The 71,465-nt window shown below is 44.6% G+C and overlaps 5 protein-coding genes across 6 annotated transcripts; 4 read left to right on the forward strand and 1 right to left on the reverse strand.

Annotated features, from left to right (window-relative positions):
* Positions 1-11,415: 11,415 nt before the first annotated feature.
* LOC129594559 (neprilysin-11-like) lies at positions 11,416-18,443 on the reverse strand. The gene is made up of 5 exons (XM_055491292.1): positions 18,164-18,443; positions 17,833-17,970; positions 16,960-17,040; positions 16,173-16,564; positions 11,416-11,427 (listed from the first exon to the last, which is right to left on the reverse strand). Exons 2-5 carry the CDS (start codon positions 17,948-17,950, stop codon positions 11,416-11,418), a joined length of 603 nt encoding a protein of 200 aa, XP_055347267.1. The 5' UTR covers positions 17,951-17,970; positions 18,164-18,443.
* Positions 18,444-30,040: 11,597 nt separating this feature from the next.
* LOC129594529 (endothelin-converting enzyme 1-like) lies at positions 30,041-40,723 on the forward strand. 2 transcript variants are annotated; one of them, XM_055491238.1, is made up of 11 exons: positions 30,041-30,334; positions 30,505-30,642; positions 33,437-33,520; positions 37,263-37,672; positions 38,109-38,504; positions 38,582-38,764; positions 39,159-39,324; positions 39,625-39,744; positions 39,816-40,009; positions 40,071-40,169; positions 40,233-40,723. In XM_055491238.1, exons 1-11 carry the CDS (start codon positions 30,211-30,213, stop codon positions 40,386-40,388), a joined length of 2,070 nt encoding a protein of 689 aa, XP_055347213.1. In that variant the 5' UTR covers positions 30,041-30,210; the 3' UTR covers positions 40,389-40,723. The 2 variants fall into 2 exon arrangements, with proteins under 2 accessions (XP_055347213.1, XP_055347214.1); XM_055491239.1 differs by having other exon boundaries at positions 37,263-37,663.
* Positions 40,724-44,170: 3,447 nt separating this feature from the next.
* LOC129594560 (uncharacterized) lies at positions 44,171-45,758 on the forward strand. The gene is made up of 4 exons (XM_055491293.1): positions 44,171-44,401; positions 44,681-44,848; positions 45,149-45,359; positions 45,426-45,758. Exons 1-4 carry the CDS (start codon positions 44,171-44,173, stop codon positions 45,698-45,700), a joined length of 885 nt encoding a protein of 294 aa, XP_055347268.1. The 3' UTR covers positions 45,701-45,758.
* A 1,349-nt stretch (positions 45,759-47,107) lies between these two features.
* LOC129594598 (neprilysin-1-like) lies at positions 47,108-49,228 on the forward strand. The gene is made up of 5 exons (XM_055491338.1): positions 47,108-47,387; positions 47,511-47,648; positions 47,981-48,063; positions 48,438-48,853; positions 49,092-49,228. Exons 1-4 carry the CDS (start codon positions 47,273-47,275, stop codon positions 48,486-48,488), a joined length of 387 nt encoding a protein of 128 aa, XP_055347313.1. The 5' UTR covers positions 47,108-47,272; the 3' UTR covers positions 48,489-48,853; positions 49,092-49,228.
* Positions 49,229-58,030: 8,802 nt separating this feature from the next.
* Positions 58,031-59,276, forward strand: LOC129594561 (circumsporozoite protein-like). Its single transcript, XM_055491294.1, has 5 exons — positions 58,031-58,151; positions 58,208-58,294; positions 58,372-58,683; positions 58,745-58,889; positions 59,234-59,276. The coding sequence occupies exons 1-5, from the start codon at positions 58,031-58,033 to the stop codon at positions 59,274-59,276; spliced, it is 708 nt and encodes a 235-aa protein (XP_055347269.1).
* The last annotated feature ends 12,189 nt before the right edge of the window (positions 59,277-71,465 follow it).

A 71,465-nucleotide genomic window follows, 5' to 3' on the forward strand; every position in this document is an offset into this window, starting at 1 on the left:
CCGACACGACCCACCTTCCAGCGGATCAAATAGCGGACGTAGTGGCAGCGGATCGAACCGATCACAGCCCTACCCGACTTCTTACACGAGTCATCGCTCGACATCGCGATCGGATAATTCGCGGTCGGCCACACAGACGCCCTTACCGCAGGTAGATAACCCTAGTGCTAACTTAACAGCTAATGTGTTAGCAGGTCTTACGGTCGGGTCCCAACGTGGAGCGATACCGCCGCAGGTTTTGCCGCCGAACACAGCAGTCGATACCACAGGCTGTCTGTGGAACCTCGGTACTGGAACGAGTCAAACGACTCCGGTAACGGCAGCGGACCTACATGGTCAAATGCCACCGTATCGGTGGTCGGCACCGACAACAATAGTCGGACCGACCAGCTCGGCATCAACAATGATGACCGGAGCAGCTTACCCGTCACCGACAATGGTGTCAGGGATGGCGAATACGCCTGCAACGGTCTACATGGTGCCCACAATGGCGCCAGGGATGGCCAACATAGCCGGTCCGATCTACACGACGCCCACATTGGCGCCGAGTAGTTTCCCATACACTCCACCGGCGATGCGATTTGCATCAATTCCGCCAACGTCGGGAATGCCACCCCCACAAATCGCAACGATCAGTATGGTCAACCCGGATGGCACACTTTCGCCACCAAGGCCAATATTGCTCACGCCACCGACTTCGCCGACCCATTTCCGACCACCCGGACAACAAAGTTCCTGGATGGATCCGAATGCGACGACCCACTTAATGAACCGGCTGAATCAGCACAGAAGTCAGGTCGGAGGACAGAGCCAACAAGTGCCTGTTTCGACGACGGCCACACAGGTCGTAACGTCGATGCCTCCACCTTTGGTGGTCGTCCAAGAAATTAACACCAACGGAAGGACGGACGAAGAACTCCGCCAACAAGCGAAATTGGCTCGTGCTCACATAGACACGATTAGCCACGCGTTGACGCAGACTTCGCAGATGGATCCAAGCCACGCCGACTATCGAGCGGCACTATTAAATCAGCTCTCTTATAATGAGACACGGCTGAACGAGGCTACCAAGACGCTCTATCAAAGGGAACAGCAATCCCTCCGAATCTGCCAGCAGGCAGTAGCTCGAAATGTGGCCCAGAGACTGGGAGACCCAGAACCAGACCCTTCCTCGATAACCACACAGGTTGTCGTACCGACGTCCCAGCCAACTCCGTCGACTTCGGAAGGCCAACAAGTGCCTGGCCGAACACCGTCGTTGGAGATCGGAAAACTCCGCGTCCAGAAGGAGGAGGCCATGAAGGAGGCAATTAAACTCAGAATGAGTTACTCAAAAATCCCCCATACATCGGAGAACTACTCGGCCGAGATGGGAAGGATAGGCCGAGAGGAACAACAATGTACCGATCAGGCCGCTCACCTGGAAAGGAAGATACGAGCCGAGGAACGGAACTTGCGCTCGTCCGGAGTCTCAGCACCGACCACACAGGCGGTGATTGATGAGGAAATCCGGTTAGCTCGGCTGGACGCTTTAGCGCAAAAACGCGACGAATACCTCCACAGGATCGACGAGGCGAAGCAACGCCTGCCCACACTCGATCCGACCAAGGAACATCATCATCGAATTTTCCAGAGCAATCTCGAACTGATTGACCACTGGACAAAGAAATACATGGAGCAGGAGAATGAAATCCGAGCACTCCAACCGGTGACGACCCAACCAGCGGCCGTACCGACGAGCCAACCCCAACCGATGATGACGGTGAACGTAGGCCAAGGATTGTTACCAATCCAGATCCCGGCTTTCCAACAGCCGACACAGCAGGTCCCACAAGAACTACCGGTATCCCCGCTCCCAACACTGCAGGAGCTACGGGCATTCTTAAGAATGGCTGGAATAGTTGTGGAACGAATGGGCGCGGTCATGGAAGATACACAGGCCGGAACTCCTGAATGGCAAGCCCTTGAACACAACGGGAAAGTCATTCGCGATTATATGGCAGGACTTCAGTCATACTTGACTACCGGACTGCCAACAACGATGGCAGAATTGACCGTCATCCGAACAAGGATGCAGAATGCGCAAAACCGCATCGATCGTCATCACCACCTGACCCAGAACTTGGAAGCAGCGGAACGGAGGTCGTCAGCCGTACCAACCCCTCAGATAACGGATGTACGGGCCGCCATCGAGGTCGGAAATCGAATCCTCGACGGCATAAGGATGACGCAAGGTGGAGATTTACCAGCTATCGCCAACAGAGCTCAGATAGTCAACGACCTCCACCGAAGCTTGCGCATCGCCCGCCAATTACTTGAACTACGTGACGGGATAACGACAGATGACCAAGCCGTCCGACTGAACATGCATTACCGTAGGATTCAACAGATAATCCAGAGCCAGACGGGTGGAACCGAACAACAGGTCCCCCAGCTCAGGTATCATGCAATGGCACTTCAGATTGGACAGGATGACCAGACGACAGAAGTCTGGAAAACCATCCTCGACGGCAAAGAAGCCCTCCAAGCCATCTATGGACGGATAGCCAATGGAATCCAGAATCCCACCGACTTAGATCCAGTTCGGAAAATTAACGATCTCATAGCTCACATAGGGCTAACTGAAGATCTTACTCGGTACGGCTTGCCCACCACAGAGGTGGACAAGCACCGACTCCGAACAGCCATGGATCAGGTAAAAACGGCTATCCTGGCGGAGAAGGAGAAACCTCCGACCTCACTGACGGATGGCGCCCAACCGACGACGCTACCCTCGATAGCCATGGTGACTTCACCAATATCGTCGCCTCCACCACTACCGACCACACAGGTCGATAGTGGAGCTCACCCGCCGAATACACAAGTGTTCGACCCGGCACGTCTGCGGACGCTCGAAACACTGAAACGGAGACGGGACGAAGCGGTTAAACAGTCCAACACAATTAGGGAACGGATGCAGAACCTCCCAACAAGCGGAGCCGACCATCCCCAGAAGTTCCAAGTTCTGCTGAATCAGTACAAACAAGTGTCTGACAGCCTTACGGAACTCGATAAACTAATTCAGGTTGAACAACACATGATTCAACTAACCGCTACACCGCGATCGGCGAAGACCACACAGGCCTTAGCCACACCAGCTGTAGACGGCGAAAAGACATTCGCTGACGCAAAAGCCGCCGTGGAGGAGGCCAAGCAAATTCTGACAAAGGTATACGAACGTTCCCGACAAGGCTTGGAACGCTTCGCCTTGCAGAAGATAAACGACTTCACAACTCACATAGAGTTAGTCGAAAATTTGATCCGAAGCGGGATGCCACAGACGTTGGCGCATCAACAGCTAGTACAGCCAGGAGTCGAACTATTGTCGAAACTTAATGCCGACAACCGGAGCATTCTAACCTTACCGTCGACGACGACCACACAGGCCGCAACGTCGACATTACCAGCCAAACGAAGCCAATGCCGACCAGCCGACTCCGATACGGAGACTTCGGATGCATTACCGTCGACCTCATCAGCCATGGAAATGCACTCGGCAATGCGGAAAAGCCGCAGGGAAAAGATGGCTGGAATAATAACCGACGGGTGGAATCTACTGGAACACCTCCAGCGATCCTTTGTCAACGAGACACCGTCCGATCCCGAAACTCTTAAAGTGGCGAGACAGAAAATGAACGACCTGATGGCCTACCTGAAAAAGGCGGACATCCTCATGGGTAAAAGTGAACCAACCGAGGCCGACGAACGGCAACTCAGGTCGGTAGTCGAACGGATCACAGAGATCCTCGACGCGGAACCGGCATACTCTAAGCGGATTCCGACTCCATCGCCACCTCGCCGAGCAGCACCGACTACGACAGCGGTGATGACTCTAGTCGGCACGACACCGATGGAAAACCCAATCGCCAACATGGACATAATCACCCAAGCGGGACAGGATTTAGCCGATATCTTCTTTCACCGACTCAGTGGAACCTTAACGGAACAAGAGGAAACCGACCTCACCCGAATCGACCGAGCATTACGACTCGAGTTGGATTGGGCCGACACTCTAGGCTCATGGGAGATTCCACCGCCGGGTCCGAACCGAGACCGGCTTATCGAAGCACTTCAGTCGGTGATCGACTACGTCAAACAGTACTTGGCAAACCCGAACAAAGCGGGAGCACCAGTACCAGCTCGGGAGAGAACACCTTCCCCAGTCCCATCAGTTGGACTCGACGTCGAACTTCCATTCACCGAAGTAGTTGAACAAAAAGAAGTCAACATCGGTGAAGTCGAAGATCAGTATCGAGAAGCGGTCGAAGTTATGGAGAAGCTCGGAAAACAACTCCGGGAGCTCGACCCTAACAACGCTACGGAGAAACAGATGCGTGACGCCTTGGACCAGCAGTATACTATCTGCTCAAGGCGGGTCGAAGATTTGTGGAAGGTCCTAGAAGCTAACCCACAAAGGGTTCAGCCGACCTCCATTCAGCCACAGCCGACTACTTCACAGCAACCGCCCGAGCCCACAATGGCCGAACAGCGGGCAGAGCTTGATCAGAGGTTGGCTCGTGCTAAGAAGATTGCTGCCGACTTACAACGACAAGTCGACAGTATGGACGGAACAGATCCGACCATCTGCAACATACGGACAGCAATCGGAGATCAACTTAAGATTTCCCAAATGCACGTCCAAGACATAGAGGCGGAGTATGACATGCTCCGACGCAAATGGATGACGGATAAGACACGTCACGAACGACTTGAGAGATACCGGAAGGAAACGCAACAAGACGCATCCGGTTCACAACAGCCGAACACTTCGAGTCAGCCGACCTCAACAATGAGTTTGGCTCAATCGAAGCCGATGGAAATGGCCGACCGGCCCATGTCTCCGGCTACAGAAGCTCGGATCATGGAAGCCATACCGGACACGGATGAGTTGCCGAGTACGGTCGCGCCACATATAGCCAAATTGTTGACCCGAGTAGCGGAACTCATCACAGAGATGAGAGCCCGCAGAAATTTTTGCGTCGACAACAGTCAGGAAGCAAACGACTTGGATCGAGACATCCTGGCCTGGGGAAATAACGCTCGGTTCATACGACGACTTTGTCATCCGGACGCCCCCCAAACGACCAGGACTCGACAACACCTGATTCGTACTACATCATGGTTGGAAACCAGGGTAAACGAGTACGAGGAAGAGAAGGAACGGGACAAGGAACAGGAGTCAACCAGCGTGGCAACAAACGCCATGGCTGAAGGTCGGTCGTCTCGGATCACAAAGATCCAGACGGCTCGGAAACCGACTTTCGACTCCGTCCGACTTCCACCTCCAGCCCCACCAGCCAAACCCGACCTTGAATGGATAAAAGCAGTTAACACACAGTTACTGCGAGCGGACGCTGTTATCCTCGAACTCCGAAAAATGATGGACGAAACCGACCAGCGGAGTCCACAGTATTGTCAGATCGACATTAATCTCGGACACTTGGAGAATAACACCAAGGAAGCCCGATTCATCCTCCGACCAACAACAGTGTGGTCGGCTAAGAATCAGGAACGGCTACAAACATTAGTAGCCATGATTCAGTCTTTCGTAGACGACTTCTACAAGCGGAAGGAAGCGGAAGAGCAACGTAAGCTGAAGAGGCCGCCCTCTGCCAAAAAGCCAAAGGTACAATCGGTCAAACCGACACAGGTAGTCCCACCGGTGAGTCACCAAGACGAGCCGATGGACGAAGTACCAGTACCACCACTTGAAGGCGACGATGAACCGATGGATACTTCGGAGGAAGTCGGAACAACAGAAGTAATCCGACCTAAGCCCCTGGAACGACCTACAACGTTACCTGGGCTCTCACAAAGAGAACCACAGAGTGAACGAACACCTGATGGTCGACTTATCCTCCAACCAGGCGGATCGAACTCACCAAAGTTTGCACGGAAGCCAAAAACGACGGATAACGTCGAAGAGCATGGACCACGCAGGCGGCTCTTCCCGTCGAAGTCGCCATCACCAGTCCCAGTCAGGACCAAGGAACAACTCTTGGAAATCCTGAAGGCGACTCCGTCTACCCTACCACCGGCCGAAGAGAAGCCGAGCCCGTCGCGGAAAGTGATGGGAGCAAAAGCCTTGTTTACTCCGGCCGTCCATAAGAAGCTAGTCGGCCAAGCCAAAACGCTGGACCTTCAACGGATACTCTACGAAGCACAACTTCAAGGAGGTATCCGAGATCGGACCATGACAGAAGAGCAACAGACTCAAATGGCCCAAAAGATCCATGCTACCATCCAGGATAGAGACAAAGTCCTGAGAAGGCTGGTTACTCTGAGATGCGGGAAGCAGGAGTTACGACAACTCCCGCTGGACACGAACATGATCCAGACAATTCAACGTCTCCGCAATCCGAGCATCAACCCGGGTGCCTATACACTGGAAATCCAACCTCGGCCTGGAGAAGAAGTTACCGAGAAGATTCCGATAACAATGTCGGATAGCAGCGAAGATGAGGAGAACGCGGACAACATCGACTCCGACGACTCCATGCACCAAAAGGCAGCGGCACCTACGAAGGGATCTATACCGAAACGAGGTAGATCGCCGGTAAAGCAGATTTCGCCGACTCGATCAGCATCCCAGCCGACTAAGCTGCCAAGTCAACCGACGACTGAGAAACCACCTAGGTTCTCACCTCGGAACACCCCAACGAAACCAAAGAAAACCGAAGAAGCGATGGATACAACATCCCCTTCGGAAGCGCGAGTCGGAATTACGGTCGAAACGTCACCACAAAGGGACGAACCGACCTCCGTTCACTCTGGTCCACGTCTAACAATAGACGAGTCTCGAACGAACGAGTCGACGACCGAGTCGGGTAACATACCGACCAAACGGAGTACGGCCAAGGAGAAACCACCTCAAGACTCGTCGCGGGAATTTCATGACGACCTAGCCTTACAACACGTAAAGGACTTGACGAGGTTGGAACAGGACGTCTGCATCGACATGGCGTACCCAGAGGATAGGGAACTCTGGCATTCGCTGAGAATCCGACGTGCCAGTATAGTCGGAAACACCACGGAAGCTCGGCGTGACCACGACCGACTTACCGAGAAGATGGCCGACGTGATGAAACGAATGGGAGAACACTACCGAGCGGAAAGGAGTCGACCTAAAGCCCTACAAGAGGCTACGTCGACTCAGCGTAAACTCACCGCCCCGGAACCCAAGTCAACCAAGAAGACGGTACAACCACCCGTCGTCAAAATGAAAGTTCCCCCTCCGATTAGACAACCTTCTGTCCAAATTGACGATGATCTCGACGCAAGGGTCATCAACTCGGCTAATTCCGCGAAATCCCACAAGGATAAACGGAAGGCTAAGAAGGAAGCAGCAAAACAGTCTGCCAAGCCGCAGCCGACGGAAACCCAAAAGAAACCAGTCAAGTCGGAAACCAAGGAGCCGGCCAAACCGAAGTCGGACTCCACGGTTAAGACGCCGAAGCCCAATCCGGCCAAACGGCATAAGTCATCCGACGACTTGGATATTTCGGATGCCGGCCCACAAAGGACCGAGCAGAAGGAGAAGGCTCAAGAACCGCACGACAAGGAGGCGGTCGAACGGAAATTTAAGGAAGTCATGGAACGAACCGGCACAAAGCCGGCTAAGACTTCAGGAGGTCGGCTACGAAACCCACCAAAACCACCGACTCCGCCTGAACAATCTCAGCCTTCAACATCCAAGCAACAGTCCGATGTAGAATCCGACCAGGCCTCGGACATTGAAGATAAGGATTCAATCTCCGACCACGGAGATGGGGATCCCTATGAAGGATTTAAAGGCGACATGAAAGAAATGTTTAACCATGGAGCGGACACCGACGAATCCCAGTGGCCAGCTCCAGACGATGTACGCGAGCGTCTTCCGGACGAACAGCCGGAGGACCCGGTCGACACATTAATCCGCACAGTCCGCGTACATGTCGAAGTCGTCCGTAGTATTCGGAGTGCCAAGGAAAACGGCAGGGACATCTACCAATCCATGGTACAAGACTTGTCGAATAACATACAAGTCGAAGGCGAAACCGGAACGTGGTTAACGCATCAACTCATGATGCAAATCGTCGCCTGGACCCTCGATTACGGATTAGCAGTCGCCGTCCACCGACAATGGGGACGGATGGCCGAAATTATCCAACCGGACCTCATCAAATCACTTAAAAGTGCAGCAGCAAGAAATGCAGACGACACACCGACTAGAATTGCGCGGTGTATCGGATACATCCGGAACCCCCGCGGATCGACTCTGGTCCAAATTGCCCGTGTATACAACGTGATGTACATGGACAAGAAGGGGAACATCGATGAAATTATCACGTATAGGATAGGCGAACGAATCGCGCTCCTGGTTGAGCAACATACTCTTCAGACGACTAACGCAGAACGCGACGTGCCAGTTCGGTATACCGTGCCAAACTTCATACCGGAACAACATCGGCGTGAATTTAACCTCCGGATGTCTTACGTCAACACAGACAAGCCTCCGGCGGGCACGGAACCGACCGAAGAATACAGTGAATCCAACGAACAACCGTCGGCTGATGCAGCCACTTTGCTGCATATAGCTCGTACGGCTGCACAGTCGTCACAAAAACGAGTACAAGCCTTAACCCGACCTCGAGCACCGCACGAACCGACAACATATGTCGGCACGGCATCGGCTCCGGCGGGACGAGCAAGCACAGCCAAACCAACTAGGAGTGCGAAGGGACGGTTCATACCGAAGGACGTACAGTCACTTCCACCGTCCTCGCCTATGGAAATTTCGCCGGAACCAGAAGATACCCAACAGAAGGGAAAGTCGAAGTCGACTAAAACGAAGCCGACTAAGCCGGCTAAGAAAAAGGAACCGAAGTCATCCGAGCTGATCTCGTCATCCGAGGAAGAAACCGAAGACGAAGACGATGACGACGACGAAGATTTCCGAACACCTGGAAATGGATCGCCAAAGGATGACGATGACGATGATGACGACGGAGATGGTAAGCCTCCACCACCGTCGAACTCGGGACCTCAACAGCAGGCCGAGCCGGAAATACCGGATAAACAACCTGAAGAGAAGGATAGCGGCGACAAGGCCGACGACTCCAAGAGTAACGAAGACGATGGCGGAGTATACGTTCCTCGTCAGTACGGTAAACGAGTACCACTGACGCCCGACTCCGACCACCAGCCACTTCGTTCGGACTTTCATGAGGATATGATAGAAGTCCTACCAGACGATATTCCCCCACTGGTCAACGTTAGGTTGAAGTATACCGGCATTAAATCGGCTTCGAAACCCAAGCCGAGTGTCTCGGAATATGACGCCGGATGGATGTACACATTCGCCGCTCTGAAGGCCTTGGCCACACGTGGACCAAAGTTCGCCACACCAAGAATCGCCTTCAAACTCCTCCAACACTGGAAGGTAGATGAAACGGGCGATTGGCGACAACTTAGTCAGAACAACGTACGACATTACTGCGACCTCGGATACCATGCCGGGAAGCTGATACGTACATACACCAGCGGAAAGCGGATGTATTACGAGTTCCCACCGGCTAAGAAAGACCCGGCTCCTTCAACATATGAAGGATGGATACACGCTATTGAAGCGTGCATGGAAATGTCCTGGCACCCTGACGGACTTACCCGCGGAGAAATACTCCACCAACTTATAGCGCGGTTTGAGTTCCAGTGGACATCAACGGAACCACAGCTGGTCGATCCCAAATACAAGGCCAAACCGGACACGATTGCCGGACGGAAAAAGTACTCCCTGGACGACGAACTAGAATTCGTCATATCGAAGGCACTCTACCAACAACGATTCGCCACTAAACACCGATAAAACCCAAGGCGGTCAACGGTTTATCGCCTTAAATCCATCAAATCACCGACATGGACATTTACCGAAGGAACGACCGACCTCGGCACAATCGACCGAGTTGGCCGACTCGCACCAAGCAAGTCGGCTTGGGTCGCCAGAAGCACCTACACGGGAATGAGGAAACGCAGAACGCGTTGGGAGAGAGGCATAACCGACCTCCTCCCAGTGACACCACACAGGCGTCACCGACCAACAGAAGTCGATTTACCTCATTGGACGACCACAAAGGCGTCCTGGACCAGTTCGAGAACCGACCTGGCCCGACCGTAGTAATTATAGGGTGTAAATTATAGGATGCAACCGAGAAACGGTTTGCTGACTTTTGTTTTGACAGACTCGTACGGAAGAGCCCCGAACGGAAGCCTTTACGGTGGACTGCCAACAGTGCATGGATAATGCGACGAGGGACAACAACAGAATGCCCTGCGCGCTGTGCATCGTATCCTTCACGAACGAACGAATTTCCGGCACCGGAGCGCAACACCGTGCTCAGGCGGCGGCACTTTACCTAAATGTTGTCGCTGGCAATTTGAGCGCATACCGGTACTTGGCCGGCAGAGAATACCTGATTAATCAACTGGAGTCATATGAACAGGACAATCTGGCTACAATTCAGCGACAACGAGCTCGCGACCCGAGATGGGAAGAAACTCGACCACCAGTCCTAACAAATAGGCTGTTCGAGTACCGTCAGATGTTGGACCTGCAACGTCAACTTGACGACCAGAAGAAGATAAAGGAGGTCGATAGGAAGATCGCCACAATGCGAGTCCATCCACCACCGACCGATTTCGAACCGGAAATAAAGATTCGGGTACAGACACCCACACAGGGTCTCCCGACAGTCGGAGAATTAACTCCTACAATACGTGATGTCTTCGTCGGAGATTCGAACCGACCGATGACCGGCGCATCTATAACGATGATGATGAATATGCCGGACGGAACTCAACAGCCAGTCACCTTCACACCGGCAACTCAGGAACAGTTGATGGCAATCCCACACAGGGCAATGCCAGTGGTCACACAGGCCCGTCCAACTGTTTCTCAGCAGATTCCTCAATCCGGAATCCCTGGAAATCGCGCTCAACAGCAGCGCCGACCGAGCAAAAACCTTGCGGGACATGATCTTAGACACCGGATCGGCCCAGTTGACCTTCGAGACAGAATCGAAGCGCAACGAGCCGTTATCCATGAAGCAGGAAAGGAGCCAACCAGAGCTCCACCAGGGAAACGTACTGGATCTGGAGAAACAGGGATCGGACTTACGGTCGACTTAACAAATAAGTCGAAACGTAACGTCATCCCACCTGAACAACGGCCGGAAGCTCAACAAGCAGAACCACCGGCCGAAGTCCAAGCTGAACTGGCAGCTCAACAGGAGCAGATGGACGTCGACGTAGCCGACCAGATGGCACAACTGCCACAAGTGGAAGTGCCGATCCGAGAAGACCCTCGCTATGACCGAGCTCGACAACAAGGAATCGAGGTCGTCATGCCACACCCTACCGAAAGGACGAACCACATTATGAACGTCATGAATTACGAGGAACGGTACCGACCACAAATCTGGCGGATGGTAGAAAACCTTCGTCAATTCCTCGTCCGATCCGGATATCAGGCGCTGTTCGAACAACATCAGTGGCGGTCTGACTTCAACATGAACGCGCACACAGCGCCGAATGTTGAACACCCGTACACCAGATCGAATGCGTTGCCGTCGATGACCGACCCGGTCTTGCTGAATGTACCATTGTACAGCCCGGACGGAACACGTGCGAGCCAACTAGGAGCTCGGGAATACTCCCATGACGAGTTGGAGAGTGTTGCCCAGTTCGTCATTACGGACGCACACCCAGCCTTTGTAATCACCGCGGCTCGGGCAGCACTGGATTTAACCCAGTACCTTCCGGAAGGAGAAGTCGACATGGCCCAGGACGGAGCCACGGCATTCCTGCGATTCATCTTCGCAGCTCGACTCGGCAATTACTTTTGCCATTACACCCTGTACGGACTGTACCACAATGAAGCGATACCAGCAGCTGTGGAAACCCTCGTAGCCCAACTCGGCACACCGATGAGAAGTGTTATCCTAGCTGTCTGGATGCGTGACTTGCTGTACACCCACGAACGGTATGCGACAAAGTATGCCTTTCGTGAGGATCACGTAGATCCCAGCGACGATGCAACCCGATTCATCAGCTGGTACCGCGAAAAGAAAACTTTGCCTAGCGGATTCAACTCGTCGCCCTACGAACCTTGGATGTCGGATGACATAGCACCCGGCGCACGACCGTTCGCGCTGCGGCTCCGCAAACAAGCGGCCAAGGAATCGAGGAAGAGCAGAGCGGAGCGCCCAGGCCAAGAAACAGATGAGACCGACGAGATGTCTCAACGGAGTGGCCCGGCGACTTGCAAACCAAGGGACCCCAATATACGGCCACATAACCGACCTGGCCCGGACGACGATGAAGAAGAAGATTACTTCGGCGGCGACAAACCCGTCGAAGTTCCACTCAGTTAAGATCGAGTTCCCACACTGGAACTCGATCCCCCATTGGAATAATTTCAAGGAGGCATTGCCGAGAAACGGCACGGTCGAGAACCGACCTTCCGACTGAGAAACAGTCTAGCTGAGAAACAGCGCCGTCGAGAACCGACTTCGGAATGGACACTTCTCTTTAGTTCTTTTTTTGGGAAAATGACCAACCATGTACGCGGCGGACGTCAACGACGATTTTGCCAGAAAAGCCGACTACACAAGTCGGCCGGATTCTTTGGTCGAACCCGGAAACGCGTGGTTAGACCCGGGTATTTCGGCTCTTTCACCGTACCGGTACGTCCCCCAAGGAATCCCCTGGAACGAACTGGGCAACCGACCCCAGTTCCCCAGCTTGGCAAAAAACAGATCGTAACCACATCTGCTAACAAAGCAGATCGTCAACCACGTTCTGCGACCATCGGAGCCAACAGAAGCCCCAATCCGCGTTACATGAAGATTACTCCGGCCAACCGACTCCGGAGAAGAAACCGAGAGGATTACGCTAACATGGTGTGGAACACATCGCTGCGTGCTCAACACCACGTTTGCCAAGCACCCGTGGCCAACTTCGGAACCGGGTAGCCGAGCAGTCTTCACCATTGTAAATAGCGGAAATCCCTCGGCCGAGCCGCCAACGGCGCAGGAAGACTCGGATTTGACTAGGTACAAGAGCCGACCACAAAGGTCGACTTCGTACTTTGCCCATAACTTGGAGACATAATGGATACTGCTGCGCAAGTCGACCACAAAGGTCGGTTGTGCAAGCCGATCACAAAGATCGGTTTTGGAAACCCAAACTGTTCGACCCGCATTGATGCAGATCGTTAAAACCATGATTCGCTACCTTTAAGACGACCACAAAGATCGACTGAGTACATGGTAGCCGACCGACAGAAGTCAACTATAGACAACGGATGGAAGCCGGCAGTAGTTACGTGGCAATTCAACCGGATTCTCCGTTTGAATCCAGACCTACAGGCTCTGTACCTGGAGATCAACCGCAGTCTCCTCCGGACGACATCGGGTAAACCAGCCGATTCACCGGTGACCACGACTACGCGCGTCTTTGAACGTGCTGCCATTCCCTGAAGAGGAACAGCGACGGTGATTTGGATACTGGTGTACCAACGACTCCGCCGCGACCTGCTTCCCCATGTCTCCGATGGAACATCCTAGGCAGACCAAGTTAGAATACTTGATCTGCACCCTCTTAACGAACCCCGATGACGATGACCACCTGCCCGCAACAGTACCGGCCAGTCGGTCTTCGTCAGCGGCAAAGAAAATTTCCCCGCGGACGTGAGTCGTCTACCCCCAACAGAAGCGGCTAGGCGTCACAGGTTCGCGACAAAACAGAATGGAAGAATCGGATCTGACGACCTCAGGGACTTGCATGTGCATGAAGTTTAAACCAAAGAGCTCGGCTCGGCAACCGGGGCCACAAAGACCCTTAGCGTTGTGAGCGAGCGCAGTGCATGATGAAACGCCAGTCAATCGGCCAACAGATGCCGGAGGAAAACCTTACCTCGCAGGACTTGGCGGCCCAGAAGCAAGTGATTCGGATTAACCGACCTCAACAGTAGCTCGGATCCGACCTGGAGTTCACGTCAGAAATCACAGAAGGAACGGAGTTGTGTTGCCGAACATCCCTCTGCCAGTCCGAACTGACCGAAGGATGTCCTGACACCAAGGACCCGGCCAACTGTAGCCGAACGCACAGAACTCCTAAAATGAAGTCGACAACCATCAGATGGAGGTCGGAAGTAAGCGACAACAAGTCGGAAAATCAACCAGAAGTATGAAATCGACCTCCTAGTGGAAGAATTTAGCCTTTCGTCGGATAAAACACAAAGTTTTTCCGACCTGGGGAAGTCGGAAAATAGCCGACCTCCGAACTTGGACATGGATATCCGACCTCAAGCCGAGGTCGGAAGTGACCGTATAGAAGTCGGCAGGGTACGACAACAAGTCGGCAAAGGCATTCAGAAGTCGAGAACCGACCTCCTAACGCAAAGATCCGACCTTCGGACGGATGGAAACATAGTTCATCCGACCTTCCGAAGTCATCTATAACCGACCATAAGTCGGAAGTCGGAACTCCCTTTCAACAAGACGGAAAAAGATCAACAGCTGTCTGCGGTGGACGAATTCGACTTGAAGGAACTTGTTTAGCCCCACATGGGCATGTTATTGCAGGTTAACCCTAGTCGACCACTGACGGATAGGATAACCGACCTCGACAGAAGGTCGGATAACAACGGAACACATTGGATGGAAGTCGACTGGACACTTCCATCGATGAAACTCATGAATTCCGACCGGACCTTCGAGCCAGTTCGACTCGGATTACTACAAACCAGGCTCGTGGTAGCAGATTGAACGGTTGTAACCGACCACTTTTGAACGGAACTGCTGTACATGACGACCACACAGGCCGCATGACTCACTTACAGCTTTCTCCGACCTGGACTTTAGCAATTCGGAACATAGCCGAATTCCCCTAGCCGCCGGTCGACTTACCGGTAGGCCGACCTTGGTCAAACCGACCTCGGTTCTATTCCCCATTCAGAGAGGATGCCTCGGCATTTGCAACCGCAACAGTGCCTCTCTATCCCGAACGGACGGATACGAGTCGGAAGTAAGTGTTTAACCGTGCTTACCCGACCTCGGTGAATGTAACCGGTTACGACGGGTAACCCGGGAACCGATGCCCCGGACCCAACTTACCGGATGAAAGTGGACAGGAGACCCCGTGGACGTCATCCTAGTCGGAATAGGACCCCCGGACAGATTTTTGCATTTTTTTAGCATTTTTCCTAACAAACGGAATTGTATTTTTCTAGTTCGATCTCTTTGACAGATCTGTTTTGTAACCCCTTTGCTCACTGGAATTGTGATTAAACTTTATTTCATACTTTCTTTCGCGCTGTATACAACTTTCATTACACTTTTCTTTCACATTGTTCTCCGTTGCCAACAGAAGCAAGAAGCCAGCCAACAGAAGCACCACCGGTCCAACGAAACGCCCGAGCGGCTTCCGGATTTTTCGGCCGTGAGTGGCTTCCACTCATGGGTCTGGAAGTGAAGAAGGGACGGTCAACCAGACACCGGACTCCCACTGCTAGAGGACGCGTACCAGCGACCCCACATTGGGTCCGACTGGAGAGTTGTGCGGTACTGGTGCGGTACCGAGTCGGAGCATCCTTCGCAGGAGCTCGGATTCCCGCCCAGAGGCATGTCAGAGGCACATGACTGCGCCTGGTGCATACGGCCCACCATGGACGTACTTGCACTCATGCTTGCCATATCGCCTCTCTCGCTGTACGTACGTGTGCTGCTGCACTACACTCATATCCGCTGAAGCGGATATACGCGGCGCACACACTGAGCATACTTGCTCTCTCGTCCCTCTCTCGCAGTATGACTCAGCGTTCATACGCTCGCGTTGGATTGAGTCCAGTCTGCGCATCATCACACAGCTGATGGCACACAGCACGTGCTTGCCGCCAGTTGCTTCTTTCACGCCTTGACGAACGCTCAAGAGCTTTTCTAGCATTCACTTGCTTGCTTAGCCATCAGTGCTTTGTTCTGGCATTCCCTGCTATTACGCAGCATTGTTCCCTTTATTTGTCAATAAAGCACACTCGTGATCTCCTCGCGCTTGCCTGTTACAAATGAGTCAATATATTTTTGGAACATAACTCTCACCTTCGCCAACATGACATCCAACATAATAGCTTTCTCCAATCGCTTTTCGACAGTTGACCATAAAACACTTGCATTGGCCGTTATAAGTAAACGCAGCACTGCCGGCGTCCATTTTTTCATTAGCTGTGCAGTTGCATTGTGAACGGGTGGGTCTAGTTCCCACCTCCCAAAGAGGCGACCTGGCATCGAAAAATACAGGATGTTCTCGTTCCTGGAAAATTCGTTTCTGAATGTGGTAAGATCGCTGAAGGTCCGAATGCCGTTCTGCTGCAGGCGGACAAGAGTGTCGTCCAGACGAAAAGCGGACACGTTGTCGTTGTCTCTCAATAGCGACCATCCGCCTAACAGGTCGTCTACAGTTCGCACAAGATTGCCGTCGTTGAATGGCTGTTCTGTTAACGAAATTATGTAATGGTCAACATTCTGAGTTTCTCGCACTGGATGCGTTTCCGCTCAAATGATGTGCGCAGAAGTTTTTGTACGAATTTTGCCATACGGATGCGTTTCTAAACAGTTGCGGAAAATACGGTGAATATCCTAGGCAAATTACCACGAGGTTACTGTAAAGTAACCGTGCAGCTGAAAAGTTATTTCTTTCAAGCTCAGACAAATCTTAATTGTATGAGCATCTTCACAATCAACATACGCTGGTTGGAACTATGTTTGCACCACAGCGTGCAGTCGGTTTTGCGATAAAACTGTTTTCCCTTAACTGTAGAAGTAGTGTACACAGCTCCGGTTTGAAAGGCTTTTAAGTGCAGGGTCGCTTTACAGGAAATTAGTTTACCATGCGTCCGGATGCACTGGTTGTATATATCGACTGCTTTTTTCTCCGTCGGATTGGTGTAATATCCACTGTCGAGCAGCTCTAAATAAAGCATATTCCAACAAGACACCGAGTGCAATCCCAGCAAAGTGCAGCCCTGCTTGCAAGTGATTTCAAAGCATGTGACGCGGCTTTTGCAAAGCAATGTTAGTTCGTACCTTTAATATAGTAACATAATATAATGCTTAGCAATATTCACAACCCAATTAATTGGTGTAAAGCTTAGCTTTATGCAAATTCGTAAGTTATGAATAATTCTAAAATTATGCAAACTAGCCGCTTATGAACAATGCTGATCACCTTACGAATTAGCGATTTTGGGATAATGATATAACATATTTCCAAACACCATTATTTTAATTTGCTTAAATCATATCTGAAGAATTTAAAAACAGATTTTCAAATAAAGGTCGATGAAAAAAATTTGATCGGCTTTTCACTACGGAGTTTGGTACATCAGTAGAACATTTTCTAGCGTTTTGGCAATGAAATAAAATTTGAAGTTAGCGGAAATCCGCCAGTGTTTTGAAATCTGTCTTTATATACACAGTCGAATCTTAAGTACTCTAATGTCAATTTATGTACACCAGGGGTTTTAGTCTCGCAGTTACCGGCATTATTTTTACAAATATCATAAACGTCTCAGTGTACTAGAATATTTGGAACATTGTCGTATCTCGGTGCAGCATAGATGTGCGAACTGAAAAAATTAAAATGATTGGCTGTAAAGGGAAATTAATAATACAACAGTTAAAAAAGGCAACAAACATAAGACACGAAGTATTCACCGTAGTTTTATCGAACACCGCTCAACAAACACATTCTCGCACGCACCTTGGAGTTGTTTGGAAATTTTCGGAAGGAGCACTTCGTATACCATACCGCTGCTTTTGTTCCAACGGTTACAAGCGTAAGCGTAGAAATCCACACAGGGATCAACAGTTTTATCCATGCTGGAGAAGATTTAACGTGCTGTGAAAATCAGAAACTACTAAACTACCTAACGTCATCGTAGCGACTGACAGCGGCATTGGACAAGATGTAATTATAATTACAAGTTCCTTGCAAAGCATACCAATGACAGGAAATTGTTCCCGAGCATTTTTTTCCTACAGCTACTTTACTTCTGAAGTACTGCTTTGCAACTGATAGCTGCTCCACATACCAATTTGTTGGCAAAGATCTGACGTGCAAACGGTGGTTGATAACTGACGCCTCCCTTTAGCTTGTACAGCAGCAGCAGTGAGCAGAAATCCAATCACATCTAGACGCAACATCGCGCGCTTTCTTCCGTTATTTGTTAAAAAGCTTACAAAAACAGATTTCAGTTACAGTGCCTAAAATTAACCCGCACACAACAGAAAACAAAACAAGCTTTGAAAGATTAAAAAACTTTTATAAATATCTGTCGCGCTCTCGAAAGCAGCACTGTCTTTAGAGACGGATTTTTGGGAAAATATAACACTAACACTCTAAGAGGGCCTAAGAGGCAGGAGGTAATGGAGCTTTTTAAGCACTTAATTTGCTGCCTGAAGCAATTATAACTCAGCCGAGTAAAGATATTAATCTGTAGTCAAATACGCCGTTTGAAAATATGGCTAGCGGCATATCCGGAAAATTAGTGGTTATATGCTTTCGCTTCCTTCAAACTTTAAAGATAGCCGAGCGTGGTACAACTAGTTTAAATTGAGTAGCCCGAATTTTAAAGATCCAAGTCCAGAATCTACGCACCTGAAGTTACAATTGCTGTTGTTCAGTAACCAAATTTAGGACTGGTTGCAAACTAAATGAGTAATGTTTCGTTGTAACAATAAGTGGTCAGTACTGTCGAGCATCCACTGAACAGAAACATTCAGCGACTTATATGGGTCATCCACTGACAAGCTTACGAAATATAGGAACAGTGACCCCATCCGGTGTGGCTGGGATTGTTCTGACGTTTCCAAGTACATTGCGCGGCTGCACGCGGAAACAATGCAGAAACATTCCTAGTTCCTGAGCAGAAACGCTCATTCAAAGTCAAATCTTAAAGAACACAGCGCTTAAAAAATTGGCGATTATGCGATCGTCCGGTAAATTATCTTCTCCACAAAAGAATTAATTTACTAATAGCAGTGTGATCTCAGCTTTGATCTTGAGTGAAAAGAACTTTTTTTAAGCGAGCAAATCACTTTTTGCGGCCTTGCAGCGTTTGAAGTTGTGAAGTTAGAGCGTACATAGAGCTCTTAGGGATAAAATTACCAGTAGTGTGAAATACTGAGAGCAAGTATCTGTTACAGTCTTATACAGTATTTCAAATTGACGTAACCCTGGATACCTGGAATACCCTTAATATCTTTAAAAGTTGATTTTGATTGACTGACTTTCGATTAAAAAATTTACTGTTTTTTTTTGAAAAATTAGCCGGATTGCTTGCTTCGAATATTTGCCTTTTGAACAGCGACCGTCAACAACAAGAAACTCCGAAGTCGAAGCTGTTTCTAGTACGTATGTACAAGCCGGTCCGGATAAAGAGCACGTAAAGGTACAGATAATGCATATTGAGCGCGATATTAGCGCTTAGCACGATGGCCACTACACTATCTGTACGTCTACCACAACGTGTAAATCCGCACCGCAGTTAGATTGTCCTTTACTGTACCGACCGTTTTCTAGCCACCTTCCGTCTTACAGTTACGATTGTACTCATTACAATAAATGGCGTGTGCCAAGCCACCAGCCAGCGAAACGCATGTTACGTGTTTGAACAGTGTATGCGTGGCGTAGTATGTTGTTTGGCGTAACCCATGAATTTACATTTTCCGCTGTTTTCTATCGTGCTCATCATCCGTTCCGGCTTGTAAATGTACGAGTTTATACCGCAAGTGTAAGTTTATAAACGTTTGCCGTCAAATTGTTGTGTAAACGGTATTAGCACGTTTGTGGATAAAGCAGCGTATATATAATATGGGACCTTTATATATTATACTGTCAGAAAATTTCCATATATTTAACCTACCTTATATTTGTCTAAAATCAGTAGCAGTTTTCTTTAACCAAGTATTGTCCGTGCATGAGAATGTTTTACTAAATTATTAAACGATCTGCTTGCGAATTCTCACAAATTTTATTTACTACACGAAAAGCAAGCGGGAGAACCATGGGGTACATTGCCTCACGGGGAAAACCCACATAATACAGCAAAAGCATAAAAATACATGTTCAAAAACTTTATAACGGACGACGAACCAAGCAAACATTCTTTCCAGCTTTGCACGTATGTGGAATCTTCTGAAAAATTTATCTCAAGGCTTTTCCACGGCGGGTGCCTACATTGAACAAGTATTAATAATGGCGAACAATGGTACAAGTCGAGATACGACAAAAGCCGCACAGTTTAATTAACTGTTCTATTATTGGAACTATACGATCGAAATAAAATGATTTCATTCTGATTATAATGCAGTTCGTACCGGTAGCGTGGCAATTACGCCTGAAACTGCGTGGTCGTGCGGTTTAAACATTTGGCAGGAAGTGGTAAAGTAGCTGGTTGCTCACATTCCACTGAAAGTGGCTAAAAAAGAAGCACTCAACGCTTACGCCAAAAGTCAAACTGGACGATAAAAGTAATTTAATTAAAGTGATTTGCTCTTGTATCTCATCGCATAAGTTTTTTCAGCGTACCTATGGGTAAAGCACCAAAATTGCTACAAAAGGCTGAATCGACTTACGTCGTTAGTAACACCTGGGTGCGGGTTGGGGGGAACGTCGAAACCGTCATGACCTGACTCTTGAGCGAACACGCTGTTCTGAAAAACGCAGAGAATTATGTAGGATACACAAATTATGGCGTTCTTGTTGAATTAAGCGGTTGAACACTTTCAAAACGTACCGTATTTATCGAATTAGAAGCCCAGGGTTACAAATATTACAAATGACCCACGGGGTGGGCTCCAATTACGGGCATGGGCTTGTATTTAGGGGGGGGGGGCTTCAATTTTTCAAACCAGCTTTTTGGCATTTTTTAATATGGGGTTTACGGTATTTAATCAAGCCCATGGGCCTCTATTTCGGGGGGGGGGGCTTATAACTTTCAAACGACCTTAGGGGTGGGCTCTAATTACGGGGGGGCTTGTATTTTTGGGGGGGGCTTCAAATTCGATAATTACGGTATTCCGAATTTGGAACTTAAAAGCAGCAGTGGATTAACGAAATTTAAACCTGCGCTTCAAATTCTTATATACCAAAGGCACCTACCGAGTCATTCAAGTGCAACACGTCTTCTGCCGACTCAGCTTACGATTTGGAGAATCTTGAAGTAATTATGGTCGGAAAAATTGCGCTGGTTGGTTATAAATCTCCGCAAATTGAGAACACTAGAATAATACGGGCTATTCTGTCTGGTGGGGCAAGTAAATTACAGCGTCTGGAAATTTTGCAGACCTAGCAACCAGAAACACTGGAAACTGCAGTCAGCTTTCAACAAAACAAACTAAAAAGCACTTGTGGCAGCACCAGTACCGCGAGTTGCCGACCACGTTTCGCTTTTTCAGCAGATTCAAACTCAGGGTCTATGGAATGCAGCATAGCTATCGGAAAATCGGCTGTGTCCAGCTGCCGAACTTATCATACACAAAAACGTTTAAGGTCTAAATGTTGTAATACATAAATAGTGTTTAAAACCTTTCTCAGCAAACGATCACTTTTATAAAAAGTGTTTAACATTGAGATGATCGGTCGCTCCCATATCCGAATTTTCCGAAGGGATAAAAATTTTAAAATTAACGCGTAGGGTCGATTGAACACGTGTATTCCGAAATGCGAATAAATAATTCCTTTCAAATGGTCATGCATTTTAGCAAATATGCATATCTAACAAAGAGCTGAACATTAAACGCTTTAACGGAAAAATTTCTGGACTTCCGGCGCGTGACGCAGGAGGAACCTTGAACTGGCCAGCATTTTAGAAATCGTTGGAATCTGCCGTTCTTTTAATTTTTTTCGTCCGACAAGGTGGCTTTTTTTTGCCCTGCTTTTGGTGAAAAGTAACGAATCAGTTACGGAATCCGTTTTGATAGTTTAGTTTGCGGTTTTCAACTACTTCTGTGCAAACCATAAAATTCTGCTTTCGCGACGCACAGAATGCAGTGCCAATCGAAAAGGCGGTTATTCTAGCGTACTCTTAGTAACACTTTTAATTTGACGCTTTACACATAAATATGCAAATTGCAAATAACGAGCTCACATGCGGTTGGATGTGGGATTGCTGATCGGTCACAGACTGCTTTGTTGTAAATAATCTGAGAACATTTACCCCTGAGATTTAGAAATCAGCATTTGTGACTGCGCTATTAAGTGAAAATTCGGTTGCGTGAATGTGCATGTACATTGTACATGAGTACGGTCACTTAATTAACGGTGTACCGTTTTTATGCATGTAGTGCTTTGTACAGCTGACTGTGTCATAATTTCAGCGGCAAGTTTGTCCCCAGATAATCGTCAATTTACAGAATTAACAGAGCTAGCGTAACTGCAAATGTGACACTTGTGCAATAGTAGGGCACTTAAAATATGCAGACAGTAATTTTCGAATGCCGCGCTGCGCAGAAGTTGGCCCGAAAGGTGGATAGTATGAGCAAAATTCCATCAGCCACTTTAAACGGGTAACCATACTCCGTTTCAGCGTAATGCCCATTATGTCGAATAACAGGAAGACTAGCCGCGATTTGTTTTGCTGTTTGCTGAATCGCTTTTCCAACTAACAATCTTACACGATGACTAACGGTTAGGCCGAACTCTCATTATTATAGATGGAAGCCGCAGTTTTCATGGCTACTACGTTTTTTGCTACAAACAAAATACTGTTGTAAACATTATCGAAATTTTAGTTGTGTTGTTTAGCAGTAACGCTGTAGTCGGAGAATTTAAAGTTCTAACTGGTGTTATACAGCCCTACTCGTGGCTTAAAAAGGCTTTAATAACGTTTCGTAACCTGGCAGAATAGTAGATGTCGCTTTGAATTGTTGGAACTACTCTGTACCATAAAAAATTAAAATATTATCATAAAATTGAAATCCCATATAAATTATAAGTTAGTAATGCAGATGCACTTACTTATGCTTTGCATTAGACGGTTTAAACTCTAAAGACAGAAACACTTCAAATTATCTCTTCAGTAAGAGGAAATATCAGTTACAAGTTCAGCTACAACAAAACCACTTCCTAAATGTCATCCGAGTTCGGTAAGGTATCCTTAAACAGCCTTACACCGAATTCGAAAACCACAAGAAACATGTCTACGATTGTAGCCACCAGAAAGGTTTACGTGTTAGTGGGTTACAAATCAAAAATTTAGAAAGCCGTGTCAGACATTCTGCCGGAACCCGACAGAGAGGTTCATACTATCTGTACATAAACCTTCAAATCGGACTGCACAACGCTTTCTGCCAGCTGCATCTTTGGTGCATTAGCCTTTCTTTCGGACTGCTGGCGGCATCCCCAATGGCTTTTACGGGCTACTGTGCGCAGTTGCCTACATTTGAGCAGTAAGATCCACGCGCAGTGTTGCAGATCACGCATTTTACGTCAATGATAAACGACGGCCATGCCCATCGCGAAGCGTCAAAGGCTGATGCACAAGCTTGATTGACTAACAGCTGTTGGTTAAATTTGTTTCACCGGACTCCGGCAGGGTGTAAAACCTGGCAGTGGCACCTGCCAATGGCAGTGCCAGCGGCATGGCATGCGATAAAAACTGGAGACTCTGGCAACTGGCAAGCAATAAAAGCTGGCAGATGCCAGAAACAATATGGCTGCAGATACAGCCAGGTGCGGATGTCGTACCTGCACATACCTAACAGCGTGAAAGTGGGGAGAAAAGTAAATGGCGTCGTGCAAATTGTTTGATAACAAAGATCATCGCGCCAAGTCTTATCCAAAAGCCGAGCACGGGATGCCGGTCGTGAGCTGCGATGATCGGATTTCGGGGCACCAAGACAACGGCAATGTAAGCTTTAGCGGAGTAACCTAGGACTCTAATCATTCCAGTAAAACATAAGATACCTGTTGTCTTTGTGCCCTTAATCGCATCGCCGATCTGCCTCATACATGGCATGACAATAATTTGTAATTTTTACTTTGCACGTGCCGTGCTGCTTTTTTGATGATTTAAGTACACCTTCAGCAATTTTTATTGTACCGGAAATTTAAGAACTAGACGTGAGCCTACCACTTACCGGTTAAGAGGAGCCGGTTTGGCTGCTGTTCTAGACTTGTGGTGGGTTGAATAATCCACCTTATCCCAATCTATCGGCTGTGTGTGTGACGTGTAGTGCCGTGATAACTAATTTTACCGGTTGTATGCATTAGCTCGTGCTGTGCAACGCCAATTACGAGTCCACTGAAGCGGTAAATACAGTCTGTATAACCTTCCTATGCTGGTAACACATATTCACAATAGTCAGCGAAATCTGCCAATAACTATGCGTGCAAAGGAACACGACAGAAAGGATAGCGATGCGCACCGGATGCTGTTTAACGTTCCCACGGGATGGAGGACACGCTCTTACAATTACGGTTAAGCAGCACGATGCAAAAATTCGCTAGAGTAGCAACTAGCAAGTATTAAAAGCAAGCTTAAGCGAGAAAAGCAGATTGGTAAGCTAAAAAAACGCATGAGCGCGGAAAGTGCGGGTCAAAAGCGGAGCAAGAATTAATTAGCAAGGTTCCGAGCGAGCTACAGAAAGACTAATTTCCAGAAAATTCTGACCGAGTGATGCGGTCGGCATAACGTGTGGAAGTTAGGATTCCGATCTCCTAAAAAACAACCAATAAAAAGTAAATAAAGGCCAAAAACACTCGCATTTGTTGTAGAGTCAAAAGTGTAATTCTATTGCTAGAATATGGTCAAGTATTCGAAGACTCGAAGACGGGTTGTTTAACTTTATAACGTTGTTTGTAAAAAAGTAATTTCGTATGTAATTACTTATGTAATGTAGTTACTTACTAAAAATAGTTCAAAATTAACTGTAAGCGATGCTTGTAAAAATGTAAATAAGTACTGGAATTTTAATTTGTAATGTGCTACAGACACTTGCTCCTGCCTTATTGTAAAGTACATTTATAAATTACTGCTACGCTCCCTCGCCCCGCCCTAAAATATACCAGGGCCTCTGGGAAGTTTTCCGTTGTAAAATACATCCGGTATAAAATACGAAACTGATTTTACCGTGCCTGTATTCCATAGAGAGATTTTTCTGTACTACAAAACCAACACGAACGCTGTACATACCTCCGCCCGGATAATGTTGCGCTTTTTAAATAATAAACCGTATAATTTCTCGACGGCATCACCAATTGTCGCTAGGTTTTTATCTTCTGCAAATAATTATGCGTAGACGGTGGACTTGTGTTACGCTACTGAGTTTACTGATCCACTAATACACTAATGCGTAGTGCGTACCCGCTACACGGCATACACGACTTCTTAGTATCTGTAGTGGGATTATTGTTTGACTCTGGCTCTTTTATAGCATGGTTTATTTTGGCCGTCATATCATATGCAGCAATCAAAAAAGCAACACAAAACAAAAACAAACAGCAGTGGCATAATATCTAGCAGGGCAGTATTCACGCACTCGACGCGCCGCGTTTTTCATGCTAACATCCAAACATATTACATATTTTGGAAGCTGCGCATCCAAACATTACGTTGCCGTTAATACGGTAACTGGCCGACACCATTATCAGCAATAATGCTATACTAGGTCCAGTCAAAACATGTTATAAGAGTGCAAAGTGCGAACCCTTTGCTTCGTTCAGTTTGGTTTTTGTAAAATCGATCGCATAAACTGTAATCCTAAGCGGCAGTTCTCTCACTTTAACGCTCAATGCTAATTGCATGACTGTAGTATGTAACTATGTTGTATCGTGCTGTACACTTTAATGGGTTACCTTTGAGAGCGGTTTTCCGCTCACAGACGGCAAATTATGAACTGGCGTTTGGGTATGTTTACGTAGCTCTAAGCGACACAACAGGTTTTTGCAAAAATTATGTTATCTTATTCTAGTATCCTAGCTAATTATTGTCGTTTGTACACAGAATTTGTACAGTTATTAAACGAAGTGAGCGATAATTATAATTTTTTAGCTGTTAGGCATTACACAGTAAGTTCTGTGTCAACGAATAATACGGATACATGCATTACGCATTTAAACAATTTGCGCGTATTTACCCTGCACATTTAAATACATGTATTTAGTACTGCTTGCTGGCTAAATTGTCTAATCACTCTGCTCCATCGTCACAGACATGTGTTTCTTAAAAATTTTTGAGGTTATAAGCACAATCATGCAAGGTGAAAGTTGTTTGGATATTAGTCATATTACCACCTGATATAAGAAAGCTTCGTGCAGAAAACTGGAAGTAAACTTGTGTGTAAAGTCTGTGCTTTCGAGTTTCGGGGATTACTTTGTAGAATGCTGGCAAATATGCCGATTGAAATTTAGCGCAGACGACTTATGAAGCAGCTTTAGTGTGTTATGGTTATTGTGTCGTTGAGTCAACTTGACACTAATTCGTACAGCGAGCCTTATCCGCTTTGAACATAATTTGCTGTATGAAAAGGTGTTAATTTAGTAAATTAGTAATTGATCTGAAATTGATAGTTGCTACCCGAGTAGTGGTTATATGAATACTAATTATCTGTGCCAGGATTTCGGCCCCTCTCATTCGGCGCCGGTGATCTCAGCTTCTGCTCATCCAGTTTTCCTACTTCAAAATGCATTATATACCTCTCGATCACGTGGGTGTTCTGAGACCCGTTACTGCTTGCTGTCTGCAGAACCCTCATGACCAGTGGTCACTTTAAAGCTTGTTACCATGGATGCCACAAGGCTGACAAGGGCGGGTGCTCGCTCTTGTGCTTCTTAATCTGCAGATTTCTAGGAAAACAGCTTATTTCTAACGATGTTGCAATATACTGCATGATTTTACGGCAACAAAATTCTAAAAATAGTCGCAAGCCAATATTCATCCGTGCTCAGCTTGTATTTTATTAAGTATGCACAATTACCGTAGTTTTAATTTCGGTTTTGATGCCACAGCCATCGTCATATAGACGCCTGCGAAAGTCATCGGTTATCACTTTTTAATGAAGATAATTCTGAAGACGTACTAAAGATTAACTACCATTGTTTGTTAATCTGTGGATTGCAGCAGAATTCTTATGAGGTATTCGGCGGGATGTTGCTGTCTTGGTGGGTGTATGTGTAAATGTTTACTATGATGACATGGGTGTCAGTGCGCTATAAAAGTATGCATCTAGTGTTTAATTCATCTGTTTTCTTTGTCTGGTTTCTTAAGTAAATGTGACTAATTATCCAAGATTGTTGACTTTTTGCCAAAAGCTTAACCCTTGATTAAGTATCATGATACGAGTACAAACTATGTACCAAAACGAAACAGCATTTACAACAGAAACATTTCCTCTATGCTCTCTTGATCGGGGATCGTACCCATTACACAAATCGCGTTTCCCCGTTGTATTGGCATAGATATTCGCTGCTTAAAAAACTCTTTCACCCGCTCCTGGCCAGTGGAAGTCGCTATACCGTTTCAAACCAATTCCACTAGCTTTTTAGTTCCGTCCCCATAAGGTCCGTAAATTTCGATGGCTGCAGCAACGAAATCGTACCTTGGTTGCAGCCAGGCATGCTTCGCTAGCTTTCCCCTTTCCGTGAGTTCGGCTGCCGCGCCGACAATCACGGAAGTGCGGTCAAAATCATTTGTCAAAATCATTTGTCTACCCTAGCTCCAGTGGTCAATCATAAGCTTGTTACCATGAACACGATAAGTAATGCACACTGTTCTAATACAACTTGACCCAGAACAGCAGAATTATCTGAGCTGCTACTTAACAATAAGTATGAGTACAGTACAAAGTAAAAAATTCATGTACTTAACTTAACGTTGGTCATAAATAATCACGTTAGTCATCATTGCAAGTTATGTACAAGTAAACAGTCAGTGTTTCGAATAAACTGTGTAAAGTGTATCATAATAATATTACTAAACATACGTACGGGTTTATTAATACAGTCTGTTAGCGACCGCAAAGCAACACATCCTTGGACTTACTTATTTTTTTAATAGTCATCGGCCAATATTCATCCGTGCTGGGCTTGTTACGTACTTAAGTATTTAATTATTTAATATTTTTAGTTGCAGAGTTTTACCAGACAACATGCTGTGCTGTTCGTGTACAACAGAGAAATAGCACAACTGTACTCTGTCTCTGAGTAGGTAAAGCAGCTTCAGTAAAATTTTGCGCCATACTCATCTTAGCGTTTATTGAAGCTTGTACTTGTACCAGTACCCCGTGCTTGGCTTCTGGACGACGTCTGGTACAATTGACCTTTGTTACAGACTGCACTTGCAGGCCGCCGTACATCTAGTCCCGACTTGAAAGTTGCGCTATCGGTCAGTGCACAAACAGCGACAAGTTTCGAGGTTACATCTGCACCTCCTGTTTCTACCGTCATATTGTTTCTGGCATCTGCCAGGTTTTATCGTTTGCCAGTTGCCAGAGTCTCCAGGTTTTATCGCATGCCATGCCGCTGGCAGTGCCATTGGCAGCTGCCACTGCCAGGTTTTACAACCTGCCCCGGACTCCCCGCTAAACTGGCGGGGGAAAATATTGCAGTGAGAAAACACGGTAGTAACACTGCTTGACGTAAGTAATCAAAGGAACAAAATCTCATTTTGTGCTGCCGCACTTTGCGTTGCGTTGCGCACGAGCACGGAAGCAGCGTTGCCTCGCAATTCCCAGCGAAAGCAGTGAACGGAGAAACTCGAGAGACATTTTGTGATTCACGACCGACAACAACCAACAAAATAACAGAAACTGCTCCGGTAAACCGCGGGCGAAATTTTCCGACAACGTCTGTGATTATTTCCGGCAGTTTTCCCAGTGCGACTGAAATCATATAGATATTTGCTGCTTCGGTTCCTGAATACATGACGTATGTAACGATATTAGGACATTAGTAACTGAATGCGTTCTGGCGGGAGAAACAAATTAGGGAAAGTTACTTTTGAAATGTCCGTTGTATGTGTCGTGATCGGTTTTCTCCGGAAGTAACATTATGTGTCCAATGTTTGACGCGCTTCGGCCCCTGCGGTCGCAGGCCACCTAGCCGACCAGATTAACAGACTGCGAACCGCTATTTTGTTTTTGCTCTGTACGGTTCCTAATCCGGAATGCAGGAAGCACTGAAAGAAATATAATATATTTTGTTTGGACTGGTTACGAATAAAGCACACAGACTTAATGTGATAATCATCAACTGATTACCGAATTAACAGAACAATGCAAACATGTAATACTCTATATCAGCAGACAGCAATTAATGACTAAACTTGCAAAGACAATAGGGGACGCCGGATTGCTACACATTTCACTACTTTCAAAGAGGTTAGCGGCATTGCTGTATATTCATAATTCGTATTGAATTTATAATAATCCCGAGGTAATTGCCTTCACCTTCATCATGAAACTAATTCCCACCGCTCTGAATCCTGTAAGAGCTGGCTGACGTATGGCCATACTCAGCCCTGCTCTTCTGCCGTTCGCAGTTTCCGGGGATTTCCACCCCGTAGATGTTCTCGCTGTTTTCACGGATCTGCAGCACAGCTGCGCTGGCTGCAAGATTCAACCTCGGTAGTGTGGTGTTGCTGCGCCACGGCGCGCATGATTTCGGCATTTAAGCCTTCATCCGGGTTCACGGCTGTTACGCTGTCGATGATACTGCCCATACGGCCCTGTGTTATAATCCGCCTAGCAATACGTAAACACATGCAGTCTCATTCTTGCCAAATCTGTAGACAATTACGGTATATAAAGGTTAATTTGCCGGATTTGCCGCTAGCAATTTTTCTTACAGACGCCACGTTTAATTACCGACAAAAGATTTTAGTCAACTGATTAAACCCTAGGGCAAACAAATGATTTCAACGTTTAAGTACTTCCTGGCATTTGTAATGTTTTATTGTTCGACGAATCAGTCTTGAGACGCTGAGAGTGCTACGAAATGTTTATAAGCATGTTTCCTTTTTTTAATACAAAACTGTTGTTTCTATCCTATAATGAATAATCTGTGAATAAAATTCAAAGATCTTAACGGAAATTTCTTTGCTTTGGAAGATTATTAAGTGACAGAGGAATTTGACGCGCGATGCTGTTTATGGATGTGGTAGGGTTTCTTCAATTTCTTGTCACTGCTGCTAATGTAGTGCAAGCTATCGGGCGGCAGCAGTTATCGACCCCCGTCTGCACTTCGGATCTTTGTCATCAAGTTGGTACGTAGAACAGCAGTCAGTTATAAAAAAAACGGTTCAGGAACCAATTTTCTGCATTGCTTGTATTGTTTTCTACATTGAGTCTCTGGTAAAAAATCCATAACTCTGCCGTTGTCAGGCAATACAATTTCGTCTGATAGGCTTTTACCAAGTCGTTAGATATTTTTTAGCCCGTGAAATCATCTCCAAGATGGATGAAACTGTTGATCCGTGCGTGGATTTCTTTGCTTACGCATGCAACCGTTTGAATAGCAGCAACGGTCTTTGGAGCGAAGTGCTCCGTCTCAAGATTTCAAAACAACTTGAAGGTGCGTGCGACAATATATGTGCTGACCGGTACTCAATAACCTGAATGATGAAATTCCTTCGCTTGCCGCCTTTTAATTTTTGAACCTGGTACTAACATTTTTAATGGATTCAGGTGACACGCTCACAAGCCCATTTGGAAACCATTTGCATTGAATAGCGCACAGTAAAGACATATTCCGTCTACTCCAGACTTGATGTAGTGGCGTAGTACTCATAGAGTCACAGTCTATCTCACACTTGTCTACGCAATTGCCTACCTTACACTACAATAGCGTTAACGAACTGTGGAGACGTGCCGAAGCACTTTGAACGGCCATTGGCACAGGCCCACGTTTTTCAATTCATATCCCATGTATAGCGGTCTAAAGATTCCAAATTAATGAGCTTGCATAGAGTTCTAACTTCTATATGTACCAACGAACTGAACTGTTAATCTGCATCGCACGCCGCGAGAAGCTGCAGTAAGTCTTCGTTAAGGAGCAAGAAGAGCGCGCGCGCCGAAGAGAGTCAGCTCAAGTTTATCCATTTTCACATAACCGATTTTATTTCCACTGGTTTGGTAGTGCTCGGCGCACTGATGTGGTAACATCCACGCTAATTTTATTTGTTGGATTAAAATTGTCACGGTTTACCGTTTGTCCGTCGCCCAGTTTTACATGCCATCGCCGGTGGCAACTGCGGTGCATTGTCACCCTTTTTACACCTTGCCGTTTCAAGTTGCGTGCGACAACGTCTGCGCTAGCCGGTGTTTGATAACCCTTAACACTAAATTCCTTTGTTCGATGCCTGTTCACCTGGCGCATTATTTAAGGAATCCGTTCAACAATCGCAAAAGGAATCTAATAGTGATTATTGATGATTTTTATTAGCGCAAGCCAGTCACACTGCAGATTTTGTTAACAACAAAAAAAATGATTTATTATAACAGAAAAATTTCTCTCAAATTATCCGTTAAATCAATGGTTCCAAGGACAGACGCCGCGTTGCCCCGCTGGATTTCGATCGATAGACGCTGGCGTAAGAATTCGTGTGATCGAGGTTCACCCGTGTGCTGCTGCAATCGCTTTCCGATTTCCTTCACTAAAGCGGATGCCGATTTTCCCCAGGGCCCGAATGTTTCAAAAGCTAACGCCGCAAAAATGTATCTGCCGACGAGGTACGCATATTGTCTGGTCTTCCTGTCTTCGGCCTGGGCAGCGGCGGATCCCGCCGCTGTTGAATTTGACTTGATATGCGACAAAGCGACGGTGTCGACGCAGGTGACGTCCCAAGCTAAGCACATGCCACGCTTCCAGGCAAACGTCGTGCATCCGTCCGGACGTCGCTCGGACGTGTGGGATGTGCCGCGGGGCTCAAGCTTCGCCGGGATACCCGCCGATACTAATGATCGGCACACAATACTGTTCAGCCCGCCATGGCGAGGTGTCTACCGACGGAGAAGGAGCATGACAATCCGTGGTGGCCATACACGTCAACTGGTTTGCGGCATTTTGCACAAGAATGTGCTTCACAGATTACTGCGCCCAGCCTAAGCCCGACTGAAATCTTCAAAGTGTCGTCATCGAGTAGGTTTCCGATATGTGCCGAAGGCAGCGCATTTAACCAGATGCCGGCTTCCGGTTTGGACTGGGCAAGGAGACGGGCTCTGTTAGTTTCGTCGTCACGGAAAACATCCAGCAGTGTTGACAGTGACGCATTACACAGCGGTAAGTCCCACGATCGTTGACAGTTTTGGAAGTTGAGTTCGGGAAGATCTGTCTGACCGCTCTTCACTTTCCACTTTTCCCGTGCATCGGTGGAGTCCACAGCAGCGTGATTGGGAAGAAGCAGTGACATTAGTGCAGATGCGGAGTGAATCGAAGCCAGGTAGGCTGGGAGTGCTAATTCTTCCGCTCGACGAATGCCAATGCCACCTCTGCTCACGGGGAGAGACGCCTGCCGCCAACACGGATAATCATTCTTGTTGGTGCGCACATTGCACAAGGTCTGAAAACACTCGCGCGTTACTTCGTCAAGCTGATAAAGCTGTTGCGGTTGCTTCCACGCGTTACAGCACCGTAACATGTACACAATCTTGGGGACACCCAGACAATTCTTCAACAGGAACAGTGCGACATGGGCAGGTAGAAGCTGTAGCCGCTCGCATGCCGTCTTCAACATGGTGGATTTCTCGACAATTGCTGGGCCGATAGCGTCATCCAAAACGGGCGCGCCGAGTAATGAAAATGTTGAGCTAGTCAAGATTCGCAGTTTTGGATACTTTTCAACAAAGTAATCCACGACGTCGTTTTGCTGTTCCACAGTTCCCCCGCCGACAAAAAGTTCACATTTCGCCTCGTTAACAGTCAAACCAATGGCCTGCGCACGTTCTATGACTTCGTCAAAGGCTTGGGCCACTGTCGCCGGCTTACCGCCCATGGTTCCATCGTCCAAAAACCAGGCGTTCAACTCTGCCTTGAGACGGGTCACAACCGGGTGCAAAGCAAGACAAAATAACAGTGGACCTAACGGGTCTCCTTGCTGAACACTAATAGTTGTATAAATCACCTAATAGTTGTATAAATCATCTAATAGTTGTATACATCTAATAGTTGTATAAATCGTACTTGCCATGCACCAAGCTACAACAGGGTACTATATATATATTCTAACAATTTAACCTTCATGGCTATTTGTTGAATTAATACCCATAATTATGAGACAAAAGCGCATCAAGCATGCTTGCAATTGTGCATACCCATACCCTGTTGCATGTCTGATTTTTGTTGAAATTTTTGCGTTATTTTTATTTAGAGCTGTTCGGGAGTGGAAAATACACCAATCGCATGGAAAAAAAAGCAGTGGATATTTACAACCAGTGCATTAACGAGACGCAAGGTAAGCAAAGTTTCTGTACAGATAGAGTAAAGTATCCCTGCTGACGTAATTGGTATTATCTTGTACAAGTTTACGGTGCGCATGTACTTGTGTTCCCTGTTGCACTAGCGATGACGTACTGACGTACTGCCTCCGTGTTCTTATCGGTAGCTTCCGATCAGAAGTTGCGCTTCGTCGCCGGCTAGTAGGGGCTTTGCGTTGCAAATTGTATGTCACATAAGTTAGCACCCATCTATATAAGTAAGACTTCCGGCCGTCGAAATTGGTTTGTCCGTATGGCTTAAAACGAGCTAGTGTGCGGAACGCGCGTAGCTGTGACCAGCTCGCTCATAAACATACAAGAGCCGACCTGATTGCCAGTTAGTCCCCAAAACTTGCAGCACTCTTCTTTCGTTTGCCTTTCAACAGAACTTCTCAATCGATATATAAAAATTAAAAAGATAGAGAATTACATTTCAAACTTTTTGGTATCTAGCAAGTGGAAATCTATGGCACATCAAAACAGTTATGGCTGTTTTGGAGTGTCGTAAACAAAGCATAGGCCCGTGCGAGGAGGCTTTGCTTCCATCCTATGCTAAGTCTATGAGAAACTAAAATAGCCATAACTTTCTTGATTCGCCATAAATATCCACTTGTCAGATACCAAAAATTTTGAAATTTAATTTTTTATCTTCTGATATGTCGACGGGTAAGATCCGCTGAGAAGCAAACGAAAGACGAGCGCTTAAAATTTCGAGATCGACTGGGCTACTTGTATGTAAGCATGCAAAGGGGTGGAGTTACAGGCTTACACGTAAGGGCCTTACGTGGATGGTTTTTTGGCACCGCCTTCACACACGCATACATCTAATTTGCGCGGCAGCGAATCACCGCATTGTGTGTTCGGCCATGGCGTAACCTGTATTGACAGGTTCTTAGTTGCGTAGCATACAAGCAGCAACGCAAAGCCCGGAGTATCTCCGTTCCTAGCTAGCACTGTTAATTACCTTGTAATTACTTTTTTTGCCCGTGCTCGGGATGACAGGCATGTGTACTGGTCCGGTTGCTTATCGCAAATTAAAAAATGCTGTGAAGGACACCTCACTGGATAAGTAGCCGAACTGACGCCGTTTAACAAACTCATAGACGGGAAATAAAAATTATTGTGGAATAAGAGAAAGGCCGTTAGACTGAAGCGCATTGTTTACGGGGCTGCTCACACTGTTTGTCAGGTTATGATATTTTTGTGGAGTGTCACGTGCTCAAACGATGGATGTCATAAGTTCAAAAGATGTGGGATACATTCAGTTATCACCTAGAAGTCGAAATACGTTCCACGTTTTCAGTGAAAGTGATCAATATTAAACAATGTTAAGACTCAGACATCTTTCAGCGGTGGCTGGTATACCGATCATCCAACCGCTTTGACTCAGCGAGAATTCTTCAGTTATGAATCATAAAGATCAGCTTAACCAATAATAAGCATTACTGGAGCAGATGTAAGGGTAGTGTTTGAAAGCGGTTGTCTGTGCTCTGTATCAGAACATACCGGCACGTGAAAGTGTATGCAAAGTGCAGCAGAGCATAGGATGTGTGGCCGGCACTGGCATGATGGGAAGAGGTTCGTGCAGCAACTAAGGATATCACTTTCTTTTACAACCAGACACCAGTCTACGTATTTCTTTTATCAGCGTCTAGAAATGTATCCTAACAGGAAGAAGGAAGCGCTGGACGCAATCGATCAGGTCATTTTGCAGGGTGCGGTGGAGTATTTGTTAGAGGCACCATCAGATTTAGATAGCAGTTTTTCTTCTTTGTTCAGCGAGGATTCAGTATTTGACGATTGGTCATCAGACGAAGATCAGCTTATTTTACCTTTGCAACTTCGATCTTGTGTGGAGAATGCCAGATATATTGCCGAGCGGGAATCGTTACCGAAAAGCACCGATTTTGTTCAACGCATTTTGCCGCAACTTCCGGATCACATATTCCGTCGACAAATAATTGACCGGAAATCAGTCACAAACCTCAATTAAAACAATTAAATATGCAGAACTCGGCGTCAAATTGTTGAGTGAAATAAATCCAACTTATGAATTTTTGCAACTGCTGTTTTTGGCGCTATTTTTGTTATGACAGCTTGTACTGTTTGTTAGCTGCATATGCTGATGACGGGTAAGTTCAGAAAACGGAGCTCTTTGGGCTGTTATCTTGAGAACGTGCCGTATGATTGTTTTGACCATTCGGAGCGCAGCGTGTGATGACACATCTTACCGACGGTATCTGCTGCGCTTTATGCAGAAAAAACCCAACGGCTTTTACATGATACCCGAATGTCTGACTTTTCGTAATGTCTGCAAGTAAGCAAGCGTAACTGATCTTCTATTTGTACTTGGTGGTCGCGGGAGTGTTCTCATTTCGCCCGATGCTTCAACATAGGGAGCGTATGCCAGCACATATTGGTACACGCACTCTGTATGCTGCAGCTTTCATCTGTCCGCGGCCACCTATCGAAAGCCGGTTACGCTTGCTTTACCATAAATTCAGTTTCGTTTGGACACCGTTTAATATTGATTACTTACCAGGGCACATAGGGGTCCTCCAAATTCAGAAAAATTTCATATTTTGTAAAATGGTAGTATACTATCGTAGTATGGTTAAAAAAATATTTTCATCTGCCATGGTCAAGAGGGCGTGGCCAGACAGCATGTAAAAGTTTGCATATTATCGCATACTATGCAGTGCAGTGAGTGGAGTTATTCGTAATTAGTTTTATATTAAATTTTTACTGTAGCACCGTGAACTTTTGCAGCTGTCGAGTGGTGATGTAAACGAAGACCACGTGCGGCGACTCGTGTCACTGCTGCCTAAATACACATTTTCGAAAATCTGTTATGAAATGCAGTACGAGGACAGGCTTAGTATTCGCGATCACCTAAAAAACTAGCGAGAATTCGCGATCACCGTGCCCGGGTTGTGCAGAACAGCCAGTCACCAGCCAGCCACCAAGAGGAGGCACCCCACACAACCATTGGACTGGACTGCCTTCCTTTGGTGGCTGGCTGGTGACTGGCTGTTCTGCACAACCCGGGCACGGTGATCGCGAATTCTCGCTAGTTTTTTAGGTGATCGCGAATACTAAGCCTGTCCTCGTACGAGTACATATCTGCTAATTAGTAAAAGAAGTTTTTTGCACGGTTTACTCGTACATACAATTCTAACTGATAAAAAATTTTCGAAAATGTGTACTGGCAGCAATGACACGAGCTGCCGCACGTGGGCATCGTTTACATCACAACTGGACAGCTGCAAAAGTTCACGGTGCTACAGTAAAAATTCAATATAAAACTAAATACGAATAACTCCGCTCACTGCATTGCATAGTATGTGATAATACGCGAACTTTTAAATACTGTCTGGCCACGCCCCCTTGGCCATGGCAGATGAAAATATTTTTTTAAGCATACTACGATAGTATACTACCATTTTACAAAATATGAAATTTTTCTGAATTTGGAGGACCCCTATGTGCCCTGGTTAGTTTTCTGGCATTTAACAAATTGCCCTGAACCACTGTTGCAGAGTGCCTCCAAATGTGCGTGACCGTGGTAGTCTCATGCCGTACAAATGTCACGCCAAGTTCAGGGTAGCAGTATGCTGCTTGCATAACAACTGTTTCCATTTGATTCCAACTAAATCTTTCTACCTAATGCGAAAGACGCAGAACGGCAGAATGTCCACCGTTATCTTGCTTTCTCTACAGATAGGGGAATCGACGTCCACCGTCTCTTGCGCGCTATTGATGATTTGTTTGCTGGGTGGTCGCTATTAAAAAACAATCCCAATGTGTCCGCTTTCCGCCTGAACGACGTTCTCCTCCGTCTGCAACAGAACAACATTCAGACCATCATTTATTTATCCGTAGAAAGAGACGATTTTTCCAGCGACCAGAACATCCTCTTCTTCAGGATGCCTGGCCGCCTTTATAACCGGTGGGAACTTTGCGCCCATTACCCAAATCCATGCAATGCAACTGGGCAGTTGATGACCATATGGAAGACTATTGTCCAACGTTTGATGAAAGTGACCAATGCAAGTGTCCAGTGGTCAACAGTGGAGAAGCGGTTGGAGAAAGTTCTCATGTTGGATTTTACGCTGGCAACGGTGCAAAATGTGATTTGAAAATCCAAGGTTCCATAATTCTTTCGGAGTTTTCTCGGCTCTTCTGTTTTTCGATTGTCTGTTGTTTTTTCACAAGTTTATTTTTTTTTTGTCTGATTCTTTTAAGACTAAAATTTTTAGATAACATTGAATAATTATTTTTCAGGATTTTTGTTTGTTTTCATTTCGTTTTTATTCTCGGTTTCCATTTTGCAATGATTTTATGCAAGATTCTTGTTTTGCTTCATTTTTAACTCATGTTTTACGAGTACATATTTGAAATTCGTTTCAGTTTATAACGGCAATGGTGCGAACCGTGATTTGTAAACCTACTGAATCCCTAAACAAACCGTTTCTTTTTTCAACTTTTCTATTTGTTTTGCTTGTTTTTCTGGTTCTTTGAATTTTTATTTATTTCATTTCACCAGTAAAAGTAAATTTTTTTTAGATTCCAAATGGAACGATGGACTTTCTAAGGCGTAAAACGTTTGGTGATCTTGGGAGACCACCATACCGCTCGCGATTTCTAGCAAGCTTCTTGACGCTGTTCAACAACATGCTTAATGCGTCTTCGGTAAATTTTCGAGCCACTGCTGCTACACAGTTTGGGGCCCCGCTCTCAGAGTATCTCATCAAGCTGGATCAAACGATGGCGCAGCTGGAACGGGACGGGGATGTGGGACTTGCGACACTGGCCGATTGGCTGTGGTGGATAGCGCTAAATCATTATTACCTCGTATATCAAGAGGCTTACCACTGCGTGAAGTTGGTAAAAACAGCCATGCCGTTGACTGTTTCGCGGATGTTCTTCAGAACATATGTACCAAACGAGGTCGTCCAAAAGGTCAAGCACACGCTTATTTGTTGATAACCAAATTCGCTGAGAAATTAAAATAAGGGTCTGCTTTTTGCGCTCAACAGGCCAAAGAGCTGACATCCGAAATTGTAAACGGGGTACGCGACGCAGTTCTGCTCAAAACAACCTGGATGGACATGGGAACAAAAGAAACCGCCATGGATCGGCTGAATCATACGCTGCGGAATGTAGGATATCCCGAGGAGTTCTTGAACAACTGGACACTTATCGATGGCCTCTACGCAAAGGCTAGTTAACCTCCTTGAACGCTCCGCTACTCTTTTAAAACAAACTATAAAGTGTGAAAATAAACCGGATCCCCTAAGTAACACTTTGCTTTGGTTTGGGTAACGGGAAAAGAGTCACTAATAAAAAAAAAAGAAAACATCAAAAATAATAAGACGTGCTTATTTACGTACTACTGAAATCATTCATGGTGATTTTTGCCGCATACATGCGGTAACAATGACCATGAAATGAAGGGTGCGAACGCTATTATGTTTGCAGGTGCAAATGGGAAACAGTCACTAATCGACCAAACGAAAACGTTGTTGATGTGTTTGTCAACATAGTAAAGAAAGGGACAAAATGCGACAAAAATAACCGCGAAATAAACATCTGAAAATGCTGTCACATTTGTAGGTTCAAGTGGGGAAGTCATTATACGAGACACTGCGCAACATTGATCAAAGCAGCAGCTGGATTAATCTCCAAAAGCTTGCTCGATCTAACGCCCGCAGTGACCCCTTTTGCCCGGCCGATTTAACCGAAGTGTTCGCCAAGTTTTACTCGGACATCAACTATATCGGTATCGCTCTAGCTTGTTGATTCTTGAAACTATTTTCCTCATTATTTCTTTACATATGATTATTTTTCAACGATGCGGGTACAGGTTTTAGAAATGTTTTGGAAAAGGAAGATACTGTTTAAAAACCTTATTTTGCTTTCCAACAAACAGTTCTACATTTCCATTTTTTGTACCCTTGTTTTTCTGTTTTCTGTTAGTCATCTGCTTTCTACTTGTGATTCCCTCATTCGCTCTTCCTGCTTTGCTCGTAGAGACTGAATTACTAGGCGGCTTAAAATGATCAAATGATTGACTCTGCAGTTATTCCGGAGTCACTGTTACAACCACCAATCTTGTACCCAAGCAACTTGGACATTTTTAACTACGCTCGCTTTGGTTATATTATTGGGCACGAATTTACCCATGTTTTGGATATCGGAGGTAAGTACGGATTTCTTGAAGAAGAAACACGTTCGTCCAACTTACGTACGTAATTGTAATCTTGTTTCTAGTGAAAGAGTTTGACACGGAGGGCGGCAAACCGTTTTACTGGTGGACAAATGCGACACAGAACAATTATCATGCGAGAAAATACACTTTAGTGGATTTTTACAACAATATCAGCACGAAGAACGACAGCATCGATGCACGGCAAACTCTTATAGAAAATACTGCCGACAATGGCGGATACCGCGCTGCTTACTTGGTTATTATTTTCGATTTTTTAACGAAAATTCGAGTGCAGGTAAGGAGTACTTCTTCTGCAGGCTTTTCAAGACTTTATGCGCCGCACGGGATACCGCATCAAACTACCCGGATTAGAAGCCTTAAATGAAAGCCAGCTGTTCTGGCTGATAGGGGCTCAGGTGACCCTTGCAAGCGGTCATGTCCGGGTTATGACGGTGAGCTAAAGCGGAAACTGTTTTCAGGCATGGTGCACCAGTCCTTTATTAAAAAATTATGACGAGAAGCACGGGCCGAACCGATTCCATGTGATGGGACCGTACATGAACAGCGAGGATTTCGGTGCAGATTACAGGTGTCCACTAGGAACTCCAATGAACCCGCGGATGAAGGCGTGGTAGAGATGGCTTCATCGTTTGATTAGAAGTTTTTGCTGTAAAGTGGTGATAGGCGATAAAAACAGATGATCACTACCAACATCAAAATCGGCAAATGCTACAGCCGTTGCAAGAACACGAGCGCACGTACGAGTACCACCGACAGCGGAATCCAACTTGTTTTTCAACAGCTGAACGCCGATGAGCAAACAACAGCAAAATCGAAAAAATGAGCGCATTTCACTTTCATTAGTGATCTACTCTTTCTTTAACAATAATTATAGGTGTCGTCAAAAATAATTATGATGGGCAACCGATAACCGAATTCCCTAACCGAAACGGCGTATGGCGCAAATCAAAACTGGCCAACAATAAAATACAAACAACGAAGTGAATTTCACTAGTTTATTACAGTATACATAGTACGGTACTTACATATCATGCCTTCATTTTCAATGGCAAATAGCTCGCCATAAAACTCGTATCTCTGCAGTTGCTCTCCAAAGGGAAAACTACATGACATATAAACTGCTTGCATCGTACCCACTTGCTTAGTTTTTGTGGTTGGTAAACTTCCGCTTGGTATTTTTGTCGTGAATAAATAAAACCAAATCTTTATTTTTGACCAGTGCAGGCCATTCAAAGGCTTTATCCAGCTATTAACATCGCGCAAATACAGTTGCAGTAAGATGTAACTCTTGTTACTGCCGAATGGTTGGCCATACAGTCAGTAAAGTTATAAAGAGTGGACCAAAATGTAAGTACTGAAGCATGAATTTATTTTAAATATTATTTTATGACTACCTTCTCGTAAAAACTGTAGTACTTTTTTCCGTAGTCGGAGTTATAGATACGAGTATTCTATTTCCAGCCTGCTTTGTTCTGTCCGCAGGCGTTGACAGCAGTCATTCATTAATTAAAAATTAATTAGCGTAATTAACGTTGGTTTCCGGTTGTTCACTGTCCGGAAGCTGGAATTTAAAAATTCTGTAATTCAGCTTAATGTGTACAAGTATTTCCACAAAGGCGAACACTACCGGTATATGGGCGGCGAAGGCTGCCTGTTTAATTGCCGTTACTGCCGGGAAATGCTGGGGTGCGATCCGGGATATATCTCCTTCAGTGAATCCATCAACGACCAGGTCAACACAATCAACTTGACTACCGTGAAGTAGTATCTGCTGCTGTCGGCGGCATTTCTTTGCTCGGGTTAGTTATCTATGGTTAGAGCCCAACTGTTAGTTTTTATTTATTATTATTTAATTTAGTACTGTATTGTATGATACTGATACCAGTCTTTTCTTCTTTTGGTGTCGATAGGCAGTGATTGATGTGCGTCTTAAACGTTATTTTCCCAATCCATATTGCGTCTATGCAGTAGCTACCTAATAAGTTTTGGAAGTTTTTCCTTGTCTATAATTCGAAGGTGTCATGTGCGAGTAGTATCTGTATAGAAGTTATTTCCAGACTGCTCACATCGTCTTACAATCTTTTTAAGTCTTCATCTGTGATTGTTGTCTTGTTCTACAAACCGGTGAACTTTTACAAGCGACAAAACCGGCATACACTGGAAACAAGACGAAACCAATCATCATCGTCTTCGCTAATTGTTACTGTCAGCACGACAAACTACGGATCAATATCCATTTAATTTCTGTAATTTCCGGTCACCGTCAGAGCCGTGTTGTGTGCGGACGATACCGGAACGCACCTTCTGAACGGCATGGAATTGCCACGGTGGCTGATTAAACCGTACCGAGCTGTTAGACTGTTATAAGGATTAGTCGTTCGACTGTTATAAGGATTAGGCACGTCACGCTCTTCCATTTTACTACTCGCCTGTGATTCAGTTGTTATTCTGGTGGAGAGAGCGCTAAAGGAAGCCGTTGAAAGGGACACGCTACCGTTGGGATTTGCCAACTAAGGGGCTTCTTTTTAATCTGCTGCTATCAAGAAGTTTATTTGTGGAATCTGCCACTCGCCATTTCCTGCATACTTATGCAGAGAAACAATCCTTACTCCTCTGATTTGCGTTGAAGTTATAATTCGTTTACGACACTTACAATATAATTTTATACGCTTGACCAACCCATTCTACATTTTACATTACACGGTTTTAAATAGTGCCACTACTGACCTTGTACATTTTTCTTCAACTGGAAAAACGCATGGCTAACCCGGCTAACCCGGCACCTTCCTTTAAATGCACACCGGAAATCATTTTTTCGTGTGATACTTGCGGCAAGTCCACATTCCGGCACGGACCGTTACATGACGGTAAACAATGCGCGAAATGTGCAGCGGTAAGCCGGTGCTGCGTGATTAGCGGATACATGATCTGCTGTATACGTATAGATGCACACAACTATTATTAATTTTTGCCATCACTGCACTAGTGTATTCTGTTATTCTATAACCTAGTTCTGTTTCCAATGTGTTTCGGAGTAAGTAGTAGAATTTGTTCATCATACCATCAGTAACAACAATAATCAGATTCGTGCAACGCATGTATTTCAGAGAATAAGCACGTTTCGGCATTAGTACATCAAACCCTGTGGTTGGAAAACGAGATTTTTGGTGTACCATATTCTGCCATAATAATTTTATGAGCATAAGAACCAATCCGACTACGAGCGAACAGACTATTCGTACCGGCTGTTTGAGCTGGGTGAATCAAACACCAATCGATTGACAAATCTAACGCACTTAACCCATTCAGAATAATATGCTTGAACAAATTTTTGTTTGCAGGCTTCCGGTAAACGACCCCACACGGTTTCCATACTGCATGATCCGCAAAATTTCCTGCAAAACACCGGTAACTGTCTGTGGCGCAAAAAGCATCGAACGCAGGATACCACTGCGCCACCAGCCCGCGCATCATCATCTCGTGCGAACTTGATCGGTGTGTACAGGCAGACGCACAAACAGAGATGTTCATACAGTGTCTTCTTTCATAATTACTGCCCATGCTTACCTTAAGACTGATAGGTGTCATCTTCAGGCACAGCGCGAGCACATAATGAGCAGTTATGTAGAAAAGGAGAATTTGCCATCTGTCAGAATTAACATGACGATAACACTCTCGTTTTAACACGATGCTGTACACCATATGAGATACATATTAGGTAGTGCCTAATATCTTGTATTGGATCCAGAGTTGTCTGTACAGTAATATCGTACTACAGGATCCGACTTCAGAATTTTAGCAGCCCCTCCGCGTTTCTGTATGTCTTAACGGAATTACAAAGTACAAATATGTACACATGTGGAATTACAGACATGTGCGCTGAAACAATACACATTTACACATAATATCAAATCGTCGCAAGTGCATAAGTAATTCGTTGTGTTATATTTTTTCAGACGTCACGGTTATGAGTACCGTAATTGGTCCGCACCAATACTAGGGGTGGTTTTGCAGGTGCTAAAGGTGTTTCAGTTAATGCAAGAAGCAGCACAGCCTCGCATACGGTAACTCCAGCGTCTAACACAGTCATCCTCGGAGAAAGTGGTCACTTCAGCACACACAACATTAAATTTTGTCCAACAGCCCCAGCAGCTATCCGCGATCTGGTGCGAAGTTGCGGTTAGTATGATAAGTGTGCGCGCCTGTTTTTTAATTTCGAGACCGCATATTATCCTGGCCTTGCTGCATTTTTTACCGAGGATCATAAATTGTAATCTCGTTCAAGCCGACCTTCATTCGTATTTGTATGTGCTGTAGTCATGGAAAGTACAAAATAGTAAATAAAGAAAATGCAGAGTATCTCATTTCATATGAAACTGACCTTCGATTTTCAGATATGGGTACACAATGCGCCGATTTATTGCCGGTTGCGGGGCCCGATCTGCTGACCCATTCGGCCGTCTTACCGCCCATCGTTATCCGTTTCTGGGATTTGGCCCGAGAGCACAGCATCAGCTTCCAACAAGCTGCTGGCAATGTTTGTGCAGCGTGCGACGCGGCATATGGTGACCAGATTGCGGTGTACGACAGTTTTATGAAGGCAGCGCTGTGTGAAGGATTAATACCAGTACGTGTTACTAGAACTGATAAAGCACTGTATGTATAAGTTACAGTACAGCGAAATGGATTAACGAAATGACACAATGTTATCAGATGTACTTTGGGTTTTTATGGTGACCTTTTGTCATAATCACAGATTACATTTTTGTACAGTCCTAAAATCTTGGGTAACTGCATCTAATAACATTTTTGGCTAATACCACGTGTTTGTCTGTAAATGTGCACATACATGTATCTGTACATAGACAAAAACTTTGCAAAATCTGGAGTTTTTCTTTCGCTGTAGCACCAACCGCAAACAACTCTGGCCCGTGCTGCCCAGGCTTGTCAGCGTGCTGTTGTGGATAATGCGAAGCGTATAGGACATTTCGCGTCAAGTATTCCGGTGTTTCGCGATTTCCCGAATGAAGACCAGCGTATCCTGCTAATGGAAAAGTTTTTCGTATGCAGCATGGTACAGATATGTGCGCTCGCATATAGTTGTCATATTATTTCTGCATCGAGGTCATCGTTCTGCGCAAGTGTGTATAGGAAAATCGGAAAGGTGATAAAGCTTTTGTTCCTAGAATTTTTCATCTTTCTAGCGACAAATAGTTAATTTCATCATTATAATCGACGAATCGCTTTACCGCACTTGTAAGCGTGTGAGAATAAAAATATGCACTTGTTATCGTACATTTATACGATTGACTGGCTACCTGTATGTGGAGCAGCATAAGCATATTCTAAAAATTAAATATGATATGCTTTGTAGATCCATGCTAGCAAATACTTCTACAAAGGTGACAGATATTACTGTATGCCTGGAGAGGACAGCGTGCAGAACTGTAAGTACTGGATCGAGGTGTTGGGTTGGGATCCTGACTTCATGCACTTCAACGACTGCTTCTTCGCTGCGGTAAACGATATCGGTCTGACCCACACCGAGCGATATCTCCTGCTAACCGTCGCTTTATTTTCTCCCGGTATGCCAACTACCGACAAAAAATATTGTGCTGTAAAGATTAGTGACGTCAGTGACCTTTCTTCAGATGTCACACACGTGTCCAGCATTACCAAGCGCACCATGGAATGCAGTTACGCGTACTTTTTGAGCGTGCTGTATTATCTTCTGGGCCATCGTCTCAGCGTCGATGAACGGGAGACGGTGTACAAGAAACTGGAAAAGGTCATCCGTCAGTTCCCCATTATCGACAACCTGTCAGTGAAGTATCTCAGCAGTGTAAATACCAGCGCGGCACCGCTGCGGCCACGGAGCTTACTATCGTTCAAGGAATGCTTGCCCGAAGATGCCAAGGAAACATAAATGAATCCGCGTCAGAGAAAAGTATTGATTTTGTTGTGCGCCAGGCAGTCTGACGGTATGCGCCATATACAGCTGGCGTCACGAAGTACGCCGGCTGGTTAAAACAGCTGGAGTTTTTATATAATAATCCGTGTAAATAATAGAGATATAATTCCCGTGATAAATTTTTTATTACTACACTGAAATTTGTTATTTATGTCAGTAGTGGTTACTTTTTACTGTTTAATTCCTAACAATTAAGCTTACTGTTCTAATTTTTTCAGTCTAGAACGTAAATGAGATTTAACGTTGTGCAACGCGGAAGTAGTATGATCAATACACCATACGATATGAATAGTATACACCATAGTCATACAGATACCGCTCGAAATCTCAAATACACAGCCTGAAAATGCGCAGAGAAGCTTCAGTGGTCTATAGGTGTAGCGATTGTCATCAAATGAAATTTTTATCACAACGGCCCGTGCTGGAGCGCTGAGTCTGACCCCTAAAAGGCTGAGTCTGGCAACTGACTATTAAAATGCTGGATTTTCCTAAGAATGCTAAGGTAATATCTTGATGACTTTAAAACTTAACCAGAAATTTGCGACATATTGTCCAGCGAAACCCCGTATTACATGCAACACTAAAACCAGCCAATGTACAAGTGCTTGCTGCTATGGTTATGCACATCATTCCACTTTCCCGACTCCCCGGAGTGGTACCAGACTCAGACTTTAAGTACTCAGTACATTCATTCCCGACCACTTGGCACCGTGATCAATTCGTGATTAGTATCATTAGGATCCTCAGGAAGTCTATAATTTGTTTTAAAAATCAAAGCATCCCTAAGTTAATGACTGGAATTTAAAGAACTCAAATAAACCAACGCGGATGTGATGGCTGATCAAAACGATGGTAGACGCTATACGCAGCTGTGTGCCGCATACAACCAACATAACCCAGCACGATTTAATTACAGATAGATGCTCTACTAACCAAACTGTCCGGTAGAAAGAAAACAAATAACGAGAATCGTGTAAAATCGCCAGGCGCTGGAATGCTATAGCTTTCAATACATCCAAAAAGGCTAGCGACATTACTGTATATTTAAAATCTGCAAAAAACTTACATAAATAATCTTAAACGAATCTCCACGACCACGAGACTAATTACCTCCGCTTCTTGATTTCGCGAAGATTACGTCAACACATGCAGGGTCTTACATGCAGAATCTGTAGATAATTATATAAGTACTAATTTCCCGGATTTGCCGCTAGCCATATTTTGAAACGCCGCATTTAGTTAGAGAATAAAGACTTTGGTAATCCCCTAGGGCAAACAATTGCTTTCAACGTCTAAGTATTTCCTGGCATTTAAGCTGTCCTATTCTTCGAAAAATCCGTCTGGAGAAGCTGTGCTGGTTTAGAATGTGCGGCGACAATTTTTCTTGTATTTCCTATTTCCTACTGTTTCCTCTCTTTTTATACAAATTTTGTTTCGTTTCCGTATTCCGCGAATAATTTTCAGAAATCGTTACTGAAATCTGCTTGTTTTATTAGGTCGCTAACTGACAGAAGAAGTTGGCACGCGATGATTTTTTTGGATGTTGTAGGATTTTTGGTCGCTGCTGTTAATGTAGTACGACCTACCGGGCGGCAGCAACTGTCAAGCCCCGTTTGCACGTCGGATCTCTGTCATCAAGTTGGTAAGTCGAACTGCGATCTTTGTTGAAAAATAGATTTTGAAACAACATTCCTTCACTGCTGTCCTTTTCGTGCCCTACAATTAAATTTGGTAGTCTTTTACTGATTCGTTTGTGATTTTTTAGCCCATGAAGCCGTATCCGTCATGGATAAAACAATTGAGCCATGCGTGGACTTCTACGCTTACGCATGCAATCGTTGGAATAGCAGCCACGTTCTGGCGCGCGACGTGCTCGCTATCAAGATCTCTAAACAACTACAAGGTTCGTGCGAGAACATGTCGGTGACGGGTTTTCAAAAACCCCCAGCTCTGTGTCCCTTTGATTGGATTCCTTTTATCCCTGCCGCTTTGCTAACTTCCGCTTACAGTCGTCATTGACTATAATTAATTGTATAATTTCTGTGCTTCTGTGTGATATTACGAGATACAGCATGATTTTGTATATTTCAGTGAACAGAACCTTTCATTATATCGCTTTCGGAATAAGACTGATAAATACAAGCTGTAACGCACCAAGCGTAATGAAGCATGGCTGCATTTTGTGTACTATATTCTGGAAAACAACTGAATTTCGTTGAAAATTGCTTTATTTAGGACTGTTCGACAGTGGAAATTACACCAACCCCACGGAAAAAAAGCAGTCGACATATACAACCAGTGCCTCAAGCAGAACTATGGTACTCAAAGTTAATGTAAAGTAGTTATGCATTTGAAAGCGAAATTCGTACGGCGTGAGTTGTTCTACAGTGTCGACATCATAATTACTCGTATATAGTAAAATTAATGATTAAAATGCAGAACGAACTGGACGGGTTGGTCCAAACCAGTTTGCCGACGGTATATATGAATTATGAACATCCTCATACGACGAACGAACGATCATCGTTAAAACATGAACTTCCATGTTTTTTGCATTACTGCTTGCTTAGAAAGAAGCGTATCGGCAAGAAACAAATGCATTCTTACAACAAGCTCTTGCATTTGGTTCAAGTAAAACCGATTGTAATGGTGAGCACATAAAAAGTTAACCAATATCTTATCTTGTCGACAGAACGGCCATTCGACGACAGCTCCCTTGTACGCGTTGTTGACAACTTGTTAGGTGGATGGTCGCTATTGCAAGACCACCAGAATGTGTCCGCTTTTCGTCTCGATGACGCTCTCGTCCGCCTGCAACTGAACGACATTCGGACTTTCAGCGGTCTCCATGTAGAAAGAAATAAATTTTCCAGCAACGAAAATATTCTGTACTTTACGACGCCTGGTCGCCTCTTTATGCGCTGGGAACTAGAGGCACTGGTCAACACTCCTTACAAGTTACCTGTTCGCACTTCAACAAAGCTTCTGATTAACAAATGGGGGCCGGTCGTACTGCGATTACTAAAAGCGGCGAATGCAAGTGTCCAGTGGTCTACTGTTGAAAAGCGATTGAAAAAGGCTATCATGGTGGATGTTATGCTGGCGACGGTGGGAGCTCTTTTGAATATACTTCATTCATTTACGGATTTTTTGCCATTTATTTTTAAACCTAGTTGTTTCCAAGGCTGTCTGTATTCTTCTTTTTTCCCATTATTTCAATTTCAAGTTTTTGTTTTATAACCTTTTTGTCCTTCTCTGATTATTCGGTTTTTTTATTTCTTCATTTTCTCTTTGCTTTCTTGCTTTTCTTCGTTTCTTTATTTTTTCAACATCATTCGTTTTTTAGGGTCCAACACAACCAACACCATGCTTAAAGCTTCTTCGGTTAAATTTCAAGCTACGGCCGCTACGGAGTTTGCCGTCCCGCTAAAGCTTGAGTATCTCCTTAATCTGGATCAGACGATGGCGCGGCTGGAAAGCAACGGGAATACAGGAGCTGAGACACTTGCAGATTGGCTGTGGTGGACAGCAGTTTTTCACTATCACTTTCTGTATCGAGGGACTGGCACTTGCGTGGGACTGGTGAAAGCAGCCATGCCGTTCACTGTCTCAGGATTATTCTTCAAGACTTACGTATCGAGCAAAGCCGTTCAAAAGGTCAGGCACAGGCCTTTTTCATTGCAAAGCAAAATAGTTCAAGACATAACTTGTGCAAATGCGGCATCCTGCTGAATAGCCACAGCCAAATGATGGAATAAATTAACGGCTTTCTGCCTTCGACAGGTGGACTTGCTGACATCTGAAATTGTCAACGGTGTTCGCGACGCTGTCCTACTGAAAACGGTCTGGATGGACCAGGCAACGCAAAAATCTGCCACGGACAAGTTAATTAATACGCTGCGGACTGTCGGGTATCCCAAGAAGTTCCTAGACAACCGGACGCTCGTTGAAGACCTCTACGCCAAGGCAAGTTAATCTTTGGCATATTTCCAATCTTTTAAAAACGAACTTCAAAGCGTACTGTATTGACAGAGAGAGAGAGAGAAAGAGAGAGACTAGGTCCCCTCTGTAAGAAGCTTGGGGTACGAAAGCGGTAACACGGATAAGCGATGACTTACAAAAATAACTGAAGCAGTTAAATCTAAAAGTACAGCGACGTCGCTATGACTTTATAGAAGTGGATCCAACTACCATGAAATGCACCCAGGCGAATACTGTCATGTATCTAGGTTCACGTAGAAAGGTCATTCTTCGACACACTGCGTACCATTGATCGAAGCAACACTTGGGTCAATTTTCAAAAACTTTCCCGCATCAACCCCCACAATGACCCGTATTTTGTGACCGATCTGACCGCGCTTAACCCCCATACGTACCCGGAGAATAATAATATTGGTACCTTCCTGGCTTTTTATCTTTAGCTTTGTTTGGCTTGATTACTCAATGCTCAGTTATTTCTAATCGCCGTTATGAAGCTGTTCACCCATTTTATCGTTTTTGAACTTATTTACAGCGTTCATTCGCTTTCCAAATAAACATTTGTCCATTGAAATTTTTATGGTTGCTGTTTATTTTGTCTCTTGTACTTTTTGCTTCAAATTTTACATTATTATTATTTCTGCTTCCTGTACGACAATGTGATTTACAAGCACTTGGTAATCTAGAGGATCCGCTTTGCAGTAATTCCGGCGGCCCTGTTACAGCCACCAGTGTTCTACGCAAGCAACATGTACATTGTTAACTATGCTCGCTTTGGTTCTCTAATTGGCCACGAACTCACCCATCTCTTGGATATCGGAGGCGAGCATGGATGTTTTGAGAGAAAACGATTTCCCTCAAAAATTAATTATAAATGTCGTGTTTAGCGAAAGAATTTGGAAAGGACGGCAAGCCGTTGAATTGGTGGACAAATGAGACACACAACAATTGCAATGCGAGGAAGTATACTTTGGTCGATTTCTATAACAATGTCAGCACGACGAATAACACCGTCGATGGATGGCAAACACTCGTCGAGAACACAGCCGACAACGGCGGATACCGCGCTGCTTATTGGGTTATCACTTTTATTTTTTCAACTGAAAATGTACTGGGCACGTACAATGATGCTTTGCAGGCTTTCCATAATTTTAGGCGCCGCTTCGGATACCGCATAAAACTGCAAGGCTTAGAATCCTTAAATGAGGAGCAACTATTCTGGTTAATAGGGGCTCAGGTGAACTTTTGTGGGGTTTAAATCGGGGCACAGCTGCAGTAAAAGATTTTTTAGACGTGGTGCGGCAATCCCCAGGCAACTGGCGACGCAGCACATGCACCGCTCCGGTTTCGTGTAATGGGTCCGTTCATGAACAGCGCGGATTTCGGTTCGGCCTACAACTGTCCGGTGGGATCCCCGATGAACCCGCGGATTAAGGCGTGGTAGAGAAGGTTTCATTTTTAGAGATGGTTTACTACTTCATTTAAGCAATGGTTACCGTATAGAGGTAAAAGCTGATAACATCGGATGGTCCCTATAAATCGGCAAATGCAACAACGGCCAACCCGATGCGCGAATCAGAAATAACGAAATCCAGAATAGTTTCGCAGTTCACAGTTCTTGTATTGATTATGTTTTCGACTTTTCCATCGTGCTTTCCATGCCTGGTTAAATTTGCTGATTGTTGACAGCTATTAGGGATACAAGCCCGTTGCAAAAAGACAATAATATATTCATTGATAGTACCAATATTATTATTGCTAGCGGTGGTTGTTAACCATATTCTGGCACGAGAGCGAGCGCCAATGCCACTGGATAATGGCACTGGGTTTATGGAGTTCGAAAAGCGCTACATGACGCTCTTCGTGGCGTCATATAAATTTTATGCTCTTGATGATCAGTACATTCAGTTCTTAGCAGCACCGCGCGTTTCGCGCTCGGTGCAGTTTATTAAATTTTAAATAACTGAAAACTGGTTAGGGAATAATATCACAATTGAGCAGTAATATGCACAATGACTTTGCATTATTTTACTGCACATTGTAGCATACTCATTAATTGCTGGTACTTATTAGCAATTCCTTAACGAAAACGACTGCAAAAAATCCGGTGAACCACCGAATGCAAACAATAATCATGTGCACTTTAAAACTGTGTAGTACATATCTGTTACAAGAAACGGCTTCGGCTTTGCCTCCGCATTTCTTGTGGTCTGCGGTCGGTTTCTCGAATGATTTTGATTAATTTAGTATCACTGCGTCCACTATTTGCGGTCACTATATGCCCTAAACAGTTGTGTCACTTGAGTTTTTTACCACCTATCACGATTTGCGCTCAAGAAAATAACGGTAATTTGGTCACTCACTTGATCAGTCGCCTCTGCGCATTGGACAGTACTGGACACTGTTCCCTCACAATGTGCAATAAACAGTAGTGGTACTTCGGCTACTCACCACCACTCGTTTCGTTACCCACCTAGCGAACGGTGCGCAAGGGTTATTTTTAGTAGGTCGGTCATCCACTTACCTACTGGCCTCTGCAGCTACACACGAGAATAGTGGTACTTCGGTCGCTCACTATGTGCAATTCCAGTTGTAGAGCTCTGTTACTCGTTCGTCACCACTCGTTTGGTTACTCACTCACCTAGCGAGCTCTGTGCAATGGAGAGTAGCTGTAGTGCTGTTACTAGACAGGTTAATTTTTTCTTTTGGCTGATCGCTGAACGCTGTTAAAATTGCAGTTGCGCAAAATTAAAAGCAAATGCGCTGGTAGTTAAATGTTGTTACATAACCGGATTACTCATGTAGTAATGTAACCTATGGTCATGTGTGCGTTTATCCTATGGTCATAGTCCATGTTTTTGCCTTTCTCATGCCCTTGTGAGCCAGATGTACTGACAATGAGCGATTGTCTGATATTAGGTCGTTTCCTGGATGCCCTGTTATTTCCGGCTTAGGCCGTTATATAAGCTCATGTTTACTTGTTATTTGTTAGTTCTTAGCTGAGTATTATTAAAGTGGCTAAAACCCGATATTCATTACGTCTTACGGATAGTGTAAGCGTATCAGTGTGCATCCGTCGCATCGCGTTAGCGGATACAGAGCACGTACGTACGTGCACCGCAACTCAACCCGGATATGCAGTGCTTTGCTAAGCGCGCAGGCCTTACGGTAACTTCGCAAGTTATCGTCGTGACTGAAGCGGTCTTGCGCTAAACGTCACGAATTTGGGGAGGAGCCACAAATAACAGCAGTAAAACTTTAGAGCTAGTGAAAATTAACCTCTATACTTACCCATTTATCCGGCTAGTAAATTGATCACTCAATTTGTACTCTAAACAGTAGTGATAGTTCGGTAACTCGTTGATCCGAACCTCTGTGACCGTACGCCGTGGCCATAGTCTCCAATTTAATAAGTACCCAATCTGATCTGAACAAACTAAAATATTCCGTATTATACGGAATAATTTACGGCCCATATATGCTGATTAATGTCCTTAGTTTTGTTCGGATTGTAATGAAAGGTCAGCCCGGTTGAACGATTACTATGGTCAGGTTCTTTTAGAGCTGCCTTCAAGTTGCTTTTAACGAGCGTTCTTATTCCTGAGTCATGTTTCTGAGAGCTTTAAATTGCTAACAATTTATTGAAGCGAAGCCATTCACTAGCAGCATCGTTTGCGTTACTGCTAACTAGGATTTTCAGTTTTGTAGCAGTAAAAGTTTATTCAAATCTTTTTAATTTGCTGACCTTAAGCCGTACCAGTTAAATTTAAACTTTTGCTCCATGGAAGAGGACTCTCAAATTGTTTTCAAGGTCACCTTGAGCTTTCAGCTCTACCGGCACCGGCGTCTGTGTACAGGAGCCGGAGCGCATAATTACCAAAACAAAACGCATGTGACACAGTTTCCAGACAAGCTGGATCGAATGACGTTAGCAGTTTTTCGATTAATTTTTTGGTTTGTTCTGACCAGATCGTACGGGGTTTTACGTTGTAATATATAGTTCTTTTCCTTGATATACATGCGCATAAAGCATGTCCCAATTGCGGCAATAAGCTCTCGATAGAACGTAGTTAAGGCTGCAGAATGAGATATTACACGAACTAAGCACGAATAGTGAACGTCAAATATTTGTATTTCTATAGTTGTATTTTGCTGCTGTTGGTAGTATACTTACGAGGTGGAATAAATATTAGCGGTGCAGAAAAAAGCACAAAAATCGCGGCCAGTCTTCCTATTATCCGGCAAGATGGGCAATACGCTGAAACAAAGTATGGTACTCGTTTGAAGTGGCTGATTGCATATTATTTCGAATTTTGTTCACACTTTCCAGCATTCGGGCCGGCTTGTGTGCAGCTTGGCACATGAAAATTGATGTCTGCACATTTTTTTGAGTGCCGCATTTTTGCCATCCACTTTTGTCGATATGAATTATGGCTCAAGTAAACAGATATTTTATTTAACAACATTATCATTACAATTGCAGTGACGTTTTATAAACTCTAAATTTTGACTCCTAATTTTGTAAACTGATGATTCTCTGGAGACAAGCTTACCGCTGGGAAGCGACAAATGAAAAATACTCGTGTTAGTTACTAAGTTAACGATAGCCTAATTGCGTTAACAGTTGACACTGCATTTGGCGTGCATTGCGAAGGCTGAATCTTTATGGCCGGCACAAAATAGTCAAAAACAGCACATGAAACACTCAAAATAAATTCCGTAAATTATTCTTAATTTTCAAGCTGGGCAAGGCATGCACTTTTCGGTCGAAAGTCGTCCAAAATTGTAAAAATTCAAAGATTTATAAATGATTGTCAAATCATAGTGGCGATTACTTTTCCTTCCTTCACGCACCGGAAATCCCTAAAACTTGTTTAATAAAGCGTTAAACATTGAGATATTATCAACCCACTAGAACAGCAGCCAAACCGGCTGCTGTTACACGGCGCTCCTGGTTTCGAACCAAGCCGACAGGATACCAGGAAGCCGACCGCCACCATTATTTTTCCAGTTGTCGTTCAGTTAGTTTCTGTTGTTTTGTGTTTATCGGTAGCTCTTTTGCGAGTTTTTAATTTTAATTGCTAATCCTGATCAAATTAGACATTTCAACTGCATAATTCTCATTTTTGCCGCTGTTGTTTGCATAACTCAAGTAACTTTCTGAGTGACTTTTGTGCAAGATATAATAACATAAAATTGCGAAAGTACATTAACGAAAATAATTAAAAATTAAACTGCGTACATATTGCTTACCGTTTGGTTCTTGGAAATCTTTGTGAATCATATTATTTTGGCATCGCTGATAATTTTGCCACATCCTGTCCTTTGTCTGCAATATACATATGCAGTACCTGTAAGGGTACTCAAACATCCTTTACGAATGGCGCTATAACTTAAAGGTGCCAGATCCTTTAACTTTTGGCTCCGCCTCTGCACGACCATTGGACGAAAGGTTCTATAATTTTCCTCTCTTCAACTTAAAGTCCTTTAACTTATTGTACCAAAATCGTTACTTTTCGGTATGGCGCCCGCTGAGTTGGAAATCGCTAGGGCAAACTGAAACGGAACCTGCATCTAATGTGCAGATATCTGTTGCGGACTGCTGAAATTTGTTTCCAGTGGTTTTAGCCTTTCTGTCCTCTTGTGAAGTGGGATGCGTAAACACCCATTCAAACCTAATTTAACATTAACCGATTTAGCAAAGTATGATTGGCTAGTGAGAGTTGTAGACAGTACTGTAAAAGTAGCCGGGATTACATGTTTAATTAGGTACAACAATACAATAAATTAAAAAATGACCAACGGCCGCAACGGCCGAGGTCAAAAGGTCAGGTAAGTATAATAAAGAATGCAACGCCCGCAACGCCTGAGGTCAAACGGCAGGTTGTATGTGTGTCAAGGCGATCAGCTAATCATTGCTCACTTTTACGCGCCGCAGTCCATTGTGCGGCATTTCTGTCTTCTCTCTACGAATAAATCAACGTAAATGTGTACGAATATAATTATACGTGTGTGTGTACGTTATTGTGCGCCGGACGCTGTCCTGAGAGCGCCGCAAGCCTCTTTACGGCATTTGTGTCTTCTGCTGTGAAGTGTTTTTAGATATTATACCTAGTCCATCAGCTGACGCTGTCTGCGCTGCGGCACATTAATATATGCGGCAATAATAACGACAATGTGCTGAAGTTTACTGCATAAATTTTTCGTCTGTACAAAATGTATCTCAGATCACGTAAAGAAAGGAAGTTAATGTTCTTTATAAAAAGAAACGTTCTGAATCGTAAAAAAGTAGCTGTTCTACTGCAACGGAATCATTCAGATCATCGATATAAATCACTGTACATAATCAGGAGAAAATCTATACAGAGCTGTTTAAACCGCGTCACCCATGATCGTAGCGCGATCTGACAGTTCAATGGCCCCTGGGCCATATGCAGCTCCACGTGCTGAACGGGCTTTCAATGCAGCCCAGCCACGCCGAGTCACGCAGACAACAGAGACCGCTGTGAGAGCAGCAGCCAAGATTCCCACGCAGGTATAGAACACGTCGGACACTGTCACATCGGCATCTGCAAATCTAGATTTGCATGAATAATAAAACTATTTTAAAATGAGCAACTGTTTAAAGTTTAATCCTACTTGGTGAAGGCATGGCCGAGGTGTAGTCGTTTGGCGGATTTATGGAGACATTTCTAAAAGCGAAAGATTAGTGTGGTTTCATTTTTAAATTTTTAATGCCTACTTGGTCGGGTGGGAGCAGCCGCCGTTCCAGGTGCGATATCGGTCGGTGCACGATTTGATGCCGTTGCAGCGACTATTAGCAAAAGTCTTTATGTTAGCGTTGTTTAAGAATCAGCAGCGAAACGATTAAAAAATTCATTTACTGCGCCGCGAAAAAATGCGGCAAGAATTATAAATAAATTCTTTCGACGTACTGTGCCGCGTAAAAATCGGCGGCAAAAATTTGAATAAATATAAGCATTCGTAACAGATAAAATCTGTGGCAAATCATTTTAAGCAATCGTACCGGGTAGACCAGTCGGACTGAGTACTGAGATTAGATCTTTAGGATCTTTTGAAGAACCTTCGATGAAATATACGTAATTTTTGTGCCGTATAATTTGGCGGCAGAGGTTAATTAGATTAATATACGACGACACCTTCACACACCCAATCGGGGAGACAAAGGCAACTCGCATAAGATGCGAGCGAAATGAGCATGACCACGCTTAGAGGAGCCATTCTTATGCAAATTAAGAAAATTTGGCAGAAGAATGAAAGAATGTATCGGTGCAGGCGTGGGTAGACACAAAGCACTGCTGCAGTAGTAAATGACTACCGTGTAACGGGCGCGTATAAAAGGCCGAAACAACCCGTGAGAAGCTTCAGTCGTTCAGATTTTCCAGTTTTGCTTGAATTTTGAATTTTGAAGTTTCTTTCGTGTTTCATCCATTTCGTGTTACAAAGGACATCGTCATTTCCAAAATGAGCAACCGAGGTTTTCGTAATCATATGGGTCGGTACGCAAAACGCTTTGTGCCTCCACCGCCCCAACCCGTGCACGATTCGACGCAGTCGTCCGCCAAATCGCTGGGCTTTGACCTTGAACCTTAAAACGTTTGTGCCCATAACGACGAAGATCTCGCCTGGGCAATGAACGTGGGGATCGTGCTGTTTCCGCAGATCGACTTTGAAAATGGCAAACAATATTATGCGTTTGGTTTCGACAAAACTGTGATATACTTTTAGGGAGATAACGGAAAACATTTTAGGAAAATGCCCTATGGCATTTTCCATCATCCAGACGAAGTGTGGAGACGATTTTATCGATCAGCGCCGTGTGAAATGGATCCGCGCCAGAAACCAAAGCCATGGAGTTGCTCTGGTCGTCTTCGAAAGCGCTGATTACCAAAAATACTTGTCTCAACACGCCATGTTGCAGATGACGCGGAAGATGAGCTTGTGGGTAAGGCAGACCTTTTTATCGGTTACGCGGGGCAAAATTTTTAGCGGCAACTATTGTCCTTATTCGAAGAAAAATACTGCCATAATTTGAAGGCGAAAGAAATTTGCTAGTCTGTTAAAATATATGTAGGAATTGTATCCACTGAAACTGATGTGACGCATGAAGTTGTGCGGCAAATACTTATTTAATGTTTTTTTAGTCGGGAAAGCTGACGGACTTTTTGGTTCTGGTGCATGTGAACGAAGACAAATGACGCCAGCATTATCCAGGAATTTACCAGAATTTGTTTCCGCCAGCTGGTATTCTGGCGCTTGAAAAGCTTTCTCCTCAGTGCTATATAAATGGTGGCCTTCCTGGGATCAACTTGCGTGCTACGAACAGCTCGATCATTATTGGCGATTTTAATAATACGCATATCAACCATTAGGCATAACGTGCACGAGTTCGCTACACGAGATTTAGGTAGGTTTTGTTTTTATTCAGCTTGGTTTCTGTTGAAAAATAATTTTCGTTATTAGTTTCGGATGTCAGCTTCGGGAAATTTCCCATCCCGGCCATGCAGGAAGGGCAAGGACCAGTGTTTCCGCCACGTGAAGCTGGAACCGGTTGGGGCAAAATCAGCCAGGTGAATTATCTTACAATCCTTCGTTTATTTAGTTTTTAATTTTATTACATGTGCTAGGCGGAGGAATTGGCGGATATCAGCACGAAGATTACCAAGACAACGCTGGCGGCGCGAGCGCGTATAACGGCAACGGCGGTGGCGGAGCGGCGTATCACGGCAATGGCGGCGGGAACGTAGCTAACCCCAACAACGGTGGCGGCGCGACCGCGTGTCACGGCAACGGTGGCGGAAACGTAGCTTACCAGGGCAGCGGCGCTGGGGGAGGCACGCATCGGAGCAACGGCGGCGCAGCTTTGGATGAAACAGTGGCATCAACATCCACCGGATATACTGGCGCGACTGGGGCTTTTCGCTATGCACCACCGGAAAGTATGTCGCAATTTACGTTCCCTTCCCTCTCATGTTTGGCTTATTTAGTTCATTGTTATAGCGTACATGGAGCGCTACATTGAAGACCGTACTGGGATTTCTTCGTCTGGACAGCCGATGGACAACGAAGAGATGGTGCATCTCTCCATCGAGATTGCGCAGAAAGCCTTAAAGGAGCCGGGCGGTCTGAAAGAAGAAGCGAAACAGTGGGTTCACTGTGGACGCTGCGAGAATGCATGCATGTATTTTAGTCCTGAACATTTGTCATTATTACGATACCTGTTGCATGGCCATCATAAAAGCTTAGTGCGCCGCAATATTTAATTCGGCATTTATTTGCATGTCTTAAATATTTATTGTAAGAGTTAACGGAATGTCATGCGCCGCAATACCAGCAATTATCGAGTTATTTGTCTTAATTGTTAACTCTTCACGATCATTGTGCGCCGCAATGTATGCTGCGGCGATCATCTGCTGTACTTGTTGTTTGTCGTTGTGTATGAATAAAATTGCTAACAAATCGTTTATCCATAAAATCTCTGCATTGCAGATCTCGGAATAAAAAGAAGCGCAAAAAGGATCATTTTGGATAAAGCATTTTGGAGCGCTAGGCTTACACATTATTTTAAACTGGCTTTTCGACAATAAAGAATCTGTTGTCTTGTGCATTTTATTGTATTGGCTAAACATAATAATCACATATTGCAGCGGGATCTTAACCATAAATGCCGCAATTGGTATTGCGGCGCATTTAAGAAAAGTGAACGAATATTCACAGAAAAGCGAACATATGCGCAAAAATAACGATGCCGCAAACTTTATATTAAGAATGTCGTAAATCTACTTGCCGTAACAAAAAATGCGGCGCGAAATACATGTTATTTTAACAGATTTCTTGCACCGTTTTCTGAGTTTGACACCGTACTCTACTAACTGTATTCCCAAATAGGACGGACACACATTTGCCGTAACAAAATTGCGGCGCATAGGCAATAATATACTGGAATGGTGGAACCACCAGAAAATTAAATGACCGTGTGTTATTCTAAATAAAATTTTAAACCGTAATCGTAGAATATAATGCCAAACTCTCTCAAAGTCAACTGTACAATATTTGCTCAAAACATATAACAAAAAAGCTTTTGTAAACTTGGTTCCTTATAGCAAAAAAGTGCATGGATACCCAACGTGATATTCAAGCCAGCGCTGTTATTATTATGTTTTATCGAATACGTTGCATCACTGATTTCGTTTTTGCCGCACATTTTTACTCGGCGCTTAGGACAGAACAATTTTTTAAGGGGTGAGCGAATCAGTAATAATTTTGTCTTAACTTTGCTGCGCACACAACATCGAATTAAATTGATAAGTGTAATGAGCAGTACCAGTTTGCAATGCAATGTAGTACGCTGCAGCGTACTACATTAAATCGCTGTCCGAGTTTAGTTAAAAAGTAGTGCTTTGATAAATTTTGCGACACAGTACAAAAGCATTCTTGCACAGAATGTTGAATTAGCCACCAAGTAGGTACAGGGCCGCATTAAAAAAGAAACTGGTCAAAATAAACCGAAAAAAAATATTTTTTGGATTAGAACTCCGGGCCTCTTAGCAAAAATTTGCATGGATACCGCGTACGCTGTACTCTAACTGACTTTAGTGTAGTTCAGTTCTTTCCATAGATCTGCAATGTTACTGTTTCTTACATGCGTTTGTTATGGGCAACGCTACTTTAAATCTTTCCGCATCTAGTGGTTGGGTCATAAATTTATTTATTTAGCTGAACAACATTTTGAAGAAAATATTCTTCTACTAGTGTCATATCCAGGAGTAAACGAACAACATCGTTAGCAACAAAAGTTTCACATCAGGCGCGTACAACAAATACATATTCAAAAATACAGCAGCTATATAGATAATCATCCTAAAACTGTCTTGAACCCGGTCATGTATGCAATCGTGTGAAAGGCTAGACAACGGCAGTGTCTGGAATGCAAAGCTTTAAATACTGTGAGAAAGTATCATGCATCCACTCACCTAATATTTAACGTAGAACAAAAGGAGGTTCCAGTACGCCAAATCGACCACGGATCCGATATAGGCATCTCGTACTATACCGCCGTCTTCTCCGGAAGTTTCCTTCCGAAGCGGCGATGTTTTAAGTGGTCCAAGAAGAAAGCTAGACATTTTATTTTGTTTAACATTTTGTTCAACTAAGTGCTTGGTCCTTTGAGTCTGCAACGGCTGCACTCAAAGCTGACGTATGACACCGCCCATATGAAATCGCGGCAGCCAATCGAAATATATGTGCACACGTTGCACCACTTTCTCTTTTAACCGATTGTGAGTTTTGACAAAAATTTTTTTGTTCATTTAACAATTTGTCGTTTGTAGGATGATGTTCTCGGTGGATGGACTTACACGTTACATCGTCCACGGGGTTCGAACCCCAACCCTTTTGGACTCGTTTACCCTGTTTCAGAATATACCATTCGAACATATGAACTTTACGTCTGCCTTATACTGGCTGGAACAATTTTACAAGGAATTGATATCAATGCTTTTTTGCACCCATAATGTTGGTCCAAAGGACCGAGTTCAAACTGATTTTCGACACCCAATCATGTGTATGGTACCCTCTCCACGAAAACGATGTTTGCAAAGAACTGACCCCGGAAGCCATTACAGCAATAATAGAAGGAATAAATCGGTCGGGAGGAGCGTTTTTTGCGTTAGACCCGTTAGTGAGTTACACATTCACCTTATGTCGCAACATTTCAGCGACGGAGCGACGTTGCCTGAGAAATTCCAACTTCCGGATTGCAAAATTCTAAGAACGGCACAAAAGTGTCATCCTAATTGCGCAAAACCTGTACCAGGATCGGTCGGACTCTTCGTGCTGTGCCAGAGCAATCACTGTTGGCCTAGCAATCGTCCAAAAAATGCGAAACCTCAAATATATCAAGGACTCACAAGAAGCGGAACAATTCAATTTGCAAAGCGTCTGTGCCGGTAGGCACACAGCAGAAAATTGCCTATGGGTCTTTGTGGTTGCAAAAGCGTTGCAACAGACTTCCCTAACCGATACCATTCAGTGCCTTCGGACAAGGTACCAACATATTCAGTGTATGGATACTCCGTTTTTGCAAACAAAAAGTGGCGAATGTTACAAGGGGAAACAGACTCTTGCAGTGTGTACTGCAATGGACTTTATTGGTGACTCTCTCGACTCAAAACTCTCAACTAAAAAGCAGCTCCAACTAAAACAGCAGCCTCGAAACTCGCGATGAAATCGCGCTTATATTGGCGGCAAACGCCAAACATCAAAGCTTGAAAATAGAAAGCAAAACATAAACAACAGGTTACGCAATCAAAATTCATGGGAAGAACACGCCTATGGGCGTGAAGGCATTCCCGATGACATCATACAAATGACATCATAACACAAAATAAAAAAGACAGCCATTTCCGATGTTTTCGAATGATTTTGATTGTACAGACTCTTATTGGTCAGACGTCCACTAGCGGGTGTGGTCGTATACATGTACGCCTATGCACTCGGTATCTTTTCTCATATCGGCTATATACTAGCATTCTTTCTCCCATACACTGTCTTAGCGTACGCGCTACTAGTACAGTGTAGCTGACTGTGCGGGGATACTGTTTTTATTTTTTGTTTTTACTCTTCTAATTCTAATATTAGACAGGAATATAAATTACTAGCAAAACTAGGAACTTATATTCGTACCTGATATTAGAATCAGTATTTTATGCCCGTATGCGGAGATTTGCCATGTGCTGAACACGAACGGACAAGAGATCGTGAGGACCCTGATGCAGGCAACAACACGGCAGTACAATTCATAGTCTGAAATTATGAAAGAACCGACAGAATTTCTGAGTATGGACTGTACTGCCGTGTTGTGCCTTTTCCCAAGCTTCGTCTCGAAATCCATCTAGGCGCGCACGATTGAAATTTCCTGTGGACAACTGAACTTATGAATTCTAGTTGTCAACAGCGAATTTTAGTCGCGTGCTGTGCCTGCCCGACGACAATCTCTGCGCGATGCTTCTATAAGACAGAATCTCCCTCAGCCGTAATCAAACAATCATGACCATGATTTAAAAATTTATGGCACAAATCATGGCCATGAATAGATGATTACGTGCTGTGCCCTGCCACGCTCGAGGTTTGTGGACTACGTCCACCGATTTTTATATTTTTGAAACATAATGAATTTACTGTGATATGTATTTTTTCTATGATATTTATAGTTCTCTTTATTTTTTATTCGTTTTCTATAGTTTTCTATATTGTTCTACGTTTTTCTTTTTGTTGCTAATTATTTTGTTTTTATTTTTGAATATTTTTTTAATCATGATCCATGTGTACATGGGCGTGCCCAGCGACCGGTGCAACAAAATCATCGGGAGACTGCGTAAGCTGGCGCATGGAAACCATACCTATGACCGCGCAACAAAAACAGCGATAAAAATTCCGCTGGTCGGGCTCGATGGCTCCGGTGTCCAGCGCGCATAGCTGCTGTAGACGCTGTCCGATGAGCTCCAGCTGCTCCTCATACCGTCCTACTCCTGCGGCGGCGTCGCTCGTGTTGCGCGCGGTTTTGTGCGCACTAATCAGGACGCGGGTCCGATTTTCGCCCCGCAGGGCCAGGTCAACTTGAGCACTGGCTTACGGCTGCAGGATGACCTGGCTGTTATTCGACGGTGACGCGAAGGTCCGGTTACCGGCCAAATAGGTCATACACCACCGGTACGCTTCATTGGGATCCGTCTGGAAGTTCCGCTGCCGAGCGCCGGATGGCTGCCGCTCCCCAGTCGCCAATAGACCAGCCTCTTCCGCCGCGAGCCTACACTCGCGCCCACCCGTGCGGGCTTCCTGAGCGATGTTATGCTTAATTGCTGCGATGTCGGATTCAAGCCCGCGGCGCAGCTCGAAGGAGGCCTCGACGGCGGCGCTAACACGGGTTAGCTGGAGGAATACCCGAAGCTGCAAATATATATTTTTATTAATACGTTGTAGATTTCTATTTAGATTAATATATATTATCTATTACTTGTTATTTATTCAATAAATTACTTTTTAATTAATTTGTTTTTACTACCATACTACGGCGCCCGGCAGCATTAAGCGCGAACAGATGTTGGTGAACCGGTCCGCAGTTGCCAGCATTGTGTAAACCAGCATCCCATAGTTGCTCCGGGGTCATATGTGCGGTAAAAATAGTGCGTGCTGTTATCTGCCATTTTGAGCCGGAAGGGTACAAATAAAAATTATTAGAAATTTCAAGATCAGTACAGCGCAAACTAAATTTTTTTCGTATCTGTCTTGACCTCGGGATATTTTGTGTTGCCAGGTGGTTTTATTAATATGATTATGTATGTACTTTGGTCAGTATACATGATGTATGTACAGATACAAAGTATGTATTTATAATAAGTACTGTATGTATTTTTATGTACTATGGATACTTTAATGATGGATGTATCAATTAGTGTACTGTAAACTATTAAATGTATACGTTTATAAATTAAATTAATACGTATGTACAGATGCTATGTACCGGAAGTGTCTACATGTGTATATGCCACCTGCCGGTTGACCTTTCGGTATATATATATGCACCTGGCGGGATTAACCTTTTGACATCGGCCGTTGCGGCCGTCGGTTTTTTTAATTTATTCTATTGTTGCACCTGATAAATATTTAAATCCTGGCTACTTTTACAGTACTCTCTACCAACGGAGATGATAAAGTGTCCCTCGCATATATTCAATGCCCTGATAATAAATCTAAAAAAAAGTGTGCCGACCACACGAGCTCGCAGTAATGGAGGCGCTTGTTCTTCGATGCAAGTTTTTAAGGATGTTGCAAAATGTGGTTTTGACCGATTAGATTTTGAAATGCCTGACCTGAACGGGAATATAATACCACTAGCAGACCCCGCGCAAATTGCGCGCTTAAGTCCGGTAAGAATTATTACCTTTCCATCACTAAACGCAAAACTATAAAATAACGATTACAAATTTAATTTTAATGAGCAAAGCTAGTGCAAGTTTGATTTATTTCCGTTGGCAAAATAATGCTTTAATGGCTGAACGTCTCAGTCTCGTTGATTTGTTGGCTTAGATTGCAGAATAACGTTAAACCAGGAGTTCTCAATTCTGAAAGTTTTCTCTCGAAAGTTGCCGTTTTCATGCGCACCTTATTATTTGTACAGACAGTAAATAAATACTAAACAGATAAGTTCGGGAGGACTCAGGAGGAGACAGTAAACAAATATCAAATAGATTAAATGTGGCCGGAATATATATTTTCCCGATCGGCGCGGGCGTCCCGTTACAGTATCATACCACAATTGCTGCCGAGCGCTGGCACGGTTCAACATCCCGAGTTTTCTGTTTTTGTATTTTAGGTAATCGTGCATAACAAATATTCTAAAAGTAGAATCCAAATAAGCGTGTTTCTCACGTCAGAATTTTTGGATGTTGAACGAAAGCGTTGACAACTTACATTTATAGCAAAATTAAACCGTTTGATTTTCGCAAAGGTAACTGGTATAATTAAGGTTCATAACTTTTCAATTTCATATAAATGAAATTCTAAATGGAATTTTCATTTTCATACGTGATTGTCATAAAAATTGTAAAAAGCCACATCAATTTACATGGAAATTGTAATAACATAAAATTTAGGTGACTTCCTTTCTTTTAAAATTTTTTGAAAATCACAGGGGGGCCCATTCGCTCATGCACTCGAGCTCGGAGCCAAATTTCCCGCTATCACTGTGACTTTTCCGTGTTTTAGTGAGCCGGCACATCACACCCGGCTCACTGCTAGTAAAAACTGTTTTTTCCGCATTTCTGAACCCCTAATCTGTCCACAATAACAATCTGATTCCAGTACTTGTTAGACCACCGCTGTGGTGCACGCTTAATAATCAGAAAACCAAAATGTAAAAAATTTCCGTAATATGTCCCCACATTGATAGAGTCCTGCAATATCGTCCCCTCCCGGCTCCCCTACCTTTGTACGCTGTTTTGCCGTGACTTTGAAGCTCTGAAGGAGCAAACGATTTTATACTTTCGCCCTTTCCCACCTCCCCCTACCCCCCACCCCCCGAAATACGGTGCCCTCAATAGCGTCCCCTTCCGAAGGCCTTACAAAATTTGGCACTAATTGGACATTGATCAGTTTCCTTATTGCCATACTACGGCACCGTAACTCTGCAAGGACTATTATAAGCTGCCCACTACCAAACCACTTTGGGAGGAGACTATTTTACCTATGGACCTTTGAACCGTTCGCAATGGGATAGCACGTTGATGTTGATTTTTTTAAAACTTGACTTGCTTTTTAAAAATGGCTTTTTAGAAAATTTATTAATTCAGGGCTATCACTGCAGAGCCATAAAAGTGATGGCTATTGATTGTTGTGAATTGTGATGTGCTAACGAACCTGGTGCTCGAATGCATTACTCGCATAATCGCATTGGCATTGCCCTTCGCACTCGAGGTGGGAGTTACAGCGTTAACTGGTTTTTGACGTTCCCGTAGGTTTTACATGTTAGATTTTCGAATTTTTTCTCAAACCTGGTTTTGGTTTTCACAAACTGAGTTTTTTGGGCTCATCTGCTTAACTTGCGCTATCGAATGATACATAGACACTAAGTTTTGCTTTCTGTGTCGTTCAGAAAAGGGAGAGCGACACGAATTTTGTGCACCATTTTATTCTTTTATTATAAAGGATTCAAACCTGGACAAACCATTTTGCAATTAAATTTTTGCGAGAGACCTCAAAAACCTTCCTCCATGACTGACGAAGTTGTACCAACGCATGTACCTGCACAGGTATATCTGAAATTATTATCTCCAGAGTATCCAGCGCCATCTAGCGGATACAATCAATACGGCTACGGTGTTTTTGGAAACTTTTTTGGAAGTTTGGCACCAACGGCTAGACATGTCATCTTTCCCAGTCTAGTAAAGCTGAGCAGAGCTGTTGTGTCGGATGTTTTATCAAACAAACACAAACTAATTGACTCTGCTCAGAATAGAACAGTAGAGGCGATGACCGATATTGCTACAAAAATGCAACGCGGAAGTGGATGCAAGCGCGGCCGAAGGCATAAGCGGCGAACTCAAAAGCTTCAAGTCATTCTGAAACCGAAGGTTCGTCGTCGACGTGAGCTAAAGTCTCGTCGTCGAAAACCCTTACGCAAACGCGGATTCTCTGGCCTGCCCAAAGTTTTTTGGTAGAAAATCCTAAACAGCATCACGGAAGGAATTCATCCATTCTTATCGTTGTGCCTAAAGTCGGAGCTAGACCACTGGTCTATGTCCCCAACACAAGCACTAGATGTCACCGTGAAAAGGGCGGACGGGACAAATCCGCCTGCAGCAGCAGCTTTTGGTACTGTCAACTTATTCTCCTGTAGCCTCTTCTCCGGCCATTAATTATTATTTACCAATGAACCAGTATCTACTATACCTACACTTGCACACTATGGTGCGTTTTTTGAGCATTTATTGAATTATGGAAGCAAAGCGAAAGACCAGGTGCGACATATGGTTTTATTCTCGATACTGCGAGCGCCCATGATACAACACCACTGACTTTAGTGAATCCGAATCCGAATAACGATATCTTAAATAAAGGATACTTAGCACGAAGAAAGTATGTTCAGGACGGAAGTATATGGCACATGATTTGTAAGTTTCCTAGCGATCTTGCCAACCAGCCGCTTCTTATTCCACCTAAAAGTGATATTAAACTGTCCCTTACACGATCCCGGGATCAATTATCTCTAATGGCTTCCGACAATGCTGCCCATCTTAAAATTAGAATCGAAAATGCGGTTTTAAAGCTAAAAAAAAGTGAAACTGGACCCGGATTTTTATTGGCTCACGATATGCTTTTGCGAAAAAGAAATGCTGTAATACCGTTTGTTGAGTCTGGGCTCTTGGAACTTACAATACCACAAGGAAGTACTCTGTGGTCTCGTGACGACCTTTTCCGTGGTGTTATTCCAAAAAAGATGCTTGTTGCATTTGTTGACTCTAGAGCCCTTGCCGGAACTTTTACAAAGAACCCATACAAGTTCCCTCACCTAACTATAAATCAGATTGTTACGTATGTGAATTCTGAACCTGTTCCCAGTAAACCGCTACAACTAACACCCACAGCCGGAAATCACAGAGATGGATACCTCAGCTTGTTAGAAACTAGCGGAAGGTTGTTTAAGAGCTCGAGTTTGTTATTTGACACAGCCGACTGGCCGTTAGGATACGCTGTGCCTGGGATTAATCTGGAACCAGATGTTGGAGGTGGCTTTTGCTTGAACCCAACGAAAAAGGGTGTCCTAGGTCGTTCGTGTACGTTTACGACTGCAACAACCGCCACCTCTCCGTCCTAATATACTACAACCGGAACGGGCTTATTGAGATTGATTCCCGGAGAACCATCTTCTGTCCATACAAGCGTCTTTAAAATGGAAGCAATACAGATGCTAGACATTATGAAACACGAAGCACAACGAAACCCCGTGGTTTGGTTTCTTGGTGTATACCCAAGAGACCGGTTGCCAGCCTTAAAGAATCCTAAGCTTCCGTTAGGACTGGGCTGTTGGTAGCCGTATCCTGGGCTGTTGGTAGCCGTATCCCATTTTATAAGGTCCACCATATTAGCATCAGGTATTGCAATCCCATTGATGACTGGCTCATGCCGTGCAGATATACCGATTTCCGTGTGATCTATGAGAAACTTGAGCAGTGCTTCGGCTGCTTTCTTCTGGGTCTTTGGCATATAGTCCAAAATTTTGTACGTGGTTGGAGAATCAACTTCATCCATAGATTTGGGGCTAGGCGTTAGATTTGAAACAGGACCTGTGCTTGACTGACTGGTCCTTGATTGCGGTCCATGGCGTTATCGTATGTTACTAACTTTTGTCCAGTGGTAAGGGCTGGATTATGCAGTACAAGATGTGGGTGCGACTTAGCATCATGTAATGGTTGGGCATACCTGTCCTAGTGCCACGACGTTGACGCAAACGGACGCATGCTAGGCGGTGGAGTCGGTGGCCGTCAAGTTCGCATCTGGTCTTCGTTAATCAAAAACATTCTTCGAGCCATCCTAAACACGTCCCAATACATGCAATATTACAGAAGGAATAACAAGAAATAATATAGCAGAACCTTTTTGAACAAGAAAATTTCGCTTATGCTTTTTTGGGATGTTTTTCTTTGCAAAAATTTTGATATACGGCATAATTTTTTTAACTCGTTCAGCTTTGCTCGGTTCAGTAACAGGAACGGTTCTTCTGAATTTTTAACAATAGCTTTAGCCAGCTTGGGCTTGCTGTTCGTAACGGCTGTCAGCAAGTCCAGGTGTGCAACGTTTTGCTCTTCTCCATTATGCTGGTATGGAATTTCTATTGCTTTGGCTTGGTTCTCTCCAAATATGGCAGTACGAAGTCTGTAACAGTCGTCCGTAGATTGCTGAAGGTCAATAACAACATAACCATATGGTCGGTCAAAGCATTTATTAACGGCGTCCATAAAGTAGTTCAAACGGTTTGGAAAAATTTGGCGGCTTAACGTTTGCAACTGCTGCTTGTTTGCGGGTTTTCAAAACTCACAATAACTTTGGCGTCTAATCGAATATCCCGTCCAAATGAATGTTTAAAATAGAAGTTCTGTTTTAGGTAAATTACAGAATTGTTTGAGTGCCGGCTCCATCACAGAACAATGTTTTGACGTGTTTACTAGTGTTCTGTTCTAAATGCAAGTCATCAATAACACGTGAGTTGTTGTTCTGTTTATCAAAAAACTTGGCATTAAAAATTTCCTCCGGTAAACCTTTAATAAATTCAATAGGATGTTGTTCGTTTATTAGCTGATCCTACAATGACTGATACTACTTATAGAACCAGAAAGCACGCGCAGCTTTAGGATAGATCTTATTGTGACGCAGGAGATTTGCTACAAAGGTAGATCTACCAGACCCAGCACTGCCAGATATAAGAAAAGATAAAGGATGATAAAATACATCGGACGCATTAGTTTCCATTCTTTTTATCAGGGGGAAACCCCAACATACGACGACCTTCCACAAACGAAAACTTGATTTCAAAAATATTTTGTCTTACAGCTTGAGTGAAATAACACACACAATGCGAGTACACTGCGAGAGAAATAATGGTATGCCACAATAAAATAACCAAAACCAGTTGCTGTTCAGGTTAGGGCTTGGATCCGTCGGGTCCTCTTGCTCCTCCATTTTGTTTATTGCTGGGTCCATCTGCAACAACTTCTCCGTTAATTTCGTCTACATCAAGCAGAAAATCCGACGATGACGGTGATTCCGGTAAGTAATAATCTGGTCCGTGAGACGTTCCTCGGGTCAGAAGTTCCATAGTCACGCATCTGACCAAGTGAAATTGAAAATTGATTAACGGTTGCTATGCCTTCTCGCCGCTGATGGCGTCCAACCAGATTCTAATTCCTGATCGACCGGGCATTTCCAGAAACAAGCAGCCGATCAGCTTCGTCTTCTCGGGAACGTTGAAATCCCAGCTGGCATGCGATTCTGTAAGCGTTGGCTCAACAACGCCAAAGCACAAGCGGCAGACATTAGGGAGCCACTTCCAACGGTTGAACTGTGTGACCTTCGCAGATCGATACTTGTCAAACACAATATCCCTCTCAAAATTATTCTTAAAATTACAGAAAGAGATATATCGCAAAAGTGCGAGTACATGCCAACGGCCAGATATGGGAAACGGTCCGATAGGACTTGAATTTGGCCATCCAAAGCATTCATAATCTCACAGAAGCCCTTCCTCCGATACCTGTTTATTAGCCCAGCACATTTACATCCTTGGTCTGTGGTGTGCGCAGCATGACCGGCGGAATAACAGCACGATAGTACGCCATTTCCAAATTTTAGAAATCGAGTCAAACGTTCAGATTTCAGAAATGGATGCTAGCAAAATTCATGACACTGCTCGCTTCAAAGGTTGCCTGATAGGGGCATACATCGGTGATTGTGCCGGTGGAATGTTCAAGCAAGGAAAGCGCGATATCCAGCCAATCGGCTTTCCGACCGTTGTGGAAACATTGTCCTCCAAAAGTTGCTGGATGCCAAGTGCCGTATGGTATTTGAGTGGTGCGGTAGCACACTCACTCATTGACTGTCAGAAGTTTATCGACACACACGTTGCTCAGAATCCAGCCACTTGTTATTTCGAATTTCCGGAAAGACGAAAGTTTTTTACTACCGTTAAAGATGTGTTCTTCGCGTGGAATCTCAACGGAATACAGCCAAAGACAGTATTTTCCGGCCGCCCAACAATTCCGTGGAACTGGCTCGTACGGAAACGGTGCCGCTGTTCGAGTGGCACCGTTGGTTCTGCATAACTATTATGATCTGGATTCTGCTCTGAAAGACGTGGATCAGAGTTCTCGTTTGACGCACGGCAATTTGCTTGCCGTTCGCGGAGCCAAGCTGCATGCTTGCGCAATTTTTGAAGCCGTGCATTTGCAGCACCCAGACGCCGCTGGCTTCATTACTACGCTCATCAATTTCATTGACGGTATGGAAGTCAATAATCAGTTCAAGTTTTACAGTAACCGCTTAAGGAAAGTGCAGAAGTTCTCGGCAGACAATACGGAACCGCAGGACGTAGTCAAAGTTCTGGGCAATGGAATTACAGCGTTGGAAACTGCCTTTGGCGATCAATTGCGCTGTGCGTTCACTGTCACCA

Source organism: Paramacrobiotus metropolitanus, unplaced genomic scaffold (genome assembly GCF_019649055.1).
Source record: "Paramacrobiotus metropolitanus isolate TYO unplaced genomic scaffold, Prichtersi_v1.0 Parri_scaffold0000069, whole genome shotgun sequence".
Classification (NCBI taxonomy): Eukaryota; Metazoa; Tardigrada; class Eutardigrada; order Parachela; family Macrobiotidae; genus Paramacrobiotus; species Paramacrobiotus metropolitanus.

Coding starts and splice junctions, on each gene's coding strand:
- LOC129594598 (XM_055491338.1), top strand. CDS start 47,273: ATGATTTTTTTGGATGTTGTAGGATTTTTGGTCGCTGCTGTTAATGTA. Junction 47,649..47,980: donor GATCTCTAAACAACTACAAG/GTTCGTGCGAGA, acceptor TGCTTTATTTAG/GACTGTTCGACAGTGGAAAT. Junction 48,064..48,437: donor GTGCCTCAAGCAGAACTATG/GTACTCAAAGTT, acceptor TCTTGTCGACAG/AACGGCCATTCGACGACAGC.
- LOC129594559 (XM_055491292.1), bottom strand. CDS start 17,950: ATGGATAAAACTGTTGATCCCTGTGTGGATTTCTACGCTTACGCTTGT. Junction 17,041..17,832: donor AATTTCCAAACAACTCCAAG/GTGCGTGCGAGA, acceptor TGCTTTATTTAG/AGCTGCTCGACAGTGGATAT. Junction 16,565..16,959: donor CCAGTGCATCCGGACGCATG/GTAAACTAATTT, acceptor TTTCGTTAACAG/AACAGCCATTCAACGACGGC.
- LOC129594561 (XM_055491294.1), top strand. CDS start 58,031: ATGGTGGCCTTCCTGGGATCAACTTGCGTGCTACGAACAGCTCGATCA. Junction 58,152..58,207: donor GTTCGCTACACGAGATTTAG/GTAGGTTTTGTT, acceptor TTTCGTTATTAG/TTTCGGATGTCAGCTTCGGG. Junction 58,890..59,233: donor CTGAAAGAAGAAGCGAAACA/GTGGGTTCACTG, acceptor TCTGCATTGCAG/ATCTCGGAATAAAAAGAAGC.
- LOC129594560 (XM_055491293.1), top strand. CDS start 44,171: ATGGGTACACAATGCGCCGATTTATTGCCGGTTGCGGGGCCCGATCTG. Junction 44,402..44,680: donor TGTGTGAAGGATTAATACCA/GTACGTGTTACT, acceptor CTTTCGCTGTAG/CACCAACCGCAAACAACTCT. Junction 45,360..45,425: donor CGTCGCTTTATTTTCTCCCG/GTATGCCAACTA, acceptor ACCTTTCTTCAG/ATGTCACACACGTGTCCAGC.
- LOC129594529 (XM_055491238.1), top strand. CDS start 30,211: ATGCTGTTTATGGATGTGGTAGGGTTTCTTCAATTTCTTGTCACTGCT. Junction 33,521..37,262: donor GTGCATTAACGAGACGCAAG/GTAAGCAAAGTT, acceptor CTTTCTCTACAG/ATAGGGGAATCGACGTCCAC. Junction 38,765..39,158: donor TCGATGGCCTCTACGCAAAG/GCTAGTTAACCT, acceptor TCACATTTGTAG/GTTCAAGTGGGGAAGTCATT.